Source organism: Dendropsophus ebraccatus, chromosome 7, assembly GCF_027789765.1.
Source record: "Dendropsophus ebraccatus isolate aDenEbr1 chromosome 7, aDenEbr1.pat, whole genome shotgun sequence".
Classification (NCBI taxonomy): domain Eukaryota; kingdom Metazoa; phylum Chordata; class Amphibia; order Anura; family Hylidae; genus Dendropsophus; species Dendropsophus ebraccatus.
The window spans coordinates 64,956,429-65,028,517 of record NC_091460.1 but is presented as its reverse complement, the minus strand read 5'-3'; the positions used below and the strand labels follow the sequence as shown (position 1 = coordinate 65,028,517).

Genomic DNA, 72,089 nt, shown 5'->3' with positions numbered 1-72,089 from the left:
CTTCTCCATAGAGCATATCGGACACCATAGGCCCTTTTACAAAAAGAGGCTGCAAAGAGATGCAAGGTATCCGAGGTGTCACAAGGTTAAAGCAGAATTGAAATACATACCCTGGTCTTAACTAAACCAAAAAAGAAAAAAAATGCTGGCCGTATTTATATGTCCAGCATTTTTTTTTTCTTCTTTTTTGGTTTAGTTATATACTGTACGTTGATGCGTATGGACAATAATATTGTGAGGCATTGTATTTGTTAATCATCTTCCCTTGTCTTGTAGTGAGGGAGAAGTGGGGACTATGTATGTTCAGTATGGGGATCACATAGAAGCAAACAAGACACAGCAATCACTGAGCTCAGGGAGATCGTTGAAAGAAAAATCCAATGGAGTACGCACTCAAGAGTCTCCATTGATACATTGCCCCCTTAATAATTTGAATATCTGAAAAAGGGGTCTATGGAGCCTCAGTTGTGAGTCTCAAAACACGGGAATAGCCAAATATCCCTCCACAGAAAGAGACCTGTTCGGAAGATCACCAAACCACCCTGATACATAGCCTGTGAATGGATGCCTGACTATGGAAATCCCTTGTCATGTCAATAGAGTTAGACTTTGATGCAAAAGGGGCTACCCTGGTATTTTCCTATTTATGTTCCAATACTCACAACCGAGTGGGACTTAAGGGGCTATGTATCAGGGTGATTAGGTGATCTCCCCACTGGGGGGCAACTGTTGGAAACAGGTTTCCTTCCTTGGAAGCATATCTGGCTATTCCTGTGTTTTAAGACTTGCAATTGAGGCTCCACGGACCCCTTTTTTGCAGATCCCATAGAAGCTCATGATAGATTTTTTTGGAGTATATGGGGGATTTGCCAGGGACACCAATTGTTAAAATTCCATATCAGGCTCACAAAACAATTGACAAACATTGATTGTCATCAGAGTCACTGGGGGAAATGGAGGTTAGTTACCCCCTGACATCAAGTTACCCCCATTACATCTTGGTTAAATATGCAAAACACAAGGGGCTTCAAGGTCAGAGTACACCCAAATCCTGACTTCTATACTGTTTTCGGTTCAGTGATTTTTTTATTAAATTTTTAAATTTTTTTGTATACAAGGAAAAAACAAAACAAAGATCACAAAATAGATATATGCAGTACAGTTAATTGCGATAGTCTATCATTCAGCGCATTAAGTGAAATGGTTATAGGCGCTGAGGATACAAGGTGGGAGCATCAGAAATAAAGTACAAAGTAGTCTTCACCTTTGGGGATAGAAACTATGGGAAAGTATGGGAAATAGGCATGTACATAGGGAGTAATTGTGAGAATGTATGTATCTTACTCAAGATTTAGCAAAAAATATATTACCGCAGCACTCTAGTAGAGGTGAATCAAACTGTGAACATTTATTTCAAAGCACCAAACAGTACAGCAGCGAAGTTTTAGGTCGAACAATTTCGACCATTTTCAAGCTAGTGCATACACCACACTCTAGTGAATTATATACATGTGTAAATAATAATTAATTATGTGTATAATCAAGAAAAAATTCAAGTGTAATTACAGTGTAAAAGAGATCCAATCGATCATACATATGTAGTGTTTATAAGAGGATCACAGCCGATCCATCGGACAAAAATGCAAAACATGATCACATACAATAAGTGTAATATTAGATAAATAACTAAATGATACAATAAATAAACAAATTGGAACATCATGGGTCCACTCACAGTATCTTGACCTCAGCATCAGACACCAATGTGTGTAACAGGAGCTTCCTTTCTATGGACCGCACGCTAGCTTGGAACGCATGAAAGGTAATGCGCATGCGTGAATTGCGGTCTAATGGAGCATAAGAACGTCATAAGTGACTGCATAATTGTATGGTAGTCAAGACAACATGTCAACACAGTATTGTCGGCCCATCGAGGATTAATGTGAAGTGATAAAACCAGCCGAAAATGCCAACCAATTAACACAGGCACATCACCATACCATCCAGTCGGATGGAAAATGATGAAGTGTCCGCCATCATTGATGTTTTGGGACGAGATTAAACTCCACCAATAGAGATCAGCTTAACCCTGTGGGGGCTACGAGCAGTTAGTTCAGAGTGCGAACCGCAGGTTGTGATCCTCAGGCCAACTCTGTGAAGATGAAATTAAGATAATGATGACAAAAGTCCGGTAAACACAAAAGTATTAACTGAATATCCGTGTAGATGCTGAATGTCAATAACTGTGGTGTCCCATTATTTGTGTTCCAACAAATGCTTGAATATTCTTTGACTGAAAGAGAGGAGAAGAGCATAAGAAGTACAACATATCAAAGTACAGTATAACTGATATACACATGAACTTACATATGAACTTAAATGTGGTGTATACAGGATATACCAAAGACAGCGCATCTGAGTCTAAGGGAGTCCCACTATATCTCTTCATGTGTTGCAATAGCGGGGACCTATTTTTGTAATCAACGTTCAGGCCATTGGGTTTCAATAAGTTTAACCTAAAGATTTTAACTCTGCTTACGGGCTGAATAGGGTGCTCTAGTGCACGTAAGCAGTAGGGGGAGGTCAACCTGGAGGGAGGGTTGTACAATGGGTAGAGCCTATCTAGGGAGACCCCACATTTGCAAACTTTGAATATCTAAGCGGTCTTATTGCAATGATTCTGTCATAGATATACGTATTGTTTATGGAAGTAATGACTTCCGTCATGTGTGGTGATGAGGGAGACTTCTAATGTCTGGCTAGGATCGTTTAAGCTATGATAAGAGATTTGCAGCAGAATGCCCTATAATTATATGGAGTATGCTCCAGTCCAATGAACAATAGTGTTAACTGGGGGGATGAAAAGGTCTTTACATTGAAGCCAATAACCCTGGATGGACGGGCATGTGGACAGTCCCTCTCTCTGTCTCTAGCAGAGGTCGGTAGATCTTGGGTAGATAACTACAAGCCTAGCAGGTGGGTAATACCAGAAACTCGAGAAACTTGTGAATGCAGCAAAAGGCATGGGACCATTCATAATCTGAAGGATTGACTAAGGTCTCTTTCCCAGGATTTCAGGGGGTGAGTTTTACAGAAGGAACCATGCGCGTCCATCCTGACATACAAAAAGCGTAGAATTTTCCCTTTTGGATGAGTAGAGGTTAACATGTGAGGAGTCATATGTCAGCCCTGAGTGTTGTAAATGAGACAACAGATGCCCAACCTGTAGGAACTTATAGAAGTCTTGAGAAGGCAAGTCATATTTCTTGCTTACTGAGGTGGCACCTCTATCGGTCCAGGAGCTCAGGTCAATATGTGGAATCATAGACTGAATAAATTGAAGGGGGCAAGGTTTTCTTATCTTCTATACTAATTTCTACCTGACAGGATTACATGAGGCGTTGTCCGTCCTACATTTTGTTTCTCTCCTTCATGCTATAGTTGTGGACTTTATCATTCAAACCTATGTCTTTGTAGTGGATAAAAACTACTAAAACTGAAGCATAAAATAATAGGTATAAATACACAGCTGGTATGAGTTCTAGGTACCTGGCATATACCCCCATACATAAAGTTAAACAGCTATTTGTTTCTGCCACATTGACTTTCATCAGATGTTATAAGAAAATTGAACCTCTGAAATGCTAAATAACAGCATTGTTCTTTAAAATTAATCTGTATTTTTATTCAGTGACCGCTGCAGAACTAGTGATTTGCAACTATTACAGGTAAATTAAATCTTAAAAGACAATCAACCTACTTCTCTTCCTAACATCTAATGACCGAATTTTGCATAAGCTATTAAAGCCATATTAAGCTTTTGATGAAAGACAAAATTGAAGTCAGTGACATTCATTCTCAATAGGAGGCTGCCTTTTGTTCGCCTGTAGCTGTAATAGCAATCAGGAACATAATGACGCTTGTTTTATAGTTGTGTGTTGAGAAAAAGACTATAGATGTTATACTAAAAACACTGCCATTAAGACTGGTGTTTTAGGGGGAGAAACCTTGGCTTGGCCTGGCATTCATGCAGATGTTACTTTGACATGTGCCATCTACTGTACCAAGGGCTGCTACACATCAAATTTGGTATTCTCTAATGGCAGTGGCTTATCTCTGCTGGATAAAGTGACAAGTTCATGGTGTTTACTCAGCCTTCAAATTCCCCAGATCTCAATTTTTTTGAGCATTAATAGGATGTGTTAGAAAACCAAGTCTATGGAGCAGGTCCCATCAAAGTCCCAACTTTTACCTGTTAATAGTAAAAACTTTTGACTAAAAGTTTTTATAATCTGAGTTTTCAGACCTTGACAGATCAGTAGAATAAGTGGGGAGATGACCAGGCTGCCATGCACTCCTCCCCCTACTCTGTGCCTAAAGGGCCCCATAAACTTGCATTGAGAGCCCATATAAGTCATGTGACACTGATCCGGGAGTGAATGAGCTAAGCACATACTTCTCTCAGCTCGTTCTCCTGATCTGTTGCAATGTAAACACTGAAACCCTGTTCCATAAAAATACTCATGTGTCTCTTTGACGTATCAAAAAGTTTTTAATGGCAGTTCCCATTTAAAGGGTCTTTTTCAAATGTCTTGTTGCAACGCATTGGTGCCAAATACCACAACACGCTAGCAGAGTGCTTGTGGAGTTTATACACTTCTCTGTGTTTTACGCTGTTATCATGTTGACTATAACTTTATAGACCATTTAATTAATATAGGATTCCAGTTTCCAAACTCACAATGACATTTTCCCATATGGTTAATTATGCAGACCTAGAAAAGTTATCAAAGTGATATTTTTATGCTGATAAGTTTAGTTCTGTCATAGATACATAGAGTTCCAGAATATGATTAATGGCTACTTTATACTGAATATAACTACACTACATGTATATAAAAATTTACAAAACTTTGGGAAAAAGCCACATTTTGAATATTACAACCTAATCTAATGGTACGTTTACGGTAGCCATCTACGGAGGACAGCAGGGGGAAGGAGGACAGAATGCGCGCCGGGTGCGGGCCTGTGAGCTCTGCCGCCTCCCCTCTCTCCCCTGCCTCTGTCATAAGATAATAACAGCGGCAGGGGACATCGGAGAGGCGGCAGAGCTAGGGGACATCAGCTTATGGGATCTTTATGATCACATAAGCTGATGTAAAATAACGACCTGGGCATTGAGGCATCAATGATCCCAGGTCGTGAAAAAATCTAATAGTATAAAACAATTTAACAATTTTATGAGACACTGCAAATGAGGCACAACAAAATTTACTATAATCAGCTATTTTCCGAGACTGTCAGTGGCAGAATAAATTAGCTGTAAGTATGAATGTCTTTAGGTAGTCCTTTGATAAAGATTTCAAGTGGAATTTACATAAACAGCCGTTAAAACTTAATTAAAAATAAAAGCCCTGTAGACTGTTTCAAGGGTTGAGCAATCTTTGCTAAATTTAATGAAGTATTCATTTGACCTTATTAGCTAATTCTGCTGACTTTTACTATGAATTCAAGATATACACTCCCATACATTTATCAAGAAAAGACAGTTCTAATAGATTCCAATCACAATGACGCTTGCTACCCCTCAAAACAAGCTTTTATAGTCACAAAATTGTGGTTGTCATATTTGTTTTCTGTGAAATGTTTTTCTTGAAAAATGATTTAAAGGGGTATTCCCATCTGACAATGTTATCCTCTGTCCACAGGATAGGGGATTATTAGTGGATCACAGGGGTTTGACCATTGGGGCCCTCTGCAATTTTGAAAATAGAGTGTTGCACATGCACATATTGAGGCATTTATTCTCTGTAGGAATTGCCAGAAACAACCAGGGCACACATGCGTGACCCGCCATTCCATTCTAACATCTCAGAAGGGCCCAGTGGTCGGACCAGCAATCAGCTACTTATTCTCCAGATTGATGGTGTTGATTTATGTTCTAATTATTTTACGGTTAAAAGAAACAATTACAGTTTGTGCATATTAGAAAGTCTGAAAAGAGTAGAAATGAGAATGGCTGGGGCTCATTCTTCTTCTTCTTCTTCTTCTTATTATTATTATTTATTTATTCATAGAGCACCCTTAATTCCAGAGCACCATAGGGGGTAACAAACAGGGACAATACAAGATCAAAAACATATTACATGAAGGTAAATGGCAGACTGGTACATGGGGGAAGAGGACCCTGCCCGCAAGAGCTTATAATCTATAAGGTAATGGGAGAGAGACAGGAGGTAAAATGTAACCAGTCAAGTGTGATGCAGAATTATTGTAGGTTGTAGCCTAGTTTGAAGAGATGGGTTTTCAAGTTACTTTTGAAGGACTTGATGGTGGTTGTGTCGGAAGTTAGTAAGTTCCAGAGTATGGGGGAGGCTCGGGCTTAGTCTTGGAGGTGGTTGTGTAAGGTACGAACAAGGGGGAAGCACAGACGGAGGTCACTAGAGGATCGAAGGTTGCGTGAGGGACGGTAGCGGGATATCAGGTCAGAGTTGTACGAAAGGAACAGGTTGTGGATGGCCTTTTAGGACATGGTCAACAGTTTAAAGTGAATACAGTGGGCAATGGAGAGCCAATGAAGGGATTGGCAGAGGGGGGAGGCAGAGGTGAAGCGAGGGGAAAGGTGGATTAGTTGGGCAACAGAGTTATGGATAGACTGGAGGGGAGCAAGGGAGTTAGATGGCATGCCAGAGAGAAGAATGTTACAGTAGTCCAAGGGGGAGATAATGAGAGCATGTACCAGCAGTTCAGTGGAGTCAGGGGTAAGAAAAGAGCGGATTCTGGAAATGTTTTTGAGGTAAAGGCAGCAGGAGGTGGTCAGGGCCTGAATATGTGGTTTAAAAAACAGGGCAGAGTCAAAGGTGACCTCAAGGTAGCGGACTTGGGGGACAGGGGACAGAGTGCAGCTGTTGAAAGTGATTAACAGATTAGACGGCGTGGTGGAGCGAGATGGGGGAAAGATGATTAGTTCTCTTTTGTCCATGTTGAGTTTTAGAAAGTGGAAGGAGAAGAAGGAAGATATAGCCGATAGACACTCTGGAATCCTGGATAGCAAAAAGGTAACATCCAGACCAGAGAGGTAGATCTGGGTGTCATCGGCGTAGAGGTAGTACCTGAAGCCGTGGGATTCTATTATATATCTCAGGTAGAGATGAGCAAGTTGTGAAATATTTGAATATCGAGTCGAGTAGACCCGATACTTGACTATTTGATCAAATATCGAATCCCATTAAAGTCTATGGGAGAAAAATGCTTGACACTTGAAATCAAAATTCAACCACTTGGAGGTCACCAAGTACACAATTACACCTCAGGAAATTATGCTAAATCATTACGCCATTATCACAGACTCTCAACAATAAACTCCAAACACAATATAACCTCTATGTAAAGTTGAAAATACACCAAGAAACCTCATTTCCTCTACATTGGCACGGACAGAAAGCCCAATTTTAAGCAAAAGAAACATTTTCATGAACCCCTTTAAATCACATTACCTATGACAACCGCAAATGGTGTAGGCAAGGAGGAAATCAAACAGCACCCTAACTGTCATTGTGCGTTAGTGTGTGTGTTATGTGGTCAGACACGTTCACTTTAAAATTGTCTTGTGACAAAGTGAGTGACCCGACCTCGCCCAGTGTCATGTCTAGCGGTTAAAGCTGTGGGGATGTTGAGGCATGCGTAGCACCGCAAAATGCAGGAAGAGGCAGTGGGGTGGCCAGAGACAGAGGACAGACCATAGAACCAGCAGGGCCGCAGCTCTTTCCCATAGCAGGCCACTGTGCAAAGCTCCCCCATCGAGGGCTCGTTCTTCCTTGGTTTGGAGATATTTTATTGTGTGCACAAACAACTAACTGAGGGCGATTTGAGCACTGTGCCATTCCAAATTAAGTAGGGGCTCTTTAAACAGTCCAAGCACGAGTAACCTGGAAAAGACATAAAGAGAAACAATTAGAAAAAGGGGCGGATTAAGGGTACCATGGGCCCCAGGCTGTTCAGAAATTGTGGGCCCCTGCTAACCATGCCCCTTCTAGCCCTGCCCCCATGCAAAGATGGAGGATACATACAAACTCTGTGCACATGTTGTCACGGAGGTGGGACGGATTAAGAGTACCAGGGGCTCTTTTTGTACTCCTCCAGCGTCCCTGGCTTTATCGGACAGTAAAGCAGGGGGTACACCGGTGTTGGGGCCCAAGCAGCTGGAACAGGAGGTAAAATGGATAGACGATAATGCCTCCAGTAACTTGTCCACCACCCAGGTCATCCACCCACAGTCTAGTCTTGTCACTAGCCAAGAGTCTGGATTGCAGGAACTTCACTCTGATCCTCTTTCCTCCCAACCACGAATGACCTGAAAAAGAGGTCTGACTGAAGTCTTCTGCGACCTGATGGCAGCAGCAGCACCTCGCTATTCCATCCCTAGCCATGTGCTGCAACATCAGGTGGGCTCTGAGTTACGCGGTTAGCACAAAGGTCCACTTGACCACCAAAACGTGGACAAGGGCTTGTGGCCAGGAACACTACATCACCCTGACAGCACACTGGGTCAACGTTGTAGAGGTGGGGAGCGAGTGATACCTAGGGATGGGCTACCTGCTACCCCCACCCAAGATTGCTGGCCATGGTTCTGTCAGGATTTCTTACAGACAACTCGGTGAACCCCTCCTACTTATGGTGTTGTGGTCTTCTGAAATCTTCTGAAAGTTGGGAAAACAATGAACTCGAGCACATCGCCTTTAAGGTTCTGCACGCTAAGCAGCAGACCCGTTAGCACCTCTGGTGTTTGCAAACTCATACACATACCATGCGCGGCCCACGTTTTGTGCATGGTTCAGCTTAATGTACCATTAAAAAAAAATTAAGGCGAAACGTCACAAGACTCAATTCAGGGGTGTCCATTTTAATGTTTGGAGACTTGACCTAAAGGGACTCAAATTCTATTTATGGAAGGCTCAACACAGGGTGGAGACAGGTAGCAAAAGGATGGTGCTGAAGGGGCAGTGACTTAATCCTGTGAGCCGCAGATAATGTAATAACTTGCGTCTTTTCAAATCACTAGACTGAGCAAGACCGTGGCATGAACCCCCCCCCCTTCTCTACTTTTTGAATTTGGGGTAATATTCCTAGCATCATGTGCGGTTTGTTCTGATTTACTTGAATACCCACAGTAATTTTTTTCCCCTTCCCTTGAAATTTCTGCATGTAATCTGCCCCATGTAAATTCCCCCCTAGCCCAGCCCTGTCACACACCATATCACTAGCCGGCCCTGTAATACACCATATTACTCTTTTATGGCACTTTTATCACAGATTTGACTGAAGTTTTATGTTTTGCAACTTTGCAGGTTCTGTAGTGTACACAGTGTAACAATATTTATCGCAGTTTTGTTTTTTTGTTGTTTGCAGAGCGCTATGTACTGCACTGCGATAATTTGTAGCTAACAGCAGTTAAGCAAACACTGGCGTATACAGTATAGGTAGAAAAGTGTACGTATAATGTTGGCAGATACGTTATCTTTAGGGTGGGGAACCAATTGTCAGCATTTCAGTAATTTCTTATGGGAAGTTTTTCTTTGGTTTAAGAATAGATTTGGATTACAAGCATGGCCCCGGAACGAATTATGTTCTTAATCCAAGGTACCACTGTATTTCGAATAGAGTATTATTCGATCGAATACCTACTCAATCTAGTACTACTCGCTCATCTCTAATCCCAGGAAAGAGGTAAAGATGGAGAAGAGAAGAGGCCCGAGTACAGAGCCTGGGGAACACCAACAGTGAGGGGACGAGGAGAGGAGGTGGTGTGGGAGTGGGAGACACTAAAAGTGCGGTTGGAGAGGTAAGAGGAGATCAAGGAGAGGACTTAGCTAATGGCGCCAAGGGATGAAAGAATTTGTAAGAGGAGAGAATGGTCAACTGTGTCAAAGGCAAAAGATAGGTCAAGGAAAAGGAGCACAGAGTATTGGTGTGAGGCTTTGGTAATTAGAAGGTCATTGGCCACTTTGGTTAAGGCAGTTTCTGTGGAGTGGTGGGGGCGGAAGACGGATTGCAGGGAGTCAAAAAGCAAGTTGGATGAAAAGTGGGAGGTTAGTTCATGGTAGACATGTTTTTCGAGGAGTTTTAAGGCAAAGGGGAGAAGTGAGATAGGGCGGTAGCTGAACAAGAAGGTAGGGTCAAGGGATGGCTTTTTTTAAGGATGGGTAAGATGGTTGCATGTTTGTTTGGAGATTGGAAGATGCTAGAAGTTAGTGATAGATTTAAGAAATGGTCTAGTGCTGGGACAAGTGCTGAAAAGAGGTTGGGGATAAGGTGGGATGAGATTGGGTCAAGTGCGCAGATAGTGAGGTGTGATGTACTATTACTAAGCCACCCCAATCTCCCCTCTCACCCTAACAGGAAGTGACTCTTGGAGCACTATAGAGGCTCCCTGGTCACTCTCACCTTAAATTCTTTGGTCCCCAATAAATGGATAGTGTGGACTGACAACCAGATGAACTCAAAGGAACTGCCTATATTCAACACCAACACCATTCTAAACCACTCTAATAAAGAAGTACAAGGTCCAGTAGTCAGGATCCAGGAGAACACATACAGAAATCAGTAGGCAAAATGGGTTGCCAGATATATAGTCCAAACAATCAGTAGCCATAAGAACAATTCCTCAACTAGAATACAGAGTATGTAAGTGACTAAAATACCCCACAAGCATCAGGATGGGATGCCCTGATTGTCACCAACGTCCTGTCGCACAAATGAGCTGACTTGCCCTCCTCATTGCAAGGCTGGTGGCCATAATAACCCTATAACAACCCTATATAACAACAATAATTCCCAGCTCTACTGCACTATGCAGGGTAACAAACTCCAGAGAAAGCCACTGCTATAAGACCCTAGAATAGATAGGTCAATTAAAGTTTTACATATCTAAAATTTTAAATGGATTTTTTAAAAACATGCAAAAAAGAACATGTGGAGCCTCATTTAAGAGTTTTAAAATACATGACTAAGAAGGACCCAGCCAAGGGGTGGCTCTTGTAGGGAAACCACCAAAAACACCATATTAAGTGTCCCCTTTAAGTCAATGACAAGAGAAAAACCAAGGCCAGGTATCCCTCCACAGACAGCTGTTTTGGGGTGTTGCCCCTCACCAGTGTGGAGCAGGATTCTGGCTGGATTGTTTTTTTTTTTTTTTATTAATTTCTTATAACAGACCAGTTTTAATAGATATTGCGCAATTTTGGTCGCTTTTTGGCTAAAAAAAAAGTTAACAAACTACTCTAGGGTGGAGTAAGGCTGCATAGTTTTTTTGTGCAAAACAAAAAATGGCACATGATAAATCTGGCTATAAAAGTAGCTAATTTAAACCATACCCCCTTCGAGCAAACAAATCCCAATATGGCGCAAACTGCTCAAAAATAGCGCAAACACATAATGTTTTGAAAAAAATATGTCGCGTCCAAAAAAGATAATGGCCCAAAACAAACGATACATATCCCCCTAAGTCTTTTTGGAATGGAAATCTATAGTATGCCTGTTCCCACTTTCCCAAGGCTCACATCTCACCTGCTTTTTTCCCCCAGTATTACACTGATAAAGATCCATATGACAGCTTGAATGGAGATATATGGCGTGTTTAAAACTGTGAGAAACTAAGTGTTAGCAGAGGCCACCAATTTTATATTTAATTACTAAGACGGGCACTAAATGGGAATTGTATAGCAATTCAAGACCCTAAGAATAAGGATAATGTGCATGATAATGGTAATGGAGGAGATACCAGGGTCAGCCTTCCATCATCACATTAGTGTGTAAAGGAGGTTGTTTTAGACCAATTATTATTAAGTGAGTTTTCACTTGAGGATAATTACCGTATGAAAGTCAGCGAAAAAATGTATGTTAAGATGTAAAATGATCTACATATAACCCTGTTTTTCATGTGTGCCTAGTGTATCTGATTCCAGATTTTCTGAGAGCTGGCTTTGTTTCTTGAGTATATTCTATAACCTCATTAGCTGATTTGTTTTGTGCTAACAAACTGCTCATAATAAATCATTTGATATCATAATTCTTCTGAGAGCATAGCTTGCTGAAAACATATGTTGGTCACTGTAGTCTTATATAACAGAAAATATGCTTGAAGAAGAAAACTCTTTTTTACAATACAGTTGTCATGACAGGTCAGGGTACACACAGGTGATGCAGAGACAGGTCCAGCCCTGGCAATGTCCCACACCTACTGTTCCTGCCTACTTCCCACAACATGTCCTAGGTGACACGGGACAACTTGGAGCTATCCCCTATGCTAATATAGATGGAAGAGGACACAATACAAATACGAGACAAACTTGAGGCGGTTACGAGACAAGCACAAATATAAACAATAGCGAGTGGTCAGCAAGTTAGGGTCAAACCAGGAGAGGCAGATAACAGTACAAAGTTGCTAGGCAATAAACCGAGTCAATGAGACACACCAGAGTAAAAAAAAAACAAAAAAACAGAGGACAAAAATACAGACCAAATCAGGAGACAAACACGTAATCAGGGACACAAGCCTAAATCAGGTTATCAATAGCTTAACCCTTTGAGGACCAGGCCCAAAATGACCCAGTGGACCGCGCAAATTTTGATCTTAGTGTTTCCGTTTTTCCCTCCTCCCCTTCTAAGAGCTCTAGCACTTTCAGTTTTTTATCTACAGGCCATGTAAGGGCTTATTTGTTACAGGAATAGTTGTACTTTGTAATGGCGTCATTCATTTTACCATAACATGTATGATGGAATTCCAAATATATTATTTATGAAGATATAAATTGGTGAAATCGCAAAAAAGAATGCAATATGGTAACGTTTGGGGGGTTCCTGTGTCTACGTTATGCACTATATGGTAACAGCGACATGATACAATTATTCTATAGGTCAGTCCGAACACAACCATATGCAGGTTACACAGATTCTCTAATGTTATATATATATTTTTTAATGAAATCCTTTTTTTTGGCAATTAATTATAAATAAAATGGGACTATTGTGACGCTTATAACGGTTTTATTTTTTCACCTATGGGGCTGTATGGGGTGTCATTTTTTCCGCCATGATCTCTAGTTTTTATTAATACCATATTTGTGAAGATCGGACGTTTTGATCACTTTTTATTAATTTTTTTATATATATAATGTAACATAAAATCGGTAATCCGCGCACTTTTTCCCCTCTTTTCGTGTACGCCGTTTACCGTTCGCAATGACACTTGTTATATTTTAATAGATCGGACAATTACGCACGCTACGGTATATTATATGTTTATCTATTTATTTATTTTTATATGTTTTATTTATATAATAGGATAGGGGGGTGATTTCAACTTTTATTGGGGGAGGGGTTTTGGGGTAGTGTGTTGGTGTTTTTAACTTTTTTTTTTTTACACTTTTGAAGCCCCTTTGGGGGACTTTTACATACATTACTTGGATTTCTACACTGATGAATGCTATGCCATAGGCATAGCATTGATCAGTGTTATCGGCGCTCTGCTCATTGAGCCTGCCTGTGCAGGCTTAGAGTAGCAGAGCGCCGATCGGACCGCATGGAGGCAGGTGAGAGACCTCCTGCAGTCCGTTTTACCGATCGGGACCCCCGCAGTCACACTGCGGGGGTCCCGATCGGTAAGTGACAGGGGACTCCCCCTGTCACTTACACTTAAACGCCGCGGTCGCGCCGCGATCGCGGCGTTTAAGGGGTTAATGACACGCGGCAGCGCGATCGCTGCAGCGTGTCATTGCCGGTGAGGTCCCGGCTGCTCACTGCAGCCGGCCCCCACCTCCTATGAAGCGCGCTCCGCTCCGGAGCGCGCTTCATAGCGGGAATAACACCCAGGGCGTACAGTTACGCCCTAGGTCGTCTGGGGACAGACTTCCATGGCGTAACTATACGCCCTGGGTCGTCTAAGGGTTAAGATAGCAAATCACAGGGTAGGAAGTAAGCATAGGCACACAAAGTATATACTATTACAGGCATAAGACAGATTGACTGAGGTTTAAAGCGAACCAGGTCCTAGTCTCAGGAGTAATTGGAACAGACAGACAAGGATTGAGACAGGAGGCCAGGGCATCCAATCACCAGCAGGGCAAGGTATTAACTATTTCACCATGCTGGTAGAAATCACTCCAGAAAATGCACAGGTGTTAACCAGAACTAGCCCAAGACAGAATCAACCCATGTTCACACTAGAAATATACAGAATCATCCCAGCTGCTTCGCCTGTAACAAAGTACGCTACCAGGATGCGCCCCGGAGAGGGACAGCAAGGTGGCTGTTTACAACAGTACAGTACAGACTTTTATAACCATAACCGACTAGTCTGTACATATAAAATGGTAAGGATACATATAAATTGTGAATAAAATCTGATTTTACCACATAAATCCATGTTACCAGTGTATAAACATTTTTTACCATTTGCCTATTTACCATCCCCTAATTCAGTCAAGCACTTATTATTTGCGACTATGACAGATAACTCTCTGTTAGGAGAGTAGACTCCAGTGGAGTTCAAAATGAACAAGTAAATGCACTTGTAGGATTCAATAATTCACATTGATTTTATTTAAGAAGTGGCCAGGTATGCGCTAAAACATGTAACTTAACAGGCTTTTGCCCGCATGAACTTAAGTTACCAAGTTACTTTAAACAGTTTCTTTAAACACTTTCCTACATAATAGAAGTCTGTTGTGTGATGTACAGCTGTGATTAGGTTTCCAAAAAGACCCAGAAGGCCTCTACTATATAGGTATGTCCAGTCTAATCTTTTCTTTAGTTAAGGGGGACCTATCACTTCAGCCCATTGGCAGAATCTGAGGACAAACTCTTGCAACTCTGTAAGGCAAGCACTAAAGTATACAGAATTATACAGTCAAGTATACAGAAGTATATGGTCCTATAAACTTATTAAAATACACATGCAATGCAAGTCTATGGAATTTCTATGAATTCTTTATACTGCTCACATTAGCAATAGAATGCAGAGTTGCCAGGAGATTGTCTTTGGATCCTGTCTCTGGGATATAGGTACCCTTTAAGGATTTCAATATCTAATTAAACTATTTCACAAATGTTCTATAAAAGCACCCAAAAGGCTTTATTTACATAAGAATCACTGGGAGAAACACATAAACTTAAAGGGGTTGGCCACTTTATAGTAAAATTGTTCAGGGTACAGTGTTATTAAGTGTGCTCACTGACAGCAGCTGCCTGTTTACCCTGTTTACTTCATAGAGCCAAAATCAGACTCTGCTGTGGTGATTCTGACTATAAGATGGTGGACATGGAGGAGCATGTGACTATGCCCCCCCCCCCCAGTGTCCTCCATAGGCATAGACCTTCGAATGATTGATACAGCAGTCATTTATGAGGCCCTGCTTACAGGATGATTAAGTCATATTAAGTGCTCTTTGAAGGAGAATTGCTCTGCTTGGGCCCTCCTTATACAGTATTTACACTTTGTGATAGAGGGTCTGGGGATCATGTTGCTATGAAAAGCCGTCAATCTCACACTATGTATCACTGAATATATTGAATCTAGGGAGGTCAGCATGTCTCCAATTCCATGCAAATATGCATGACGTCACACAGCCCGATAGTAATGCTTACTGCACAGGGCTCTGTCTTATCCATTATCCCTAACATGGAATTTACCCACAATTTAAAGCTGAATTTCTAAAAATCCTTATTCAGGTTCCACAACATTGGGGGTGGTGACTATCACGAGTATAGCTACAGTGATGGGATTTTATTTTTGTCTTTCTTTACTAAGGTTCAGTACTGGTAAGTTTTAAGTAAGTTTCAGTTCTTGAAAAGATGCCTGAGTGAAGCAACACATTCCTAAGAAGGGGATCCAGTGGAGTCATCTGGAAATAGAGGAACTTGGTTAGTATTAAGGCTACTTTGTCCAATATTGCAAAAAAGACACCAATATTTTTACGTTTGCACTGCTATTTACTAGAATATCAGAAATTCACACACAACGGTACTATATTCTGTGTGGAATGGATGCTTGACAAAGAAGAGTCTCTTGAAACGTCGCAGAACATTTTGTAATGCTGAACTTGGGATTGAATAGATTTCTATATTAAAAGGATAGTCGATAACAGTTTGTGCTGGGAATGCCCCATTTAAGTGATGTTCTTATAAACAGCTAGCAGATAAATATTGTGCCCCATATACCTTGTATATATTAAATAGCTAAAATTTCTCCCTATAAGTGAACACAATAATATATGTTACTTAATGTCCAAAACATATTATTATGTTTTTTTTTCAAAAAGGATCATTTTTATATAGCAACCATTTTATGTATTATATATTTTTTACTAAGCACAATTAATTTTCGATCATTTTTATTGCTATGCTGTTATATTGTACTTGCATATTGTTGCAAATGGCTGTTTGAAAACTCATTATCAGCATAGACATTAATAATTGTTTACAAAGTGGACCATATGTCTAGCTAACAATGTTTAACTTCCCAAACATGAGAGTCAGCTCTAATGAGACAGGTGTCTCCCCATGTGTCAGCTTACTATTTTTCACCATCTGTGTAAATGGAAACTGAGCAATATAACATGTCTTCCCACAAAGGTAATAATTATCTTCCCAGGTAATCTTTACTAATGAAACCCTGATATCCCCGCTAATTACCAATTTGTCAGCTTTCATAATATTTATTGTAAAGAAATTATTACAAAAAGGTCTGGAAATAACTTATAGAAATTTAGTGCAATATATAACAACACTTTATAAATATACATTTCATTTCACATCTAGTATTGTGAAAAAGCATGGCAAGTACAGTAGGTCAGTTCCTAGCAGAAGTCCAAACACAGGACAAAACATGATTCAAGCACACCTTTGCAAATAACTATAGGAGTACCTTAATGCTCAGGCACAGATCTCTGGGATGAGTCCCTTAATAAGGTTCACCACAGCTGGAAATAGTGGTGGGATGCACAGAATGATCAGTAATTGCCCTTTAACCTAAGAAAGCCATTGCACACACATGGTAGGACCCGGCAACATAGTGGGGGTTCCGGGAAACCTGTTGCTGCAGGGTGGCATATGGAATAGTGGTGAGGTAAGTATGCCACACTGTAACTTTAGATACTAGCATCCCCACTGATTCTTCTGTACTTTAAAAAAAAAAATTGGTCCAGGGCATGGGGTTGTGCCATAATGAACATGCTATACTCACTGCTAACAAACCCCCATACATGCCATACTGATGCACCTGGTTCCAGTCTCCACTTCTAGGTTTTGTGCTCTCTTCACCGCACAGCACCTGTATACTTGGCTACTTAGAAGCCACAGCGGTGCGCCACCTCAGTCACTGATTGGCTAAGTGGACAGGTCTTGTGGGATCAGGATGACACAGAATGTGGAAGAACAAACGATTGAAAGCAGAAGCATTGGTGTGAGGATAAGGCATGAATATAAAGTGTCTATTATTTTTACGCCACTACCAGCGATTAAGAAAATTTTTGTTTTGCCCAGTCACACCTTTAAAGGAGAACTCCGGGCTGGGGTGGTTATTGGCAGAGTGCTGGGGAGTGGGAGCACGTCACGTCCCAGGTCCCCATTCAGACCCAAAAGTGGCCAGGACCGGGGGACCAGAGCTGCAGGATACCAGCACTGGAGCGGGGGAGGTGAGAACATGTTACTTCTTTAATCCTCCCCAGCGCTCTTCAGAAAAGTTCTCCTCTATTTTCTTATTCCTTGGTAGTACATTAAAAAAAATTACAGAATACTCTATCAGCCATTAGTGTCAATGGAATCACAAAAACAAAGAATTTGTAATGGTGTATGGTAATGCTATATAGCGCTGGCCATGTGGTAAATTTGCAAGCACGGTTTGACTTGCATATCAGAGACTGTGAACACAAGGAGAAGATTGAAATGATCAGATAGTAAACTTTTAAGGCCCCCTGGTTGGTAATGAAGCATTTGTTTGCTGCTGATACATTGATTTGCACTGCTTAATTGAACTCATGGCTCTAATATCAAATATTACATTTGGGAAATTACTTGACTGTTGAAATGCCTTGGATATAGCCATTGTTAAATAAACTATTGTATTCATACTGTAAACAAGTGCATCTATTTATAACCAGAAAGAGCTTGCTGCAGAAAGAGAACGACACTGCTTTATAGTCAGTATGTGATGTTCAGTGGGTTTGGACCTTGAGAAAAAAATGAAGCTCACTTATAAGGAAAAATGAAAATAACATCTTCTCTGGAGTGAAGGTAAAATGTATCACTTTGTGTTAGAAGTAAATGCAAATTGGAATATTGTGAGTGTTCATTTGACATTTAGTCAATAACAATAAATTATGTACCATGTTCTTAATCTTAGCAGAACATCCGATGCTATTTATTACAGAATGAGTATTTCTTATTTCCACAGATATACAAAATTTATAGTGTATCCAGGCATAAAATCAGAAAGTTCCAAAATACATATTTTAAAGTAGAGAAGTATGGTAAAAAGCAAGAAATATGGCTTTACAGACAGATTTGTAATGGGGGAAAAAAATAAAAGATTCATATGTGGACATTACTGTGGCTCCATTGAACCAATGGCATTGGAAAAAGCAAAGTCTTGATGGTGTTGAGGTTTCAAGCTGTACTTGAGACATACTGTATTTTAATCTATTACAGTGCATTGTAATCATGTCTGAAAAATGTATTGCACTGTCAAATATTAGAAAAGCGAGATAGGTTTTTCAGCTTACATGTTTGAAACCAGCACTCACTGCTCACAAAGTTACTTTAATTGGTTATAAACATTTGGAAACAACTAGAGATGAACAAACTTATAGTCATTTTGGCCAGACTTGAACCTAATCTCTTGACCATGGAATCTCGCTGCCTAGAAAAGATGGATGCACCCCCCAAGGGCTGCCTGGATAGCATAGGTATAGGTCTCCTAGGGCTGTATCTATGTTTTACAGGGAACCCTAGGGCTGCATCCATCGTATCCAGGCAGTTAGAGTCAACAGCCAAGAGATCAGGCTTGGCTAAATTTACTGTAAGTTCACTCATCTAGAAACAACCGCCAACAGCATTAACCCCTTAGCGACCCATGACGTATCTGGTATGTCATGGTGCCGCGGGGGGTGTTCAGAGAGGGGTCCCGCCGGGACCCCGCTCTGAACGGCGCCGCTCCTGGCTGATATGTGCAGCCGGGAGGCGCCTCTATTAGCCGGCGCAGGTCCCATTGCTGCTCCGGCTAATTAAGCCTCTAAATGCAGCTGTCAAACCTGACCTTACCACCTCTGACCAGACCCTACAGCCTACATTAGCACCTCTGACCAGCCCCTACAGCCTACATTACCACCTCTGCACAGACCCTACAGCCTACACTACCACCTCTGACCAGCCCCTAGAGCCTGCATTACCACCTGTGGCGAGCCCCTACAGCCTACATTACCACCTCTGACCAGCCCCTACAGCCTACATTACAACCTCTGACCAGCCCCTACAGCCTACATTACCACCTCTGACCAGCCCCTACAGCCTACATTACCACCTGTGGCCAGCCCCTACACCATACATTACCACCTCTGACCAGCCCCTACAGCCTACATTACTACCTCTGACCAACCCCTACAGCCTACATTACCACCTGTGGCCAGCCCCTACAGCCTACATTACCACCTCTGACCAACCCCTACAGCCTACATTACCACCTGTGGCCAGCCCCTACAGCCTACATTACCACCTGTGGCCAGCCCCTACACCATACATTACCACCTCTGACCAGCCCCTACAGCCTACATTACCACCTCTGACCAACCCCTACAGCCTACATTAGCACCTCTGACCAGCCCCTACACCCTACATTACCACCTCTGACCAGCCCCTACACCCTACATTACCACCTCTGACCAGCCCCTACAGCCTACATTACCACCTGTGGCCAGCCCCTACACCATACATTACCACCTCTGACCAACCCCTACAGCCTACATTACCACCTGTGGCCAGCCCCTACAGCCTACATTACCACCTGTGGCCAGCCCCTACACCATACATTACCACCTCTGACCAGCCCCTACAGCCTACATTACCACCTCTTACCAACCCCTACAGCCTACATTAGCACCTCTGACCAGCCCCTACACCCTACATTACCACCTCTGACCAGCCCCTACACCCTACATTACCACCTCTGACCAGCCCCTACAGCCTACATTACCACCTGTGGCCAGCCCCTACACCATACATTACCACCTCTGACCAACCCCTACAGCCTACATTACCACCTGTGGCCAGCCCCTACACCATACATTACATAGAAAAAAAAGTTTTGCAATCAAATGGTGTCAGAAAGTTCTGTAAATTATTTCTATTTAAAAATCTTAATCCTTCCAGTACTTATCAGCTGTTTGTATGTCCTGCAGAAGGTGATATTTTCTTTCCAGTCTGCCAATGGTGCTCTCTTCTGCCACCTCTGCCTGGGCCAGGAACTGTTCAGAGCAGCAGCAAATCCGCACAGAAAATCTCTCTTCTGGCCATTTCCTGTCTCAGACAGAGGTGGCACCAGAGAGCATGTCAGACTAGAAAGAATACACCACTTCCTGTAGGACATACAGCAGTTGATAAGTACTGAAAGATGGAGATTTTTACATAGAAGTAATTTACAAAACTTTCTGAGACTGGTTGATTTCAAAAGAATTTTTTTCTCCAACTACTCCTTTGCTTAAGAATATTTTACATATACTTTGTTCTACTTTTCTTGTTTGGCTTTTTAATTAGATGATGTTTTATTCTCTAGACAGAAAGAACACAAAATTAAACAACTCTTCTGTTGTCTTCTTACCAGCAAGCAGTGTATTGTAGGAACCTAGATGACTGTTCCACAATTAGATCTCAGCAGGTCTGTGGGTAGCAGATATGCCACATACAGATTCCAATAGGAAGCCAGAAGAATGATTAGTTTCACTGTTGGTGATGAAGATGAAGGATAAATAAAGAAATGTATTTACATAGTCACTCAACTTTCATTGTAGGTTATACTGTAAAAAATGTTAAAAATCTCTTACCACACCACATTATACCAATACAGAGCAGAGAAAGGTTCAGATAAGGCATAGGAGGTGGCTGGTTGATGAAAGGCTATGTTTACACAATTTCAAAAAAAGAGAAAGGGTGTCCGCCTTTTCTATTTAAAAAAAACCCCCATTATTGGCTTTATTTCACTTCAATGCAATGCAGTGAAGTCAATGGGATGACGGACGTCTATTGCAAACAGCGGACGTTATTTTTTTGTTGTTCACACAGTTTTTACAGTTGTTCACATACAGATTTTACTTTCACTGTTTATACTATTAAATTTAATGGACTTTTCAATTAAAGACACACCAAAGGCCAATTAGTAACCCAAACTAGAACAATGCACCAACAGTCGTCATTGCACTGACAGGCGGCCGACAGCTAAATGACGTCCATCATTTTAGACTCAAAATGATTGGCGTAATTTTAAACTGAGCTGACAAAACGTTGTGTGAACATAGCCTAAAGCTGCTTGGAACAATACAGATCAAAATGATGGCTCTATTTTGCTTTTATGTTACTGTGTGTGTGAACACACCCTTAGGCTATGCTCACACAACGTTCTTTTTCAGTAAAGAACAGACGCTGATTGCAATTAAATCAGCGTCTGTTCTTTGCTGCAGGGGCGGCATTGCATTGAAGTCAATGCAATGCTGTCCGCTGTATGCACACATCGTTATTTTAATGACCATTCTTTAGAACGGCATTATTATTTATTATTTATGGACACTGTTCATTGTACAGCGTCCGGAAATAATAGTTGTTCACAAAATGTAAAGTTGGCTGGCGGCTGCACTTTGCATTGATGTGAATGATCAATTGATTTGCGGGCACACCCGACGGTGCCCACAAGTCAATTGTAAAAAAAGAACGTTCCTGCAGCCGATACCTTAGTGGCCGGCAGTTTAACAGCGTTCGTTGCTATGCAATGGACGCTGTTAAAGGAAGTGTGAACATAGCCTTGTAGTAAAAATGGGCAGTGCTATGCATGCCAAATTTCTTATTGGCTTCACTCCAAGAAATATTGCAATGCTAGCTTATATGGACTGGAATGAAGCAAATCTCTTACATTTCTTTATCATTAGTTCAACTTGTATCAAATCGTCTCAACATGCTGGAGAGCCTGGCAAATCAATTTTCCTATTTTAGTGGGAATAATTTGCAAAGAGTTCAACTAAATTTCTTTCTGAGGATTTATTTTCATAGATTTTAGGTGCTGCTGGTTTTCAGCCTGGAAATATCTATAATACCGGTAAGAAGCAGTCTATTTGCAGCATGGCTACATGGGCCTTTTATACAACACCCCTGGAGTTGTTTTTAATATGGTGAAATAATGGCTGTACAGATGTATCTTAGAAGACTTCCTTTTAAAAAATCAAAACTGTGAAAATTTGTGTTTTAGTATCTCAAAAACAGAACTACGTGTCAGACCCCATGATCACAACCATAACTATAGAAATTATATAAAGATACTAGATTTGCTCTCTTCTTGCAAACCTGTGGCAAGTTATTGAACAGTTTATTGCACAAGGAGCATTCCCTTACGGATAAGCTGTATCTGCCATAGAAAACAAACCCCACAACCCCTTCATGCCTGTGATTTTTTGCTACAACAGATACTTGCCATATACTGGAACTATATATATATATATATATATATATATATATATATATATATATATAATATAGAGGCAGCACTTTGCTCTGCTATTATTCATTAGCAGGTGTGGGCCAGTCTGTGCAGATCGGGGCATTGCAGGCAGTATCTCCACCACCATTTCACTAAAATACCTTATTAGCATATTAAATAAAGTATATCCCAAAAATGTGCTGAGGATCAAGGTAAGAAAATTATCTTTTTCCCAGCACCGGTGTGCTACAGGGATAATGCTTCTAATTTGCTGATATTTTCACTTAACTTATTTTACCATTTACTGAATTATATAATGTATTTTTTTTTTACAGAATTCTCTTTGTAATAAAAGGGTACACTGACATTAGGTAAAAAAATGCAACAGAAGCATATAGCATTACTTACCTGTCTGTCCATTTTAGATAATCAGCAAACTTTCTGGCTGAATAGCTGCTCTGTACTATAATTCCCAAAATGCATTGTTTCCCCCAGCTCCACAACGCAGCCCTCCCAACCTGCCTACTCCCAGCTCATGGCACTCCTGCCAGTTCCGTGTCCAGCAAACACTTTTCAAAAAGCTTGAAGTTTTAGTACATCTGGGCCATTGTTTCTCTACCCAGCCAGTGGAGTCAATAAGCCTACAGAAGTTGCTATATTCACTCCCTGTCTGCTCCTCTGGCTGTGGCATTGCTTAGTGCAGGGCATAATGCTGTAAACATATCTCATTCTTACCTAAATGTTCAAATAAAGACCTATATATGTATATGTATTTATGACAGGAAGATGGTGATGTTGACTGTAGGGGCTATTTAGATGGTCAGGGCCTGAGCTCGGAGACAAGACCCAGCCAAATCTTATGAAACAGCAGAGAATGGTGCATTGTCTAAAGGAGGAGGGATTTACTGGGGAACTGCTCTATCAACTCCACACTGAAAATAAAAGAAGTAAATAATTTCCTTTAAATGGGGTTGTGTAGCGAAAAACTTTTTTTTTTTCAAATCAACTGGTATCAGAAAGCTATGTAGATTTGTAATTTACTTTTATTAAAAAGTAAGTTTTCTCTTACTTATTACCTGCTGTATGTCCTGCAGGAAATGTTTTATTTTCAGCCTGACACAGCGCTCTCTGCTGACACCTCTGGCCGAGACAGGAACTGTCCAGAGCAGGAGAGGTTTTCTATGGGGATTCATAGAGAACCGAGACAAGAGTTCCTGTCTCGGCCAGAGATGTCAGCAGAGAGCACTATGTCAGACTGAAAATAAAACATAGCTGCTTTATTATTTGTTGTATGCTTGCAACAATTTAAATATAGTTTTCCCCTAACCGGATAATTGGACTGTACATTTTGTTCATTTAAAGGGGTATTCCCATTCAGACAAGTTTTGCCCTATCCAGGGTCTGACTGCTGGGGTCCCTCCGCAGTCTTGAGTAGGGGGACTCTGAGTTTGTGGAGGTGCCTCAGCAGATGGACCCCCTGTGATCTCTGTGTTATACTCTCTCCTATGGATACTTTGAATAGGGCATAACTTGTCCAGATGGGAACACCTTCTTAATAGGAAGCATAGTTTAACATTAGAGATGAGCAAACCGGGTTCAGGTTCGAGTCGATCCGAACCCGAACGTATTTGATTAGCTGGGGCTGCTGAACTTGGATAAAGCTCTAAGGTTGTGTGGAAAACAGGGATACAGCCAATGACTAGATCCATGATTTTCACATAGCCTTAGGGCTTTATCCAAGTTCAGCAGCCACCACTAATCAAATGGCCAAAGCTCGGGTTTGGATCGACTCGAGCATGCTCCAGGTTTGCTCGTCTCTATTTAACATTAAAGACTTTGATGCGATTTGAGGAGGCAACGCTTAGAAATTTTGAGAAACATTCCCATATGTGACAAATAGCTAGCTAGGTAGACAGATAAAAGTGCACATTTGTATTCAAGAAAAGAAAGTATTATTGCAAATCTCATTTTATTATCAAGACTTTGAGATTTTGTTATTTGAGGTTTTGCATTGTATTTAGAGAAACAAGAGTGTTACTCTGATGCCTCATATTTCATGGTTTGATGGCTTCGGAGTGAGAACTCAATCACAGATAATTCATATTAATTATCTGTCACCCTTGTGAAGTATTTATGGTTTTGTTCTTTTCTATGCACTTTAATTCAAAGTTTTACTGAGTTTTATTTGTCATATCACAGGGAGAAGTACTCCAGTTGTGACAGAATTAGATTTCATGTCTAAAATTATGCCGCTACTGATTTAGGATGTGATCAAACCTCCCCAGCTCAATGTTTTCTTGTGTACAATGTGGTAAATTTTGACCTTGTCAGAGAGAGACAGCAGAATTATGATTCACATCATGTGAAAAATACTATGCCTGTGATATTAAATTAATTTTGTTTTATGTGGAACACTTTGTAATACTAAGCCTTGTAAATGGCATATTTATCCATCATCAAGCTATATTTTATACCACGTACGTTCTCCCTATACGTAGGATAGTAAAGGCACTTGACATGAATTTATTCATATAAATTAGGGACCATTTCCAATTATTTTCTTTACAATGGAAATCATGATATTCCAGAAATACAAAGCAGGTCAGAATATCTGTCTGGTTTTGCCTGTTTGCTACAAGTGACTATTGTATAAGTACTTCCATTTATTTATTATTCCAATGGAAATCAAAATTCTAAACAGATTTATGCAATTCTCTCTTGTTATACACAGACATGTGCACTGTTATTTTTTCTTAAATTTAGTTAAGAATTCCGGGGGAGTTCCGTAGAAGTGCTGTCGCATGCGAAATAGTCTGTCACCACCTTATTTGTCTAACGTCTGCTGTTAATATATCCGCACTATGTCCGTTTTTTATGGTCTGAGATGAAGAAATAACGATTATGAAGATATGTTTGGTGAGTGCAGTTCCTTTCCTCTTTTAGTGCCCCTTTATATTGGACTTTGCATGATGTCCTGAAGTTGGCACCACCCTTGCCACTGGACACCACACTTGCATATATACCTATAGTGCCGCTATTTTCTCTTTATGTGTTATTAGTTAAGGATTCTAATTTCCCATCACATAAATTCCATACAATATTGTGACATGCTAGCAAAAGCCTTCAATGGGCACTGTCATACAAAACCCTGCACTTTTGATTGAAGACCCGAAGAGCATATTTCACTCTGCCCTTGCAGTGAAATGATTAGCCTATGACATTTTCTTTCTATACTAAAGATATGTATATGCTATATACTGCATATGTTTGGCCACATGGTGGTCATGATGTGAATTGCAGCCAGTTAACAATTTTGCCAGCATGTCCTGACATAGCTTTGCATCATGGGAAATATAAATCCTTAAAGTATTAGTTTTTTTTGTAAAATCAAAATTTTGATCAATCGGGTTGTCAGTGCTGAGACCCCGACTGATCTTTAGATATAAATGGGAGAAGCATTTGGCAGTATGCTTCACTCTCTGGCCACTGTGTCCACTGTGCTGGGCAATTAAGCGCATTGGCACTTATTTTGTCACGCCATATCAGTAAGACCTCAATTAATTAAAACTTTTGATACGTCTTTAAAGAGGGACTGTGGACAAAAATTTCTTTTCAAATCATGTGGTGTCAGAAAGTTATACAGATTTGTAAATTACTTTAGTTTAAAAGCCTTTTAGTAGTATTAGCCCCTATGGGGGAGATTTATCAAACATGGTGTAAAAGGGAAACTGGCTCAGTTGCCCCTAGCAACTATCAGATTCCACCTTTTATTTTCCAAAGAATCAATAAGGAATGAAAAGTGGAATCTGATTGGTTGCTAGGGGCAACTGAGCCAGTTTCACTTTACACCATGTTTGATAAATCTCCCCCTATGTGTCCTGCTGGAATTTTCTTTCAGCCATAGTGCTCTCTGCTGCCACCTCTGTCCATGACAGGAACTGTCAAGATCAGTAGTAAATCCCCAGTTCCTATAGGAAATGGTAACAGAGACTAGAAACATCAGACTAGAAAGAATACACCACTTCCAGCAGGGCATACAGCGGCTGATAAGTACTAGAACATTTTATTTTTTTAAATAGAAGTATAACTTTCTGACACCAGTTGATTTGAAAATCTTTTCCTCCAGCATATCCCTCTAAGCAAACTTATTGACTTCTGGCTTTCCTATTTATCTATTATTTAGAGTTTATTGTGTGTGGGATTGCAATTGGACTTTCATAGAGGTGTGAGAGCCCACTGCTATTCTATCATATTCCTTTTTTACCCATATAAAGCCTACAAGAAACATTGGTGTATCCTTTACATTCCATGAAAAGAATTATCCTGTCTACCATTGGCATGAAATATATTCATCTTTATCATATAGAAGGACATCCAAGTGTGCATTGCTTTGTTCTGTAGCAACTAGATCAGAACAGATCAGTAGAATACACACTGCAGCTGCTGAAGAGACTTCTTTCTTTATTAAAGAGAGGAAGTACCAAATACCAGTCACTCAGTGGTTGACAGAGAAGAAGGAACTTTTTGCAATAGTGATCTGTGACAGATCGTTTCTGTAGGAAGAGATTACCGACGTCTATATATACAGTAGAGCCAGTTACTTCTGTCTAATCGTTGGGTTCTGACATGAGAATGTAATATTCTTACTTTTTTTTTTCAGAAATGTCAATGGAATTTTTATTTATGTGCATTTATAAATAATAAACATTATTCTAAATATAATAAAAATTATTTCTATGATAATAAATACTTGTATCTATCAATTATTTTTGATCAACTGTTCCCATCCCACTCCTGCTTTTAGCACTACATGATTATACTCATATGGGGACATTTATCAAAACTAGCGTACTCATATGCCAGTCTTATGCTGGGTTTACACACACAACGATTATCGTGCGAATTTGCACGATAACAATCGAATTCGAACGATAATCTTACATGTAAACGCAGCGAACGATCGCTTGACGAGCGAGAAATCGTTCATTTTGATCTTTTAGGCTGGGTTCACACTACGTATATTTCAGTCAGTATTGTGGTCCTCATATTGCAACCAAAACCAGGAGTTGATAAAAAAAACACAAAAAATTGAGTGGAAGGCCGCCATTTAATGGCAAATATTTGCTGTTATTTTAGAACAACATCTGTTATATTGAAATAATGGCCGTTATTTACTGTTAGATGGCGGCCATCCACTCAATTTCAACATTGTGTGAACAGATCCTTTCTGTGTTTTCAATCCACTCCTGGATTTGGTTGCAATATGAGGACCACAATACTGACTGAAATATAGTGTGAACCCAGTCTTAACATGTTCATAAATCGTCGTTCGTAGTTTGCAAAAAATTCGCCAATCGTTCCGTGTAAATAGTTGTCGCGTGATAGTCCGGCCGCCCATCGCCCGCCCGCTGCCTGCCGCCCGGCCGGCCCCCCGCTCGCAGCCCGGCCCGCTCATCCACAGCCCCATGCGCCGGCTCGATCACCACCCCTGCTGCCGCCGCTCTGATCACCACCCCCGCCGCCGCTCCGATCACCACCCCCGCCGCCGCCACTCCGATCGCCACCCCCGCCGCCGCTCCGATCGCCCCCGCCGCGACCATACTTTACCTGCTCTGCGTAGCAGGTCTTCCACATCTCCGGCTCCCCTCTTCAGTGCACTGATTGGCTGAAGAGGGGAGCCGGGAATTTCAAACGGCTCCTCTTCAGCCAATCAGTGCTGCCGTGCATTGATTGGCTGAAAAGGGTAGTCGGGAATTTCAAACGGCTCCCCTTCAGCCAATCAGTGCTGAAGAGGAGCACTGGTTGGCTGAAGAGGAGCCGTTTGAAATTCCCGGCTCATCTCTTCAGCCAATCAGTGCGCTGAAGAGGGGATACGGGGATTTTAAGACCTGCTATGAGGAGCAGGTAACGTATGCCCGTGGCCGTAGCGGCGACGATCGGAGCGGGGGTGGGGGTGGGGGCGATCAGAGCGGCGGCGGGGGGGGGGGGCGATCGGAGCGGCGGGGGTGGCGATCGGAGCGGCGTCGGCGGGGGGGGGGGGGTGATCGGAGCGGCGCAGGGGGCTGCGGTTGAGCGGGGGGGCGGGCTGCGGGCGCGCGATCACAAAACTATTTTTTCGTGCGATATATCGTACCGTCTATATGCTGATCGTTATAAAAAATTATTATTACTTCGAAAACGTTAATCGTGCGATCGGGCCAATAATCGCCTCGTGTAAACTTAGCATTATGGTGCGTCTACACAGGCAGATTTATCTGACAGATTTTGAAAGCCAAAGCTAGGAAGGAGAAATCTCCATCTCACCATGAAATAAAGCCCCCTACCCTTTTTCCAGACGGACTTACTGGGAGGCATACACCTCTTAGTAAAGCCGGCCTTGCATCTGGCAAAGGCTTTGCACAACAAATCTTCTTCCAGCAGGTGTAGATTTGTATCATGATTTACGCCTCCTCCCCACCTTGCCGCACCCCCCTGGATGCCCATTAGGTGAGCAGGGGATATGGCTGGTGTATGCCATGGAGAAGGGAGAATCTGCCCTTTTTCCGTGGTATATGCCAGAGGCACTTCTTAGTAAATGTTCCCCATAATACTCTACTTAAAGGTGAAATTGTAATTTGTATATGAGCATCCTATATGTTCATTTTAATTGTTGCATAACAGGAGAACAAGTAATATTTTAACCTGATACCCCTTAGCTATTACGGGTACAATAAGTGAAACACTATGGTTAATCATATCTTTAGCAATATTGTAACAGTGATAATAACTTTTACTGAGTCTCATTACAGCTATTACATGTGAGTATACCTGTAGGCTAGGGCTACACAGTTATTAATAAGGAGTTCATATAACAGTATGGAAACCCATACCATTTCATTATAATTAGATAACATTAAATAATGGGATTATAGACTCTCAGATCACAGTGACATACTTAAAGCTTCAAGAGAACAATAAAAATTACATGTGACTGCAGATTTCATCAAGTCATTATTCAGTGTTTTTCCTCCTTGAGATAAGCTTGTACCGGACAGGAAATTGTCGTCTTCTATTCCCGATAGATTCTTAAATGCTTAGCACACAAATAGGTTGAAAAGTTAACACTAATGTAAAATGTTTCCAATTTCTGAATATTATATAGACACATTGTATTATATTATCATAAGACAATGCAGAGGTGTAGCTGGGTTATTCTGCACCCCCCTATACTGTCACACACTGCACCCTCTGAATATAATACTGCCACACACTAAGCCCTTTAAATATAATGCTGCCACACACAATGCACCCTCTGAATTTAGTACCGCACCTTATGAAATATAATACTTCCATACTGTACCTTCTGAATATAGTCTCACACCCTTTGAATATAATACTATCACACACTGTACCCTCTGAATATAATACTGCCACACACTATGCCCTCTAAATATAATGCTGCCACACACTGCACCCTTTGAATATAATACTGCAACACACTGCACCCTCTGAATATAGTACCGCACCTTCTGAAATTTAACACTGCAACAAACTGTACTATCTGAATATAGTACCCCACCCTTTGAATATAATACTGTCACACACTGTACCCTCTGAATATAAATACTGCCACACACTATGCCCTTTAAATATAATAATGCCACACACTGCACCCTCTTAATATAGAACTGCAACACACTGCACCCCCTGAATATAGTGCCGCACCTTCTGAAATATAATACTGCCACACGCTGTACCCTCTGAATATAATACTGCCACAGACTGCACCCTCTGAATATAGAATTGCACCCTCTGAATATAATACTGCCACACATTGCACGACAGTAATTGAGCTTTTGGTTTTATTTTGTGCTTGTGCTGTGTTTTATTTTGTGCTAGTCTGAGCACTATGCATTCTGTCTGCTCAGTTTTTTGTTTCATGGTCACACCCGTCTTCACCTGCTAAGTTCTATCTGGCCATTTCACAGTTAAAATGTGTTTTGGTTCTTTCTGTGACTGGCAGGTTCCCTGCCAGTCAATGTATTTTGTTATCCGGTGTCTGTGGTTGGAGATCAGGGAGATGGACCAATTACATTCTGGACCAGACCCCTGGCCTCCTATATAACACCCCCAGCCTGTATACTCCTTGTGGTTATTGAGCCTAGTCTTTTGCCTGCTTTGCTAGTCTCTGCTATTTATCTCGCTACTCTGACCCTGCCTCGTACTTTGACCTTTCTTGTTTGCTGCCAGCCCTGGCATGTACCTTCTAACGTTTGACTTTTAGTTTTAACCCCTTAACGACATAGGGCGTATATTTACGCCCTCGCAGCCTGGTACTTAACGCACCAGGGCGTAAATTTACGCCCGATGTTTCCCCGCTCGCTGTGTGTTCACACACAGAGGTCGGGGAAGATGGCCTGCTATAATGTATAGCAGGCTATCTCTGCTCGTCGGCACAGGGGGTGATTAACCCCCCCCCGTGCCGACGATCGCTGCTATCGGCTGATCGATACAGATCAGCCGATAGCAGCTGAATACAGCTTTCCGGGTCATCGGTGACCCGGTGACCCGGAAAGCAATGGCGATTAATGCTGTCCGGGACAGCGATCAGTACCGGCCGGCCCATCACGGCGATCTAACAGTTAAAAAGTGTCCGGCCGGTTTCTGCACCCCTCAGCTAGGTAGCTGAGGGGTGCAGAACAGGTGTGTGTGGTGCAGGTGTACCATACTCACCTGATCCTGGCCTCCGGAACGAAGATTCGCGGTCCCGCACGTCCTCTTCTCCTCGTCGCCCCCACTTCCGGGTTTGTTTGGTCTTCGTTCGGTCTTTGTCGGGAATCTTCGGCTTTTCCGTCGCCCCCATCTTCGGCCATCTCCGCCAGCTCCATTCTACTGCCCCCTAGCGGCTGATCAATGTATATTATACACTGATCATTTGCTTTGGGGTAAAAAGTTTTGGTTTTTTTTTCCAAATGTTTTTTTTTTTTTTTTTTTTATTCGCCCTAACGCCGCTGAGTGCTGATCAGCATCGCACATAAGTGCGCCACTGATCAGCAACTCCTCCTTTTTGGAGTAGGGGCGTTTTTCCCCCCTATATCCTACCGCCACTGTCTGCTGATAAGTGCCGCACATAAGTGCGGCATTTATCAGCAGCTTCTTTTTTGGCGTAGGGATATTTTTTCTTACTGTCAAAAAAACGTAAAAAAACACTACATTACACCACACTGCACGAAATAAAGTTTTACACTACACCACTACACACATACCCCATATACCAATCACCGTATAAAGATGGCCCCCAGGGTGTTTTCGGTGTCGGACGCATACGTTATTATTGCCTCCGACACTGAAACAGCCAGTGAGGATGAATGGGGGGATCCTTCTTTCCTCCATTCATCCTCATCATCCTCATCATCCAGTGACGTGTCTGGGGGTAGCGTAGCGTACACTGCCCCCCAGACATGTCTTTTCTGCCAGTACCATCCCAATAAGAGATGACGGTATGGTGTGAAATTCTACAAACTCTGTGAGAGTACCTCAGGGTACTCTTACAGATTTAGGGTAGGTGCACACTGCAGAATGGCGAAGGATAACCCTTTGTGCATTCCGCAGCTGGCACCTGCCGGCCGACTGATGTGGGCACACGTCTCCGCCCGTGTCATAGATTCCATTCTATGCACGGGCGGATTCCATCGTCCATCCAAAGAATGAACATATTGGTCGGAGAGCGGAATCCGCCCGTGCATAGAATGGAGTCTATGACACGGACGGAGATGCACGCCTGCATCAGTCTGCCGGTGGGTGCCAGCTGCGGAATGCGTGAAGGGTTATCTGTCGCGATTCCGCAGTGTGCATGTACCCTTAGAGTGTATGAAGGAAGGGACACCCGAATCCTGCAGCCCCCCCCCCCCCCGCCCCATCCTCGGAGTTAGTGGGAAGATCGTTCGGGAACTGATCTTCCCACTGCTGGATAAAGGTTACCACCTGTACGGGGATAACTTTTATACCAGCACCCCCTCTTCTGGTCCCTCGCTGCCCGAGCTACTGTAGCTTGCGGCACGATCCAAAAATATCAGAAGCAGTAATAAAGCCCTAATATTTAGCAGCCATGGAGCGGACCCAGCGCTTCTGGATATGAAGGACCCCGTATCACACCAGGACAACATTTTCCAGGTGATGTCCCGCAGACAGGAGAACGGGAGACCCCAGAAGAAGTGCAGAGTTTGGCGTAACAGGGGGATAAGGAAGGACGCCATTTTCCAGTGTGACACCTGTCCTGATCACCCCGGCCTCTGCATACTGGATCGCTTCAAGGCGCACTACACGTCATTGGGGTTCTACATTATCTAAATTCTTCCCCTTATTCCTATTTCAGGGGTCACGTTGATCCGGGGATTGTTCCCCTGTGATGAGGCTACTGTCGTCTGTCTCACGAGGGTTTTTTCCTTCCTCTGGATCAACACAGGTTGAATTTGATGGACACCTGTCATTTTCAACCTTATAAACTAATAATTGGCCTAATACCCCCAAATAAATGAGAATTGTCCCTTTTCCCCAGCTAAATAGGTATGGCCGCCATACCCATTAGAGGATGCCATGATGCAATTACAAAGCCTCTGTGCGGCCAGGACAGTAGAAACCCCCCACAAGTGACCCCATTATGGAAACTACACCCCATAAGGAATCTAACAAGGGGGGCAGTGGGGATATGGCGCCCTGGTGACGGCCACATTTGGGACGTGAAAATGAAAAAAAAGGTATTTTTTTATTTTCACACCACATGTTCTACATAAGTGCCCGTCACCAGTGGGGTCCATATCCTCACTGCACCCCTTGTTAGATTCCTTATGGGGTGTAGTTTCCATAATGGGGTCACTTGTGGGGGGTTTCTACTGTCCTGGCTGCCTCCATCCTCCATTCCAGCCTCTAAATGGCGCTCTGTCTCTTTGGTGGCTTGCCCTGTGCCCATATGGCACATTATGTCCACATGTGGGGTATTTTCGTACTCAGGGAAAATTACCCTACATGTTTTGCATTTATTTTCTTTTTTAACCCCTTGTGGAAATGGAAAAAATCAAGGCTAGACCAACATTTAGTGTAATTTTTAAATTTTTTTTACTCTAAATCATTGATCTTGTCATGATTTTTTCATTTTCACAAGGGGCTAAAAGATAAAAAAAAAACACAAAATTTGTAGAGCAATTTCCCCTGAGTACGGAAATACCCCACATGTGGACATAAAGCGCCATGGATTGGATTTCGAGGGGCCATGTTGCATTTAAAAGGCCCCTGTGTTGCCAAGACAGTTGAAACCCCCACAAGTGACCCCATTATGAAAACTACACCCCTCAGGGAATGTAACAAGGGGTGTGGTGAGCATATGGACCCCACTGGTGACGGGCACAAATGTGGAACAATGTGGCGTGAAAATGAAATATTAAATTTTTTACACTATAATGTTGGTCTAGCCTTGAATTTATCATTTTCATAAGGGGTTAAAAGAGAAAAAAAACACAAAATGTGTAGAGCAATTTCCCCCGAGTCCGTAAATACCCCACATGTGGACATAAAGCGCCATGCGGTTGCAGGGTAAGCCTCCAAAGGGAAGGAGCGCCATTTGGCTTTTGGAGGCTGGATTTGGATGGAATGGATTTCGAGGGGCCATGTTGCATTCAAAAGGCCCCTGTGTTGCCAAGAAAGTTGAAAACCCCCACAAGTGACCCCATTATGGAAACTACACCCCCTCTAGGAATGTAACAAGGGGTGTAGTGAGCATATGGACCCCACTGGTGACGGGCACAAATGTGGAACAATGTGGCGTAAAAATGAAATATTACATTTTTTACACTATAATGTTGGTCTAGCCTTGAATTTATCATTTTCACAAGGGGTTAAAAGAGAAAAAAAAAACAAAATGTGTAGAGCAATTTCCCCCGAGTCCGTAAATACCCCACATGTGCACATAAAGCGCCATGTGGGTGCAGGGCAAGCCTCCGAAGGGAAGGAGCGCCATTTGGATTTTGGAGGTTGGATTTTGCTAGAATGGATGATGAACGCCATGTCACATTTACAGAGCCCTTGTGCTGCCAAAACACTGTAAACCCCCTACAAGTGACCACATTCTGGAAACTATACCCCTCAAGGAATCTAACAAGGGGTGCAATGAGGATATGGACCCCTTGATGACAGGCACATTTGTGCCATGAAATTGAAAAAATGAAAATTTTCACTTTCACGTCACATTATTCCACATTTGTGCCCATCACCAGTGGGGTCCATATGCTCACTGCCCCCCTTGTTAGATTCCTTGAGGGGTGTAGTTTCCAGAATGAGGTCACTTATGGGGGTTTCCAGTGTTTTGGCAGCACGAGGGCTCTGTAAATGCGACATGGCCCTTGAAATCCATTCCAGTGAAATCCAAATAACGCAATAGGGCCACATATGTGTTTCTATAAACTGAAGAAACGGGGCAATAATTATTGGGGTGCATTTCTCAGGTAATAGGTTTATAATTATGAAAAATATTGGATTACCATAAAATCTCTGCACAGAAAATAAAAATTTTCAAATTTCTTACACACTTAGCTTTTATTTCTGTGACTCCCCTAAAGGGTTAAAAAACTTTCTGGATGTGCTTTTGCAGAGTTTGGGGGGTGCAGTTTCTGAAATGGGGTGCTTTGTGGGGCTTTCTAACATACAGTTCCCTCAAATACACTTTAAGGCCAGGTTCAGACTATGTAACTGTGCGGCTGTATTTGCGGCTGTAATTGTGCGGCGGTATTTTTGGTGGTTCATGCGTACGCTGGAAAGTATAGGATATACGGCTGCACGGTGCACACTATGTATGAATCTACGGCCCGATCGTAAACGGACCCGTAAAAAATGAACAAGACCATTGTTTGCGGCTGGACATGCGGCCGAGGATTGACAGGCGGTCCGTAAGGAGTACTTCAAAAATAGCCGGCAATGATGCCGAATGCCGATGCCTCTAATAGTTAATATATTAAATTAATAAAACACATTCTCTTTGTAATAAAGTCCCTTTCGTTGGTCAATAATTTAATTCTAACGAATCCATCATTTTGCAATTAAATATACTGTTAAAATAAATAGATATATAAATAAATGTATATTTATATATATATATTTATTTTTTGACAGTATACTTAATTGCACAATGATAGATTCGTTAGAATTAAATTATTGACCAACGAAACTGAATTTATTTCAACAAAATTGTGTTTTATTAATTAAATATTAATTAGTACACGAAGCTCCATAAGCCGTTAATTCATATGCCGGCAATAGAGCATTCTGTACTAATCATCACTTTACTTTAATGAAAACATCAAATGTTTCTTCTAATTATGTTATCACAATAGCATTATTAGAAGAAACATTTAGAATTATATGTGCGCTCAGCTGATTGGCTGATCGGCTCAGCGCACATATAATGAGCCGGTCCGCAGCACAGTGACTTCATTGTGCTGCGGGCCAGCGAAGAGACAACATCGGGGTGAGTATAGAGCTCTCCCCACCCCCTCCCCAGCACTGCACCCCTCCCAGCAAGGAAGAGGGGGTCAGTTAACCCCTTCCTTGCTGGGATGGGTGCAGTCTGACATCAGTCTGGCCCCCAAGGGGTTAAGGGGGATGCAATACATCCTCCCTTAACCCCTTGGGGGCCAGACTGTAAGCAGCGATCTGTAAAGATGCTGCATACTTTAAGGAGCACAACACCGCTCACAATGATGGGTGTTGTGCTCCTGTTTTTAATGTTTTTTTTTTTATAAAATGGTCAATGAGGGGTGTGGGGGTGTTTTTATTTGAATAAAAAAATTTTTTAACTTGTGTCTTGTCTTTATTTCTTTACTTTTTAGACTTAGTAGTGGAAGCCGTCTAATAGACGGAATCCATTACTAAGTTGGGGCCTAGTGTTAGCCGGTATAAAATGGCTAACACTAACCCCCTATTATTACCTCAGTACCCAATACCACCAGGGGTACTGGGAAGAGCCGGGTGCCAGTGGTCCCGGAGCGTCAAAATTGGCGCTCCTGGACCGGGCGGCAGCAGGCTGGTAAGATTTAGGCTGGGGAGGGCCTAAACCAATGGCTCTTCCCACCCTGGTGTTACCAGGCTGCTGTCGTTTGGTTTTTAACCCGGCTGGTTATAAAAATAGGGGGGACCCTATGCGTTTTTTTTAAATTATTTATTTATTTAAAAAAAAAAAACATCGGCATACTGCAGAGGATTGCAAACCCCGGTAATAGCAATTCATTTAAACTGTGTTCCCTGCTTTCCCAGATGCATCCAGAGGTGTTTGCATCACTTTCTTAAGATTTTATTTGTTATTTTTAGTTGAACCAGATTTCAAAGTAAATGACCGTATGTTTTGAGCCACATGTCTATTTTTTCCCACGGCCGGAGTTTCATCCGCACATTTACAGCCGCATAAAAAATACAGCCGCACAGTTACATAGTGTGAACCTAGCCTAAACCTGAACAGGTCCCTAAAAATATCTGATTTTGAAATTTTACAGAAAATTTGGAAATTTGCTGCTTATGTTTTAAGCTTTCTATTGTCTAAAAAAAAATGAAAGATAGTTTAATAAACGCCGCCAACATAAAGTAGACATGTTGCTTATGCTATTTAATATATAATTTATCTGTTATAACCATTTTCTGTATAAGCAAAAAAGTTTCAAAGTTGGAAAAATGCATTTTTTCAAAATTTTTCACGTTATTTTGGGTTTTTTCATAAAGATTTGTTATAAGTATCGACTCCAAATTACCAGAATTGTAAAGTACAATATGTCACGAGAAAACAGTCTCAAAATCAGCGACATAGGTAAAAGCATCCCGAAGTTATTAATGAATAAAGTGACACTGGTCAAATTCATAAAATTTGTCTCTGTCCTTAAGGCCATTTCAGGCTCTGTCCTTAAGGGGGTTAAAGCACAAAATGATGGATAAGTCAGTTTTTACATTTTTTTTGGCCTTTGGCTGTATCCATGTTTATTATTATTATTATTATTATTATTATTATTATTATATTAATAATGTGACAAAAAAAACCTTGCTGATGGGAGGGTGGGTATCTGACCTAAGCCATATGCATAGAGTCTTTCCTGTTAGGTATTAATAGTTTCGGCTGGGGGAGGTGGTGTAATAGTGTAGTGACTATTCTCTTGACACATTATGGGTGCTCTGATACTTGTTAGAGGATGTTTGGACAGTAGGTCTTACCTAAGCATTCTGGTTAAGAGAATTTCTTCAGGACAGCTTTTTATCCTATAGCAGAAGGACACTTTCAGCCTGATAATGCGACTTGTCATAAGGGTCATGGATTGGTTCCTGGAAAATGACAGTGACCGTTCTCTGTTGTTTCCCTGCCCTTCACAGCCCCTATATCCTAGTCCTATAGATCATGTCTGGAACACAGTAGAATAGGCTGCCCAGAGCATGTTTGTACCTCCATTTAATGTTTGGAAACAGTGAGAAGGGATCCTGTGTTCACAGCCAATAATTCCGCAGAACAATTTCACCATCTCTACCATCACAAATTCTGCAGTTCTGAAAATAAAAGGAGATTCTGCATCCCACTAGATGAGTGTTGCCAGCGGTCAGTCTACACACAATATATGAAGACCTACTGTACACTGGATGTTCTCAGCGGCTATACTATGGTTTGTTTACATAGGCAATACATGAAAGCTTGGATCTTGCAGCCAAACATTCTTATTATCCCACATTGCATAACATCAGTTACTTCTGTGTTGTGAATCATGTAGAATCATTTCCCTTTCCTCATTAAGAAAAAGAAGGAAGCCTCTATCTGTATCTGGTAGTTCTAGCAGCTACAATACACTTACAATATTTCTTCTCATAAGGGTGAGCGAATTTTAATATCTGTTTATCTATCTATCTACTTACCTACCTAAGATATACAGATTGATGTACTTAACTGCTTTGTGCTCGTTCAGTTGGAAAACTGTTTTGGAAAAGTTGGGAAAGTGTTTTTTGATGTGTATTTTTTATTTCATTTCAAAGATTGTTAAATGGCAAAGTGGTCAAAATCTGAGAATGAAGAGGAAATTACATGTCTTGACCAGCTACAGAATAAAGAATGGGATAACCAGTCAATGAAATCCCTAATCCCTTGTGGTAAGTGTTTCTTATGTCACATTGTTGTATTTTGTAATAGCCTGGTTTTATTATTATTATTATTATTATTATTATTATTATTATTATTATTATTGTTGTTGTTATTATTTTTAATGTTGTTGTTGTGATTACTAATACTACGATAATCACATTTGACCACTTAAGATTATGTTGGCCCTATACAAGAAATGGGTTATAAATAGGGATGGTCCGAACCCTCCAAGGTTCGGGTTCGTATGAAAGCGAACGCTCGGCATCAGATTCCCGCTGTCTGCCCGCTCCGTGGAGCGGGTGGATACAGCGGGCAGACCGCCTGGAAAACTGGGATACAGCCTATGGCTATGGCTGTATCCAAGTTTTCCAGGCGGTCCTCCCGCTGGATCCGCCCGCTGCACGGAGCGGGCAGACAGCGGGAATCTTTACCGAGAGTTCAGGTTCGTACGAACCCAAACCGAACTCAGTTCGGACCATCCCTAGTTATAAATAAATAAGGTATAAAGTTGATTTGCTTTTTCAGTACCTTAAAGTGGTTCTTTAGGAGATGAGTTTATGTGCTTGTTGGCTAACTAACTATATTACTCTTAAAAGATTTAAAGGGGAAAGAGCATGCATCTTTCCTCATATAGACCTGGCATTTTACTGTATCATTTAAAAAGTAAATTATAGTGTTGAATAAATATAATATTGATATGTGTTTGATGTGCCATCTTTTGAAGGCAACCATCCCCAATTGCTGTGTTGGGGCATATGGGCATTATGAAGCTCCCACTATTGGTCCTATTATGCCAGGTAATCTAGCAGACCTGGCCCAACTACACAGTAAATGGGTGGCCATTTCTTCCAATAGTTCTCTCCAGTGGTCTACCAGTGATCATTGTTGGGTATTAGAGAAGATGTATCTCTTCATGAGTCAGCCCCTCTAACTTAGGGCACTCATAAAATTCAAAGAAGTATACCTGTTATTTAACCCCTTCACGTCAGTAACATGTATATATACGTTCCTGACTGACAGGGTTCTTGATGTGAGCGGGAGCACCGCAGCTGACTCTCATTAACCACTTAAACTTTAAGGTGCTCAGTGACAGATCAAGCATCTGTCACTAAGTGATCGGGACCCCCGCAGCCGTGGGTCCTGATCGCCTGTACCGATAGGCAGGGGTAAGCTCCTTACCTCCGCCCTGTCGGTTCAGCGATCCATGTATAAAGTTTGCTCTCAGGCAGGCTCTATGCATAGATCGCCAATAAAACTGATCTATGCTATGCTATGGCATAGTATAGACCAGTATATGCAATCTAACGATTGCATTTTTTACAGTAAATAAAAATGTAAAAAAAAGTGTAATAAAAGTGTTATAAATGTATAAAAAAAAAAAACCTTATAACCCCCCCAATTAAAAGTTTAAAAGACCCTCTTGCCCATTATAAAAATATAAATATAAATAAGTAAACATATTACATATCGTAGCGTGCAGAATTATCCGATCTATTAAAATATAACATTATTGTTCCCGTACGGTGAATGGCGTAAACGGAAAAAAACAAAAACGCACCAGGATTGCTGGTTTTATTAAATTATATATCACAAAAAAATTTATGAAAAGCAATCAAAATGTTTCTGTTACACCAATATGATATTAATAAAAACTAGAGATCATGGCACAAAAAATTACACTGCAACCAGCTCTGTAGGTGGAAAAATAAAAGCGCAATGGCTCTTAGAAGGGGGAGGAACATTGCATTAATTTGACCCAGACTTTTGTGCATCAAAGGGCTCTGTCTTGAAGGGGTTAAAAAGACTTTTACCATGAGAAATTTAACATGTCGGGTCTATGTGTTTAGACCCCTGTGATTACTAGAACCAATGGGGAGAAGGATGTGGCTTAGTGCTATTCTCTCTTTCTCCCCATCTTTCAGGAGTAGCCCCAGAGACTTACTATGGAAGTCCCTGTGCTGCCATAAGGAGAGAGGGGAAAAAACGCATCTAGATATTGCCACTGCCCTCTTTTTCTTATGATCCTTGGGGGTTTGTATAGCCAGCCCATAGCAGAACTTTATTCATGGCCATTTTATAAATGTTCCTTGAAATGCAGGTCTTTGCTTATAAGGATATGGTCATGGTCAGTCATTTGAGGTTGATCCTGCACAGATTTCCATGCTGATTCCACTTCAAAATCTGCACAACATCCACATGGAATCCAAGCCCCAATGATTTCAGTGGGAAGACCATTCTGCTAAGGATATCAATTCTTTACAAGGATTCTCTCTGGAATTATGCCTCTGCACTTTGAAATTCACCCCAGATTTACCTTGATGAGACTTTGTCAATAATTTTTATGAGGATTTAAAAATTATATTTAGTGGGAATTTTGATAAGAATTTTTTTGTTTATTCTCCGCACATATGATCTGTACTAGGACTCATGGAGACAACTCTTTTATTGAGTGGTTTTGTTACAATGTTTTATATTAGTGAATAGAGACTTAAATGCCATCCTTATTTTTTAGGTAACAATATGAAGAGTATTGAAAAGAAACTGAACATCGCAATTGTAGCTATTGCAATACTATATATCATTGTCCTGGGTCATCTTGCTTTTACTATCAAACTACAAGGTAATATAAATATAATGGGGGAGATTTATTAAACATGGTGTAAAGTGAAACTGGCTCAGTTGCCCCTAGCAACCAATCAGATTCCACCTTTCATTTTCCAAAGAGTCTGTGAGGAATGAAAGATGGAATCTGATTGGTTGCTAGGGGCAACTAAGCCAATTCTACTTTACACCAATTTAATAAATCCCCCACATAAAGTCTAAAACATGTAATGTAATAGAACTGTTGTTTAAGCCCTTAACGAAGGCGGGCATACATGTACGCCCCCTATTGAAGGTGCATAAAAATTACATATATGTAAATATGTGATTGCTAGAAGGTATAGGCCATAGCCAATGGTTCCCCTACTAAGATTTTCTTGATATAATTTGATTTCTTGTAATTGAAGAGCTTCCTGCTAATTTTGTAAAGATTTAGGGAAAGAGGAAGTATGAAAACTTATGCAAAGGAACAGTAGAGCAGATTCCAGCATTTAATTTTCATTAGCCTTTATAAAATAAGAGGCAATCTGTGAGTTTGCATAAGTTTCTTTGAGCAAAGAACAAAATTTTGCTACTTTGTGCTAGCACAGTGATTATTCCCATCCCCAGAATAAAAATTCCCATTTTTATTCTGACTGCATGTAACGTATAAAAGTATAATCTGTACATTTCTTTTGTCTCCTGTTTTGTAGGTCGTTTTGCTGCTTTCGGAGATGGTGAACACTTTGTAGAGGAAAAATCCTATGCTGAAAAAAATAGGCAAAACCAAGAATCAGGCATCATACAAGATTACATTCAGATCATACAAGAGTTACAAAGAAACCTCTCAGATTGCAAAGTGCAAGCCTCACTCAACTCACAAGAGCTGAAAAACCTTAATGAGATCATAAATAAAACGATACTACAGTATGGGAAAACGCAAGATCGGGTACAATCTATCCATAATGTAGTTGAGCAGTTATCAACTGCACTGGATGACAGCAAAATGAAAATTGAATATGTAAATTCAACAATTTCTGAAAAGTTCTATTTAATAGAGGAGGTACAGTATGTTTATTACAACATCAAAGTGATATCAGAACCATAGCACATTGTAGACCCATTCAGGATCTATGCAAACCAATACCCTGACAGTTTAGACTAGCTGGCTGACAAATACTCTATTAACATTTGTTAAAAGTTGGTCTCATGCATCTAAATGGTCACTGTCATTTCAAAAAACTTAGTAGTATAAGTGAATAAGAAACTAAAGTTTTTAAATTGTGCATTTTTTAAAGGGATTTTAAAAGGGATTTTAGTGCCCTCACGGCTGCTATTGAGCCCCTGAGAGTTCCATTCATGGTATACCCATAGTTCTCATTCTTTCCATTTCAGGAGGCAGGAGACGAGCTGTGTTGATTGCCAGCAGTACTCACACAGGGACTTCCTTTACCTTACTTGTCTGGCCAATTAGAGGAACACTTGCTCCTCTCTGCCATGCTATGTGCTAGAAGAAGTGCACTAGACTAAGGGCACTACTAGATGTTATTGATGCACTGGGTTTGCAATGTGCTATGTGAGCAGAAAAGAAAGAATCATCAACAGCACAGCAAGAAAGTGGGGCAGCACTGTGTACCTACAGTAGTAGAAACAGAAAGATAGATGCCCAGCACTTTATGAATAGTAGAAGATATGAAGGAAGCCTTGATGTATCTTTCAGGTATAGCATGGACCCCTTGAGGGAAACAGACAAGCTCAAAGATTTCAGGCACACAATCTAGGTCTTCTTTCCTGTCCAGAGCCCTAGCTAACCCTGCGCCCACTTAATATGCTTTGTCTCAGCATCCCTGTTACTAAAAATGGACTGAGCCTAACAACAGGCTATGGACAGCAGTTTGATGGGAGACACCTAGTGACCAAGACTTAAGGGCTTTTTCTGGGGTAAGGAGTAATTTATTAAATAAAATTATTTAATCATTTAGGCTCCTTCAAATAGAGGGACATTTTCACATTGACAGTGACCATTTAAAGGTAGAAGTCTTTAGTTACAGGGGTTGTCTCATGATGGCAATCCCTGTTAAATATCTCTATAAGGCAATATAGGACTCATAGATCAGGGTCCCTGTTTAGGACCACCCTTTGTGAGCCAGAATGAACAGAGAAATGCTCTTTCCACTATATAATTCAACATTTTTATCAGAGGCAAGAGATAGATTGTGTTTGTGATTGAACCCCCTAGGTGTCATAATTACTATTGATCAAGGGGGTTAACTGACCTTATGCTGGGTTTACACGGAACGATTATCGCGGGAATTTGCACAATAACGATCGAATTCGAACGATAATCATACGTGTAAACGCAGCGAATGATTGAACGACGAGCGAGAAATCGTTCATTTTGATCTTTTAACTTGTTCTTAAATCGTCGTTCGTCAATCGCAAAAAATTCGCCGATCGTTCCGTGTAAACAGTCGTTCACTGATTTTACCTATGTGTGAGATAGGCTTAAGCGATCGCAAAACGAATTTTCTGTAAGATTTATCGTTCCATCTAAACGCTGATCGTTATAAAAGAAAAATCGTTAATTAGAAATCGTTAATCGTACGATTGAGCGAATTATCGCTCTGTGTAAACCCAGCATTAGGGTCCATTTCCACAGAAAGATTATCTGCCAAAGATTTGAAGCCAAAGCCAGAAATGGATTTGAAAAGAGGAAAAATCTCAGGCTTTCCTTTATGACCTGATCTCTGTTTATAGTCTGTTTCTGGTTTTGGCTTCACATCTTTGGCAGATAATCTGTCAGATAATCTTTCTGTGGAAATGGACCCTAAGGCTGGGTTCACACTACGTATATTTCAGTCAGTATTGTGGTCCTCATATTGCAACCAAAACCAGGAGTGGATTAAAAACACAGAAAGGATCTGTTCACACAATGCTGAAATTGAGTGGATGGCCGTCATATAACAGTAAATAACTGCCATTATTTCAATACAACAGCCGTTGTTTTAAAATAACAGCAAATATTTGCAATTAAATGGCGGCCATCCACTCAATTTCAATATTGTATGAACAGATCCTTTCTGTGTTTTTAATCCACTCTTGGTTTTGGTTGCAATACTGACTGAAATATACGTAGTGTGAACCCAGCCTTAGCGTTATCTCCAATCCTAACAGCTAATAATGGAAGTCAGCTGCTAAAAAAAAGACAAGAAAAAGAAAAATTCAAGTTGTCAACCCCTCCGATAATAGATTAATTTTTATAAATAATGCTGGGTTTACACAGAGCGATAATTCGCCCAATCGTACGATTAACAATTTCTAAGTAACGATTTTTCTTTTATAACGATCATCGTTTAGATGGAACGATCTATCGTACAGAAAATTTGTTTTCCGATCGCTAAGCCTATCTTGCACATAGGTAAAATCAGTGAACGACTGTTTACACGGAACGATCGGCGAATTTTTTGCGAACGGCGAAAAGATCAAAATGAACGATTTCTCGCTCGTCGTTCGATCGTTCGCTGCAATTACATATACGAATTCGATCGTTATCGTGCAAATTCGCACAATAATCGTTCCGTGTAAACCCAGCATAAGAATATAAAATAATTTGTTTAATTTGTTAATTTTTTTTATTATTTGTCTGTCTGTCTTTTTTTTTAGGAAATTGGACAACAGTACTCCTATTTTCAGAATACCTCAACAGAGTTTACTGTGGTAAAAGAAAAATATATAATCCTGGAACAAGAACTAAAGGAGGAAGTGAAAACTCTGAATCAAATCACAAATGACCTCCAGTTACGAGACTGGGAACAGTCAAGCACATTGAAAAATTTAACACTAATGCAAGGTAAGATTTCTAACAAACACATTTATATTGGTGAAAACTATTTAAAATTTATTTTTATTTTCATATAAGCTTGTATTTAATATAACATAAGTATAATAAACAATATTCGACATGAGCAGTTTCGTTACTAGAACATTATATTGTTCCAATAACCAGTAGACCTGTAAAACTTAATGTATAGCATAAAATAGGTCCCTGGAGAAAACATAGTAAAAATCCCTTTTGCATTACGCTTTCCAACTCAAGTCTATAGGGACCTATAGGAACCTATCATCTATTCATTTTAATACATTCGAATGTAGAGTATATTCTTGATAGATAGCAAAATCATGATGCGAGCAGTCCTTTAGAAGTATATGACATAATTTTCACTTAGTGAAATCCATCATGCATAGACTCCCACGTTAAATACCAGATGGTATACATTTTTTTGCTGCTTACGGCTCTACATAATAGTGCAATACAGCAGCATAATGATTACTGATGGTTGCCGAAGCCAGACCAAGTCCCTGGACTTCTGATCAGATCAGTATAGTTCTTCACCCCACCAGAACCCATTACATGCCGCAGTCATGATTTGACATAAACAAGTTACATTACCCAAAATGGAGGTAGTTACAGCAGGAGACCAGCTTTCATACTCACAGCTGATCCTCTGCAAAGCCAACGCTAGAGCGTGGCAAACACTCACTAAGGGTGGGTTTACACCTACCGGATCCGCAGCGGATTTTCATGCTGCGAGTTTGCAGCGAAATCAGCTCCGGATCCTGTACTGTGAAGCTCAATGGGTCCCATACACGCATGGGACCCGGCCCCTTTAACCGGCCGACGGTAGCGCAGGGGTTAAAGGGGCCGGGTCCATTGCATGTGTGTATGGGACCCATTGAGCTTCACAGTACAGGATCCGCAGCTGATTTCGCTGCAAACTCGCAGCATGAAAATCTTCTGCCGATCCGGTAGGTGTGAATGCACCCTTAGGCTATGTTCACACTGCGTATGAATCCGTCCGTAGTGCGAACCGCGAATATACGCACGTAGTTTTGAGGTTGATGCGTTTGCTTGAAAGTATACGATATACGCCCGCACAGTGCACACTACGTATGAGCTTATGGCCGGATCGTATACGGCGCCATGAAAAATGAACAAGACCATTCTTTGAGGACGGAAATGTTCCAACTCACGGCCGTGGATTTCCATGCGGTTCCTTACGAAGTACTTATTTCAGCCAAATTGAACTTGATTTTTCGATCCAAAAGGTTCTGTGTGGTTTACGGGGCTGGGTGAAGATTTCCAAGTAAATGACCTGTTTCAGATCGCTTCGAAACAAGCTAGGGAAGCATAACTGTACTACCGGCGTATGTTCGCGGTTCGTACGCATCCGGCCGCATGTCTATTTTTCCCACGCCCGTAGTTTCAGCCTCACATGTACGGCGGCGTACGATCTACGGACAGATTCATACGCAGTGTGAACATAGCCTAAAAGTTTAAACAGTGAATGAAATGACAGGACAAAGTGAACAGCAAGTATGAGTTGTCAGGTACTGCTGGTGTCAGTCTTTTGGCAGACCACAGTTTGCATGAATATAGCCATGCATAATAAAGGTAAGATATTTTTTAACATCAATATGAACAAAGAATAACATGAAATACATAGGGCTAGTACAGGTAGAGACAAGGATAGAAGCTATTGCAGAAATAAAAACTTTACATTTTTCCAGGTATTGATTCTAGGTTAGTTTGTAGGACTAGCTTCTCATTTCTTCATCAGGCTATGTTCACACAACGTTTTCTATGCTCCGTTTAAAATGACGTCCGTCATTTTGAGTCTAAAATAATGGACGTCATTTAGCTGTCTGGCCTTCCCTTAGTGCAATGACGGCTGTTTGTACATTATTCTAGTTTGGGTTACTAATTGGCCTTTAGCTGTGGCTTAATTGAAAAGTCCATTAAATTTAACAGTCAAAACTCAGAGAGAACGGTGACAAAAGAAAAACTGTGTGTGAACAACTAATGAAAAACGTCTGCTGTTTGCAAAAGACGTCCGAAAATAACGATCATGTTCATTATTTTGACGTCCGCAGCAAAAACATCAGTTATTCAATATATTGTGTGCATTGGATGCCCTTCTTTCCATTGACTTCAATGCATTGCCATTGCAGTCAGTTAAATCACGGCAATAACGGACGTTATTTAAAATTTTACAATCGGCCACCGTTTCTCTATTTTTGACGTTGTGTGAACATAACCAAAAAGTGCAGTATTAACCACATACCACTGGAACATGATTCCCCTCTAGACATTAAATTTTCAATCCTAAACAACTCTGAGAGGAATTTATCAAGAACAGATTATCTGTATACTGCTCCTAACTATAGTTTCGACCCTCTCAATGACACCAGATTTATTGAGAGGTGCACGCAGACACAGCAGGGTACACTACAATATATATCTGCTTGCAGGCACAAATTTGATTAAATTAGGCGCAGGGGGAGAGCATGCGCACCTCATGCCATGCCGTGCTCCCTGTCCATCCACTTGGCAGAAGACCTGGCAACATTTTGTAACTCCTTACCAGGTTTGATAAATTTCCCTATTATTTATATAATTTTATCCTGTACAATGTACTGCATTGATTTTATATGAAACATTTCATCTTGCTAAGAGTATGATGTAACTCTAAGTCATTCAGACATTTATAATATTCCACAATGTACTGTCTTGTATTTTCTGTGTTCTATAATATAGGTCCTCCAGGTTCAAAAGGAGAAAAAGGAGACATGGGCATTCCAGGATTTCCTGGAAGGCCCGGAGTACCCGGTTTAACAGGTACATTAATAAGCACTATTTTTTATTTAGTTGAGAAATGGAATGGAATTAAAAAAAGCCACAATAAAACCAGATTAATGTCACAATCAGGGGAATTGCTAGGGTGCTAAAACATCTGGGGCATGGGCCCTCTGAGTGTCATCATAAGTGGTTAGCAAAGGAGCCCAGTGCAGAAGCTAGTAAGCCCAATGACCGCTCTATTAGCCCAGCTCTATTGCCACTTACTCATGATAACTGAGGCTAAGAAGACAGAGGCAGCTACCCAGCCTGGGCTCCTGTCAGGGTCACTGTTAGTAGTGGTATACCCCAGTGGTGCATACCACTGCAAGAGTAGCCCAGGCAGCTCCTCCACAGCCCTCCCTGTACACACAGCCTCTGGGGGTCTGCCCTAGCTCCTATCCTCTTGGCCAGTGTTTCCCAATCTTTTCAACCTCTGGGAACTCCTACCAGATAACGGTCTACAAACGGCAAAAAGGTCATTCAGTGACTCACAGGTGACGTCTTCTTTGATCTAAGATGTTCTTTTTCCCTTTTCCTCGCTCTCTGGCCTGGACCACCATGATGATTTCTTCCAGCTGCAATTAATCTCTTCAGAACCTGCCGGGCAAACATTTTAGGCTCCACACTTTTCCTTCAACTTCCTTCCCCTTTCCCCTCCTATAGGATCCCATATAGTAGCAATGCCACTGTTTGGTGTCATGTGCAGTAAAGTGAGTAGGTATGTGGGTTGCCCCTTGTATGTAGCATCCCCTGCTGTGTCCCCATATAGTAATAATGCCTCCTGCTGTGCCCCCATACAGTAATAATGCCTCCTGATGTGCCCCATATAGTATTAATGCCTCCTGCTATGCCTACATATAGTATTAATGCCTCCTGTTGTGCCCCCATACAGTAATAATGTCTCCTGATGTGCCCTCTATTTAGTAATAATGTCTCCTGATGTGCCCTCTATATAGTAATAATGTCTCCTGCTGTGCCCTCAATATAGTAATGATGTCTCCTGCTGTGCCCTTCACATAGTAATAATCTCTCCTGCTGTGCCCTCCATATAGTAATAATCTCTCCTGGTGTGCCCCCATATTGTAATAATGCCCCTATATAGTAACAATGCCCCTTGATGTGTCCCTTCCACAATACAACAATTAGATCAGTGCACCTGGGATCATCGGGTGTTTAGTAGGAGGCTCTTGTCTCCAATTCAGTCAATATAGCAAGCCCCACACTTAGCCCCTCCCCCATCCCATCCAATGAGCGCAGTCAGAGGACAAAAAAAGGTTATATTCAATTACTTTAGGGTGACGCCCTAGGGTGTCACTACCTCCACCTCATGTTCTGTACCACTTACCCCTACAATTAATGGACTTCAACTCCCATCACAAACGGCCAGCAGGACATGATGAGGTTGTAGTGCCACAACCTGGAGAGACAGAAAACTGCAAAACTACAACTCCCATCATGAGCTGCCAGTAGGACATGATGGAGGTTGTAGTGCTGCAACCTAAAGAGACACTAACTGCAAAACTACAACTCCCATCATAAACTGCCAGTAGGACATAATGGAGATTGTAGTTCTAGTGATAACCTGTCCAGATTCCTGCTCTTCTCTGAGGCTCACACCTACACACATACTGTACATGCACACACATACAGACATAATATACACACATACTGTACATGCATACACATATACATACATCATATGCACACATACTGTACATGCATATGCCATATACATATCAGCCACCAGCGCCACCTGTAGAGCTGAGGCCCCTCCCCCAAGACATGTGATAACGCCGTACAGTTACGGCGACAGGATGTCCTGACCCCGGGCAGCAAGTGGGCCTTTCCAGGAGCAGGGACTGACTGGGTAAGTGCCTCAACCAAGGCCCAGTCAGACAACAGCTTGAACCAGCATACACTTACTCTGACTGCAAGGGACAGTCAGAGTCAGTGTGAGTGCACTCACTTATTGCCAGCCTTTAGTAGATGCAGGGGCACAAAACATTTGGGGCAGCAGACATTTTATCCGTGGCTGGGGCCCCGGATAAAACTGCCTAGCGATGCCACTGGTCACAATGCATATGAAAAGAGGAATGAACCTCTATGACAATCACAGGGCCCATTTATGTTGACACGTGAGAAGTAATTTTAATCTCAGCGTGAATAGTATGCATAGGCGTAGAGGATGGGGGCAGGGTGCTGAGCTGTAGATGTACAGTATATTTCAAAAATTTGTTAAAAAGTATACCACATGACACAATCTATAATTTGTAATCTGTAAAACAGTGCTTCCAAACTGTGGGTTGCCCCCCTAGTTGCTGGTAAGGCACAGCTGGGGAGACAGCATTCACAAAAGAGACTATAAGCTGCACAGTCCTGTCCCTGGCTGCAACAATCTCTGGTTTAGGAACATTATTGACTCATTTTATACTTATTTTGGTGTTATACAGAGTTTAGGAGCCAAATGAAGGGTGGACTGAGCATTATTTTTTATTTTTGCATTGACTTTAACCACAGACCCAATATTCACTTGTTCGTGATGGTGAGGCCCATGCATTAATTAGCTCTGCTGTGTGAGGCTCAAGTAGAAAACATTTGAGAAGCACTGCTGTAAATGACCCATGACTAACATGCAAAAGTAGCGTTTATGACATGCACGACCCTAGATAGTTTCAATCAATAAAGTAAATGGGTGCTTAATGCCAGCACATAACAAGAGAAGGAAGAAATATGCTATATAGGCAAAATGGCACACCAAATTGTCATTAGAATAAAAGTACTTTATTATATCAGGAACAAGAAAACACACTTTATCAGAAGGTCCCAAAATTAAAGCCATTTAAAATCCAGCACTTGGGAATAACAGGTATGGTGTAACCCAGGATAGCACCCCTATGCTGGTGTAGCAGCCTCGCCCCATAGTAGTAAGTACAAGGCTAACAATATACATCCATTAAAGTGCATGTGGAGTAACAATCAATGAAGTAAAAAGCTAAATCAAGGACATATACATAAGTGCAATAGACACAAATACTAAAGAAAAAAATTTTAGTCTGGTGAAAAAGGATAGCATAGACTAAGGATACAGAACAACTGGGACAGAAGGATGTATTACTTACACTGTTCTGTGCAGCTTATTCAGAGACTTTTTTTTCTAAATAACAAGAAATAACTATTCCTTTCCACTGTATGCTTGTGGTCAGTAGTCCTGGATATCCATGAGCAACAGCACACTCTGCCCACCAGCCACTGATTGGTAGTTGTCTATACTGTGCACATATATTGTGTATAGACAGACAACTGTCAGTCAGCAGAGGGAGTGGTGTGGTACAAAGCCCATTCTCCTGCATATCAGGAAAACAGCTGAACATAAGGATGTAAGTAATACATTGTTCTCTTCTGTATTTCTGTCACTAGTTTATGCTGCCCCCATTTAAGGCAGTATTAACCTAGTTACAGATTCCCTTTAAGGATACCATGTCACCATGAGACTAACAGACATAATACAAGCTGAATTATATCCATTGTTTGACTAACTGAATAGAGGATACAAAATGCAAACAACCTTCCAACCCTACCCCCACCAAAAACAAACACACAAACAAACAAAATGACCAATAGGATTGCTTCTTTAAGGACTGTATCAATTTTTGGTTTGGGGTTTTTGTTTTTCATTTACTTGCCTTCTAAAAACAATTGTTCTATTTTTCCATCTGCAAAGCCAAAACAGGACTTGGTTTGTGTGGAATCAATAAATTATATTTTCCAGCCCAAAGTCTACATTTTAATGTGTTTAGTACTTGCTCACCCATCTTTTAGGATCCATTCCACATCAACTTTAGGGTTTACAGCTAGTGTTGAGTGAACCTGTTAAAATGTTAAGGTTCGGCAAAGTTGTCCAAACTTGAACGGTCGATGTTTGATTCCCTGCGGCAGAAGATGGATCCTGCCCTAAAGTTGCCAGAAAAACATGGATTCAGCAACTTCTGAATGGTGGAGAATCAAACACAGTGTTTGTGAGTGAGTGAGTGTGTGTGAGTGTGTGTGTGTGGGGGGGGGGGGGGGGGGGGGATGTGTAGTTATCAAACATGGTGTAAAGTAAAACTGGCTCAGTTGCCCCTAGCAACCAATCAGATTCCACTTTCCATTCTTCACAGAGAGGTGGAATTTAATTGGTTACTAGGGCATGTTAAAGGACTAAAATAAGGACTAAATAAGGTTCAGGAGAAAATTGTTTTAAGAAAAAACACTGAAAACAAGAGGACAAAATCTGAGGTTATTTGGGGAAAGATCAGAAACAATGTGAGAAAAATTTACTTAAATGAAAAAGTAGTAGACACTTGGAACAAACTTCCAGCAGATGTGGTTGGTAAATCTACAATAAGAGATAAACATATATCTACCCTAAGATAATAAGAATGGAAATACTAAAAGGGCAGACTAGATGGACCCAGTAGTCTTTTTCTGCCGACAAACTTCTATGTTTCAATGATGTGTCCATAGAGCCAGGGAGGTCAGCTTCAGGATTTGGTAGGTGAGTGTCAGTTCGTTTTTTTTATACCCCCAGCCATACATACTGTGTATTTATCCTTTTAAGGCATCTATACATAATGCAGCAACATTGTCCAGTTTATTGACTGGACAACATTATGTAGACAATTTTCTGGTAGTGATATAATTGCAATATTTGGGCAAAGTTTGTTACATCATATGTTTTGATGTCATAAGAAGGTACTATACAGGAAACTACCTAACCAATGACTAGCCTTGGGTAGGTCTCCTTTAAAGCACTAAAAATATGCAAGAATTAGGGTGCAATCTAACATTACAGTCGTCACAAGCAGTAGAAGCCACACTCACATGCAATGGCCAATGGCTACACAAATTACCAGCAGAATTGTGGGGCCACTAGTGGCCAAATGTGTGCATGTTGTTATATGTATATGGAAACCGCTATATCGGAATGTGCTATACGTATGAAACATTTTTGTATGCTAAATTATATATGAGGCATATGACCAAGATTCTCTGCTTTACATGATCAGTATATTTTGCAAAGAATTGAATAGTCAATCCAATTAAGCGAACATTCATCAACACAGGAAACTGCAATGTTACCAGTATCTATCTACATTACACATAAAGTAAGTGCATTTCACCACATTTTACAAATGTCAGCCTGTAGAAAGAAGCGAGAGTAGCCAGCACAGAGCAGGTCATGTTATCAGCCTTCAACATGGATTTCATTGTGTTTCTAAGAGATAGTATTACATTTTCACCTCATATTGGCAAAAACACTTAGTGAACTTATCTCTGTCTCCAGTGAGTCTCCATGCCACAGGCTATTCCATCATTCTCATCTCAGGTCCGGATTATGATATTTTCTTGCTGGATAAATAACATTAGCGCTCAACAGGCTTACCCTCTATTCACACACTATAAATTGTTTAAGTGATGGTGTGTGGTGAGCCATATGAATCATAAGGAATAAAATGACAGCTTGTCACACTAAATCGCTTTAGTATTTGAGACACAGAAATGAAACACAGAAGACAGCTTGCACTCCTGCCTCTATGTGTCCCTGTTATGGAGGCAATAATCCTACACATTCTTTGAGCCCATTCACACAAACATATTGTTGTGCTATGCAACCTCCAAGTTGGACAATGACACAATACGGCAATAGAATTTTACGGGTCCCATTTTGGTACATGTCATGCTACATGCAGAATTATTGAGTATCGGGGTCATCCTTCATGCAATCCTGTTTTATACCAAGTAAGGAATCCCCATTGTATGTTTTGTATAATTAGAAGACTAGGTAACAGATGAGGATGTAGGTGAAAAAAAAGTGTACTGTATGCAGTACCACGTATGACATTTGCCAGGGTGTCTCTCAGTGAATTAATATAGTAGCCTAGAGATTCCACGGTGTGATATAGAGTAGCATGCTGACAATCATGTTGGCATCAGCTCCCTCTGCATGAACCAGGAAATGCTTCCATGGCAAATGCTAAACAGATGCTTAAAGGGGTTGTCCGGCGATAAAAAATTATGGTGGGACATGGGGAAGGGGGCCATTCACAGACATAACATACATTACAAAGTTGTATAACTTTGTAATGTGTGTTATTCTGTGAATAATTTTTTATCGCCGGACAACCCCTTTAAGGCCATATCATGGCCTGACAACTCTCTGTAAGCGAGCAGCAATCTGCTAGATCGACGCTCGCTTACCAAGGCCATATGTGGCTCGATTATAATGCAGCTGGACATTGTTAGCGCTTGTTTTTTATTGCACAAATAATAAAGATTATACTTACCTATTCTTCCCCGTTGTCCAGCAGCCTTTACCTGTGTTGTCTGCTTACAGCTGACGCATGTGGCTCCATCTTTTTTCAGTGACAAGCCCCTCTGCGAATCATTGGGCGAGACTGCACAGCACAGCCAGTGATTGGCTGAGGGGCTTGTCACTGAAGAGGTAAATGACAATGATCAGCCATTGATTGTTTCATTGATTGTCTCGTGACCTATCCATTAAAGGGAACAGACTCTGTCCCTTGCAGTCTTGGCATTTTCAGAATAATGATCATAACTCCCTGCTCCTGGTGCCAGGTAAGTAGGAATAGGGGTGAAGCTGCAACAGCATATAGTCACATTGCCTCCCTTCTCCATTCAGCCTCCCAGGCTTGATTAAACACCCCGAGTGTTGGAAACTTTATGCAAAGCCCAGCGCTCAATAAGGCCTGGAATAATGGCTGGAAAGAGTGCAAAGGCAGCATGACTACATGTCGCAACAGCTCCGCCACCATGCCTGCTTAACATAATTATTTAGAAATTTTGCATCATAGTAGAATGCCAGGCACAGTGTCCTATCACTGTCATCACCATCTAAACGTTTTTGGAGTGGGATTATATGGCATAAGGGACCTGAGTGGTTCCCTTCAAATGGATAACAATGTGGCATTATATTTTTTTTAATCTCTGCTTTTTACATCACATTTTTTTCTCCTTTGATATACATATTTAACAGAGGCTGTAATGGATGCCTAAGATAATTTACAAACCTAATATCAGATTTATATTACTTGTTTGTTTTGTTTTTCTTGGACGCCATCATAACATGTGAGAGCCACATTGAGGCCTTCATGGATTTGTGACCATAGCCTATAATGGCATCCACGTAGCAGATGCATTAGATCATGAAAGTTTCTAACCTATTAGTTTAATGAGTAGCTGTGATGGATGCCTACACATGGTGTCTGTCACCTGTAGGCTAATATGGTATATGGTTAATGGTTACTTTTTTTTTAGGTATTCCCACTGGTTGAAATAGCATACTCTACTATGCTATTCTATTCTTTAATTGTTTTGCAGTCTACTGACTTTTAGCCTTCATGAGGCAATTAAAAACAACAGAATTTTCATCACAAACGCAAACATACTGTACCTATACTATATGGAGAGCTAAAGGTTTGATTTGCAGTGTATTTCATATAATATGACTGTGCCCTAGTACAAAGAGCTAAAGGTTTGCAGTGTATTACATATAAGTAAATATAAACTCTGAATGTAACAACAGTTTATATATTTATGCCTTTATGGTTTACAGGAGCTCCTGGTCTAAGAGGAGAGAAAGGGATGAAAGGATCACCAGGATTACAGGGATTACCAGGTGAGCAAGATACAGTTATGGTATATATAGAAGAATTGTAGCAGTGACAAAGAATTGCACAACTTCTTTTTTTTTTTTTTAATGAATTTACAAGATTAGGAAAACAGTATGAAATTGAACTAGCGCCATTCTGATCCAGGTGTTGTGGATGGTGGTGCCTCATAGGTGCTGCTCTTTTTTATGGATTGTGGCTGCTTTTAGTAATTGGAAATGCAGCTGTCCTTGATCAAAATGAGATATTTAACATTTAATGAGACAACTTGAGATTTGGATCTTGACCACATAACTTTTAGCAGAGATTTTTGAATCAAGCTAGAGATTTGTGATTTAGCATTTTAAGGGGCCCTATTACACTGAGCAATAATCTGCTAAATCAGGCAATTTAGCAGATTATCGCTCTGTATAGTAAAGACAATGATCAGCTGATGAAATGATCATTGATGATCGTTCTTGTTTATTCCAGCCTATAAATCATTGCCCACTGGACACACATTGCTAAGTGTAAAAGCAGTGTGCGGCCGGCGGCTGATGACTGTGCAAACAAAAAAAATGTTATCTCTCCGCACTCCCTGGTGTCCTTCTCGCTTCTGCCCTCTGCCCGCAGCCGATACTGGAACTTCAGAGCCGATCTCTAAAGGGACAGATGACTTCGCCAGGGACTGGTCATGGCACTGTCCTGTCTCGGCCAGTGATGTCTTCAAAGACCAGCTCAGAAGTTCCAGCAGCAGCTGCAGGCAAAAGCAAGAACCCTGTGGACAGGTATGTATAAAGTTTATTACTTTACACTAGGCAAGGGCTGCACTGACATCACTAACAATGTTCATGCAGCCCTTGCTGCATGATTATCAAGCTATGTAATAGGCTCAGTAGCTCAGTGATTGGGCTGTGTAATACAACCTGAGGCTGGGTTCACACTACGTATATTTCAGTCAGTATTGTGGTCCTCATATTGCAACCAAAACCAGGAGTGGATTAAAAACACAGAAAGGATCTGTAAACACAATGTTGTAATTGAGTGGATGGCGGTCATTTAATGGCAAATATTTGCTGTTATTTTAAAACAACGGCTATTATATTGAAATAATGGCAGTTATTTACTGTTATATGGCGGCCATCCACTCAATTTCAACATTGTGTGAACAGATCCTTTCTGTGTTTTCAATCCACTCCTGGTTTTGGTTGCAATATTAGGACCACAATACTGACTGAAATATACGCAGTGTGAACCCAGCCTAAGGGTGCCTTCACACGTACCGTATCGCTGCTTATTTCTCTGACAAAACTTGCATCAAACTCGCATGAAAGTAGCTGCGTTTTTTGTGGTGTTGAACTTGCCTGTGAAAATCATGTGAAAATCAAAACTTGCATGTAAAAATCGCACCAAACACGCAGCGAGAATACACATACATTGACTTAATAGCAATCAGTATCGCTGTGGATTGATGTGCGAGAAACTCACAGCGATAAATACGCAGCGAGTCTGTATGTGTGAACAGACCCTTACTGTGGATTTATGTAAAAGAAACTCGCAGCGATTAATACACAGCGATACGGTACATGTGAAGGCACCCTTAAAAGTTGCAAGTTTTGTATGTAAGAAAGGCAAGCTTTACCAGATGCTATATGAGGCTCAGTTGACATATAGTACTTTGGTCAGTATTTGGTAATTACATTTAGTTAATATCAGGAGTGGGTCCAAAACACAGAAAAAGTTGCAAATCTTTCCTATGTGTTGGCTCCACTCTTGTTTTGACTAAACCAGAGTTTGTATGCCAGTTTTTTTCTGGGGTACAAAGGTGACAGATGTTTTGTAAAAATAAAACGTAGCTGGAGGTGCCTTGGCTTCCCACAGCCCCTAGGATTTATTTTAACGTACACTGAAATAGCCTACAGTACTTTACATCAGAAATCTACTCCTGCTCAGGTGCATATCAATATACTGTAAAGAGGCTTGTGTCCCTTAATAAAGCTTAGGCTCGTTAACAGGTTCGTTTTCAGGCCGCGCCCCCTCTGCATGCTGCCGCACCCCCATTCCATCCCCTTCTTTCCCCTCTGGCAAGAGCGGTGGAGAGAGCCCAAAACAAGCGTTTGCAAATAAACTTATTCGCAAGAGGGCCTTTTAGGCCAGAAAATGACTGCTGCGCCACATAAATTTCCCCCTAAGTGTTCAGACCCTGACAATTACTAGAAAAAGGAGGGAGAGAAACACATGGCTGAGTGCTGCTCTTTGTCTATGGGACTGAGAAGGTTCTATAAACTTGCTTTCTCTGACTGTCTTTAGAGCCAGTTTAACAGGCCAGAGTATAACCTCAGTCCCCTCTATACCTGGGGTTAAAGTGGCCTAGGCTAAATAAAACCCTTGGTATATTTTGACCTAGGCCAGTTCATGCCCCTCAGGTATCATACCCCTATGAAATCAGTAGCATTGATTCATATACAAGAATTACTTTAATTTTCACCATTTGGGGGGGGGGGGGGGGTCAACTTTGCCTGCTAAGTGAGAAAGCTAACTGATGTAAGCTAGTTATTGAAAACTAGTGAAGTGATAACATTGTGGAGAGATATACAGTAGTCTGGCCTAGGCTATTTTATACCCCTGGATATAGACTATATCTCCTGAGGTATACTGTAGCCTGGGCCAGAGGTGAGAAAACCAGTTAAGTAATAACATTATGGCCTGGAGAGAGATTGTATGGCCTAGGCTGTTTTATACCCAGGGGTATGGTTTGGACTAGGGCAGTTAATCCCCTGGTGTATTTCTAGGGGAAAATATACCTGGGTTAAATTTGGGATGGGGCTGTCAGGATGGTATCTCTGCAGAGCATTATGCGCCCCTCGGCTCGTGCTGTTCGGCCGAGAAGGCACTGATTTTCTTGTATCCCTGTTTCTGTGTTTTGTTTGCAGTGTGTGAACACTGGTTTATATGCTCACCTTTGTTGGGAGACACACCCGACTTCACCTGCTGAATTCTGCCTGGCCATGTCATGGTTAATCTGTGTTTGGGTTCTGCTGTGACTGACAGGTCATCCTGCCAGTGGATCTGTCTTGTTCTCAGGTGTCTGTGCTTGGAGATCAGGGGGATGGTCCAATTACGTTCTGGACCAGAATCCTGGCCTCCTATATAACTAACCCAGTCTGTGCTCTCATTGCCGGATATTGAGCTTGTCTCTGCCTGGTTCTGTGTTTCTATTCTTGCTCTGTTGATTCTGACCCTGCTTTGCCTTTCTGACCATTCTTGTTTGCTGCCTGCCCCTGACCATACTGCCTGTATATTGACTTTGTCTTTGGATTGTGATTTTGTACTTTTGCTGCCCGTTTGTTGTGACCCGGACTGTTGACCATTCGTTATTGTGTTTTGTCTGTCTGTCTTGTCCTTGTGTCCCACCTAGCCAACGCAGGGACTGCCGCCCAGTTGCTCGCCGCCATTTTAGGGCGGATTGTGGCAAATAGGTAGAGGACAGTGGGCGGGGCTGAGCTTAGGGCTCACTGTTTGTCTTGTCCTGCTGTCCGATTCCTAACAGAATATCCGGCCTTACTTTTTTTTTTTCTTTCTCTTCTCTCTCTCACCTTGCTATGGACCCCATGAAAGCTCTGGTTGAGCAAATGCAAAGTCTCAACCAGCTTGTTCTGGACCTTACGCAACGGGTGCAGCAGGTAGAGTCTTTCCTGGGCCAAAATGCCATGCTATCTGCTGCTGTTCCCCCAGAACCTCCAGTGCAGCTTCCTGATAGGTTCAAGGGCGAGAGAAGGGCCTTTCGGATCTTCAGAGAGGGATGTAAGTTGTTTTTCAGACTTTGTCCCCGGTCCTCTGGGGATGAGAGCCAGAGAGTGGGCATTATTATGTCACTCTTACAAGGACCTCCGCAGGAGTGGGCCTTTTTCTTTGCCTCCAGATGCCACTGAATTGTCTTCTGTGGATCAGTTTTTCTCCGCATTGGAATTACTGTATGATGACCCTGACAGGGCAGCAGCAGCTGAGAGGCAGTTGACAGTTTTGAGACAGGGCAAGCGACCAGTGGAGGAGTATTGTGCCGAGTTCCGCCAGTGGTGCGTTCCATCCGGATGGAACGATCCTGCGCTTAGATGCAAATTTAAGCAGGGGTTGTCTGATGGCATTAAGGATGCCTGGACAGGACACCCAGATCCTTCCACCCTAAAGCAGGCCATGAATTTGGCTATTCGCATAGACCGTAGGCTCCGTGACAGACATAGGGAGAAAGTAGGCTCTGACCCTTCTAAGACCTCTGTCCCCTGCTCTGTCAAACACTCTGTTGTTATCCCTGATATACATGAGGACGAGCCCATGCAGCTGGGACAATTGGACGCCAGGACCAGGCGAGAACATCGTAGACACAACGGTCTGTGCTATTACTGTGGTGACAGTAGCCACTTTATCAGTTTCTGCCACAAGCGTCCCAAGCGGCAAGAAAACCTGCACCCAGATCATCGGCGTCCAGGTGACTCCCAGGAAGGTCACTTGGGCGCACAGGTACCCTCCGGCGAAATAAACATTGCTAGTTCTACTGTAACTGATTTGCCTGTATCTGATGCCAATTTATTATGTTCTTCTGCTCGTCCTGTCAGTAAGCCTGTTCTCCATGCCATGGACTCTTCTTCTGATGAATGGGAGTCAGATGGCAATCTTCTAAGTGAAGTTGAGTCCTGTGAGGGTCCTGAGGCCCCTCGTAAAAGGGGGGGTACTGTCAGGATGGTATCTCTGCAGAGCATTATGCGCCCCTCGGCTCGTGCAGTTCGGCCGAGAAGGCACTGATTTTCTTGTATCCTGTTTCTGTGTTTTGTTTGCAGTGTGTGAACACTGGTTTATATGCTCACCTTTGTTGGGAGACACACCCGACTTCACCTGCTGAATTCTGTCTGGCCATGTCATGGTTAATCTGTGTTTGGGTTCTGCTGTGACTGACAGGTCATCCTGCCAGTGGATCTGTCTTGTTCTCAGGTGTCTGTGCTTGGAGATCAGGGGGATGGTCCAATTACATTCTGGACCAGAATCCTGGCCTCCTATATAACTAACCCAGTCTGTGCTCTCATTGCCGGATATTGAGCTTGTCTCTGCCTGGTTCTGTGTTTCTATTCTTGCTCTGTTGATTCTGACCCTGCTTTGCCTTTCTGACCATTCTTGTTTGCTGCCTGCCCCTGACCATACTGTCTGTATATTGACTTTGCCTTCGGATTGTGATTTTGTACTTTTGCTGCCCGTTTGTTGTGACCCGGACTGTTGACCATTCGTTATTGTGTTTTGTCTGTCTGTCTTGTCCTTGTGTCCCACCTAGCCAGCGCAGGGACTGCCGCCCAGTTGCTCGCCGCCATTTTAGGGCGGATTGTGGCAAATAGGTAGAGGACAGTGGGCGGGGCTGAGCTTAGGGCTCACTGTTTGTCTTGTCCTGCTGTCCGGTTCCTAACAGGGGCTAATTTGGCCTGCTACATGAAGTTTAGAGAAGAGAAAAATGCTCTGAGGCTGCACTTCTCATAGCTTTGTCTGGTGATAGGTCTGGGACTGAACACTCAGACCTTGACTGATCAAAACTTTTGCTATATATTTTTTTAATGATAATGACCATTTGAATGTAAAAGTAGACATGCTTAAAATGTCACATATGTTTTCTTTACCCAACAGACTCATTTAGGGTTTACCCAATGTGGCCAAGTTACATGCATAAGTACAACATTGAAAACTTGTTTTTGAATGCAATCTTTTAATTCTGTTAACATTGTTTTTTTCATAAATCACAAAACTCATAATTAGGGATGAGCGAACCGAACCGTTACGAACCAGATTTGTTACGAACTTTGCAAAAAGTTCGGTTCGGTACCGAACCAAACTTTCCAAAAGTTCGTTACGAAGTTTGTTAAAATCGCAACGGCGTCGCAAAACTGTATTGTTTTCACAGAATGGAAGAAGATATAAGGAATTGTTACTCCTATAATCCCTTTTGTCCTGTTATTATGTGAATATCGAGGTGTGTGACGTCACTCCAGGAACAGGAAGTGCCTGAGCGTCCATGCTCTTTCTCATTGTGTGTCTAGACTGCAGAGACCCCGTCTAGCTGCCCGCAACCAAAAAAGTTAAAAAAAAACTTCAAAAAGAATAAAAAAAGTTTGTTTGTGATAAGCTGATCTAGGTGACGCTAAGTCAGCGCCCCACAAAAGCTGTCCGTTTGTGCTCTGCTGGTTGCCGTCAAACCCCTTTAGCCACCCGCAACAAAAAAAAGTTAAAAAATAAAAAATAATATTTTTTTTTTATGATAAACTGTACATTTGTGCTTTGCTGGGTGCCTCCAACCCACAAAGCAATAGTCACTGAAACTTTGTGCCTTTTGGCCAATAGATTATTTCTTTTTCAAAATTTACACCAACCAAACAACTATGTCCAAGCGTCCTACTTCCAGCACTTCCCAGGCAAGGACTGCAACGGCAGGCGGTGAGGGTAGGAGGAGTGGCAGCACCAGGCCCGGTGGCAGCCGGGGCAACAGGCGTGGCAGCAGGGTACAGCTACCCCTGACGCCCACGGGTCATGTAAGAACCACACAGCAAGCGGTTCTAGATTGGCTTACCCAATCCTCCAGTTCCACTGCCCAAAGCTCCCAAACGAGGTCGGCTGGATCATCCGACACCACCCTTACATGGGACGGTTGGCTGCAGAGGAGGTGTTGGCTGTAAGCAGTCATCCAGTGCCACACCTGAGATCCTGTCCCAGCCTCTGGAGGAAAGTAGCAGTGGTGGTGATAATGATGTTGCTGATCGGACGTGGCGCCCTCAAGCAGAATTATCTTCGGCGTCATCAGGGGAGGAAAGTGAGGTGATACCGAAGCAGCAACATCCCACTGGTGCAAGGAAGCAAAGCACAAGAGGGAGGGGTAGTAGACAACCTACCAGGCAGACTTCATCAATACCTTTAAGCCTTGGTCCTGAGAGGGTACCCCCAGGCAGCAATGGCAGTGAACAACCAGCAAGACCCCCCGTGGCTGGCAGCAAACCACAAACCTCAGTTCTTTCGCCTGGGGACAGATAAGCACATCGCTCTGTGCCTGCTGTGCAATGAGAGGGTCAGTCGTGGCAGGGGTGATAATCTTGGGACAACATCCATGAGGAAGCACATGGAAAGGCAACACCAACAGGCCTGGAAAAACCATGACCCAAATACCACCTCCTGTCAGGATGCACCATACACTGCAGATCCCATCATGCAGCATCCTCTCACTGGAACTCAGGGCTCGTCAGCCTCAGTTGCCAGCAGCAGCACAGTCTCACTGCCATGTACACCCCTAATGAGGCAGCAATCCCTGAGCGAGTCCATGGCCAAACGTCAGGTGTACTGCAGCAGCCATCCCATGGCACAGAAACTAACCGGACACCTGGTTAAGCTGCTGGTGCTTCAGTCCCTGCCATTTAATCTTGTGGACTCCCAGCCTTTTAGGGATTTTGTGGCGTGTGCGCACCCCAGATGGAGAGTCCCCAGCCGCCACTATTTCTCTAGCAAAGCTGTCCCATCACTGCACAGTTATGTGAAGAGAAAGGTTGGCGACTCATTGGGACTCTCGGTGTCCAAGACAGTGCACCTGAGTGCTGATGTCTGGTCCTCTAATTATGGGCAAGGCCAGTACATGACGTTACTGCCCATTGGGTCAACATCCTCCCAGGAGACCATCAGGAAGTTGGCCCATTTTTGCCACTGTCACCTCCACGGTGCTTTAGTGCCCCCACTGTCAATTGTCTATTTGGAAACATACTGGGTGGAATCAAGAGCTGCGGAAGCTGCCATCTCAACTTGTCTGTTTTTAACAATACTGGCCTGAGAGCCATCAACTGCTGCCTTCTTCTGCTCCTCAACTGGTCTGTTTTTAATAATACTGACATTGAATCAATCAACTCCTGCCTCCTGCTCCTCAGTTAGCCATTCCTCGATAATACTGGCCTTGAATCAATCAACTGCTGCCTCCTCCTCAAGTAGCCTCTCCTCCATAATACTGGCCTTGAATTGATCAACTGCTGCCTCCTCCTCAAGTAGCCTTTCCTCGATATTACTGGCCTTGAATCAATCAACTGCTGCCTCATCCTCCTCAAGTAGCCTTTCCTCGATAATAGTGGCCTTGAATCAATCAACTGCCCCCTCCTCCTCAATTAGCCTCTCCTCGAGAATACTGGCCTTGAATCGATCAACTGCTGTCTCCTCCTCAAGTAGCCTTTCCTCGATAATACTGGCCTTGAATCAATCAACTGCTGCCTCCTCCTCAAGTAGCCTCTCCTCGATAATACTGGCCTTGAATCAATCAACTGCTGCCTCATCCTCCTCAATACTGTTTTTAATTATACTGGCCTGGAATCAATCAACTGCTGCCTCCTACTCAAGTAGCCTCTCCTCAATAATAATGGCCTGGAATCGATCAACTGCTGCCTCCTCCTCCTCAAGTAGCCTCTCCTCGATAATACTAGCCTGGAATCGATCAACTGCTGCCTCCTCCTCAAGTAGCCTCTCTTCAATAATACTGGACTGGAATCGTTCAACTGCTGCCTCCTCCTCAAGTAGCCTCTCCTCCATAATACTGGCCTTGAATTGATCAACTGCTGCCTCCTCCTCAAGTAGCCTTTCCTCGATAATACTGGCCTTGAATCAATCAACTGCTGCCTCATCCTCCTCAAGTAGCCTTTCCTTGATAATACTGGTGTCAGGATGGTATCTCTGCGGAGCATTATGCTCCCCTCTGCTCGTGCTGTTCGGCCGAGAAGGCACTGATTTTCTTGTATCCTGTTTCTGTGTTTTGTTTTGCTGTGTGTGAACTCTGGTTTATTGCTCACCTGTGTTGGGAGACACACCCGACTTCACCTGCTGAGTTCTGTCTGGCCATGTCATGGTTAATCTGTGTTCTGGTTCTGCTGTGACTGACAGGTCATCCTGCCAGTGGATCTGTCTTGTTCTCAGCTGTCTGTGCTTGGAGATCAGGGGGATGGTCCAATTACGTTCTGGACCAGAGTCCTGTCCTCCTATATAACAAACCTCAGTCTGTGCACTTATTGCTGGTTATTGACTTAGTCTCTGCCTGCTTGTATCTTCTGTGTATTTGCTATCCCTGATCTTTGCCTTATTCCTTGACCTCCTTTGCTTGCCGCCTGCCCTTGACTATATTGCCTGGACTTTGACTACGTTTATAGGATTGTGATTTTGTACTTTTGCTGCCTGATTGTTGTGACCCGGACTGTGTACTATTCTTCTTTGTGTTTTGTCTGTCTGTCTTGTATTTGTGTTCCACCTAGCCAGTGCAGGGACCGCCGCCAAGTTGCTCGCCGCCATCTTAGGGCGGATTGTGGCAAGTAGGTAGAGGATAGTGGGCGGCGCTGAGCTGAGGAAGTGTGAAACGTACGTTACGGAGACGCTGACATGGGTGAGTGGTGATATGTTTACAGGCTTGCAGGGTTAGAGGGTTCTCTGGGTGGTAGATAGTCGAGCGAAAACTCCCCATTGTGGGAAGCTTGGACTTGGACTTAAAACCTCCCTTGTAGTGATTTGTGTTGGTACTGCACTGATTATTTATTGGTGTAGTTTTCTGCTGTTGCCTATGACACTTACCCCACCATGTCAGTTTAACTGGAAGGCCATAATACACCATGTTATGTAATTTTAAATGTTTTTGATTATGAGTTTTGTGATTTATGAATAAAGATTTTTGCTATTAGATTTAGTCCTTTTCTCTGTGTATAACATTGTTTTATTGTAGGCCTTCAAGGTCCTAAAGGTGAAAATGGTGAGAAGGGGGAAAAAGGTGAAACAGCAGAAACAGTATTCCCAACAAAAGCAGCATCTCCTGGAAACCCTACTCAAACAATAGGTATTTCTTTTCTATATGCTATTTTTAAGCTATGTTTACACCAACATTATGGCTTCCATTTCTACAATAACAGATGGGATAAAACCTTTATGATGAAAGTTTCCCAATAGACATATAAGTTAGAACAGAGCCCAAATTGTCATGTTGTGAAAACCTGATTACAAAGGCTGGGTTAAAGCAAACACCAATAAAATGTTTCATGGCCTTCTGACAGGAATACGCAGAGAACTGCTGTCACTGATAGGTGTTTTAACTTTTAGGTTTTCCTAAGTCCAACTTAGAGTAGTGGGGAGAAATGGCGCATGTGTGGCCTGCTTTACACCAAAAGAGAAACAGGGGTATGCGATATAAAGGAGCACCCCAGAGAAAGAAATAATACAAAAATATTTATTAGAAATACATAGAAAATTAACATGTACTGACACAAAGGTGGGCAGAGGGACAAAACATCCCTACACATTAAAAACAATTAAAATTCCCAAAGGAAAAAACACACATGGTGGGACCCACACAATATAGGGAACCCCCAGGGTAAAACCACGGTCCTATAATATAGCTCAACTAACTCTCATAGATCAAACACAATGCATATACAACCTAGTAATAGAAAAGATGGACACAAAAAAAAATATATATATGTGTATATATATATATATATATATATATATATATATATAAATAAGTGTATGTAGCTGTGTACGTGTCAAATGAATGGTGATAGGAAGAAAAATTATGATGAACGATAATAAGTGTCAAACAAGAAGAGATGAAAACCATCCAAAAAACATCACCAAATGGAGAGGGAGAGGAGTGATCCGTGGCTACCCAGCGTACTAAGCCTATACATGGGAAACTTTTACTGTTATCACATAAGGTGACATAATGTGCAGATCTTCAATGGGATAATATAGCACACTGTTTACAAAGCTTCCAAATTTTAAGAACTCTACAACTTGGTGATATATATTCAATTTTCACTTAGAGAATTTAGAAAAAGTGACAGCTCCAAAAAGTGGGAGAAGGGGATTCTAATAATGGCTAGTAATGTCAGTAGAAAATATTACTTTTATAATGTTTATATACCAGAAATGTACATATATTGCTATTTACTATCTAATATACCTTCTTTTTTATTAACTGTTGCACAGATACTGTTGTACGCCTTGTGGGTGGGACAAGTCCAAAAGAAGGAAGAGTTGAGGTTTTTTACCGTGGACAATGGGGTACCGTGTGTGATGATCGATGGGATTCGAGAGATGGTCAAGTGGTGTGCAAGATGCTAGGATATGCAGGAGCTTTTGCCGTCTATGATAATAGAAGATTTGGTCCAGGTAACAATTTTATATCAATAGTTTTTCACTGTGATAATATGATTTTCAGCTTCTATGATGCATTTCTTCTATCACTGTTTCTATCACAATTTGTTGCTTACATAAAGTTCTGCAAATTTCAAGAGATAAAGTCTCAGATTTTATTGCAGAATGTGGGTTTTTAAATGTAATGTTTTTGCTACTGTAATATATTTTAGATTTTCCGCCTACAAAATGACCATTGAATAACCACAACAGGACAGCTGTGTGTGAATATACCTATATTCTGCAACAGCTGTAGTTTCTTATTGTGCAGACACCAACACTATGGCACCACTCACTCCCCCTTCTTTTTTGCGCAAAGTCACAAGAGGGAGAAATAAGGTCATCATCAGGCATAGAGGCAAGGTCAAATTTGCAGCAGTCAACTTACAGGTTGCTTTCTCTTCACCAGATTCCTACAGTATATTAGCTCCCCCTGCAGGTCAACAGGGGGGAAATATTATTTCTGATTTTAGTATTTTATGATAAAAACTTATTTAAAATATATGTAAAAAAAAAATTGCAGTACAAGCAGTACAAATGTATGTTGTGTAAAGAAATGCATAGAAAATGCGTAGAAAGGGAATGGCCACTATAGAATATAAATATGGACCCTACATATGGTAAGAGGTCTTGCAGTAGCTAGAAATTTAGTTCCTGTGGAGAAAAACCATGCACAGATTCTTGCTACCCTGTAAAAAAAAAGCTGTGGGTCTAACTAAGGATGGTTTGTTACTACTTTCTTTGAAAGGGCTTAGGACAATATGGCTACTTTTATTTGGTAACATAATCTCTCCAGTCCTTAGTTTGGGTGTCATTTTGTAGCTCAGTTCTATTGAAGTAAAAGGAGCAAAATTGTAATACTACATAAAACCTGGGGACAGTGGTGGTGTCATTTATACTAGAAAGTAGCTTTGCTTTTTCTACTCTTGGATAACCTCTTGAAGGGTCTGATAACAGCCACAGGGTTTGCTTCTATTGTATGCACTTTTGCTCGAGAATATGTTTTTTTTTTTCTTTGCTCTTACTTGATATGACTTTAATAGGAATGCCCCATTTCTTTTCCTTGACTGAATAACTAAATGATTATTTTGCATACAGGAACTGGACCAATATGGATGGATGATGTTGAATGTCTGGGAACTGAAAGCTCCATCAAAGACTGTAGATTCAAAGGCTGGGGATTAACAAATTGCAGCCATCGTGAAGACGCTGGAGTCCGATGCATATAATATACAGTTACTTACAAAATATAATTTGCAGCTAAAACTTAGCTCAGAGCGCCACATTACAAGTTCATAGACATTTATTAATGCTGTTTTAATAACCAATAAATCAATTTACCCATGAGATGTACAGTAGGGGTTTGGTAATGCACCAATTCTATATAGCTCTTTTTAACAAAAATACCTCTCCTGTATAGTGGGCTGGGACTACAGCAGTCCTGAAGTTTACGTCTGTAGCAGCCACCTCTTCTAATCCTACATGAAACCTGTAGAATGCAGATTGAGAGAAGGGAGATGCAAAGGGGCTGTCTGGTGTAAATTGATTATTTTTCCTACAACGCTTCTCACTGGCCTATGAAAGTGTTCATACTGTATGCAGGGGTGTAGAGATTTTTTTGTGGTGTGCTCAGCTCTGAAAAATACAGATAACTTCAAAATACATATGATAAAGAAAACTGCATCACTTGCCACTTTATGCTGGGTTCACACTATGTATATTTCAGTCAGTATTGTGGTCCTCATATTGCAACCAAAATCAGGAGTGGATTGAATACACAGAAAGGATCTGTTCACACAATGTTGAAATTGAGTGGATGGCCGCCATTTAATGGCAAATATTTGCTGCTATTTTAAAACAACGGCTGTTGTATTGAAATAATGGCAGTTATTTACTGTTATATGGCGGCCATCCACTCAATTTCAACATTGTGTGAACAGATCCTTGCTGTGTATTCAATCCACTCCTGATTTTGGTTGCAATATGAGGACCACAATACTGACTGAAATATATGTAGTGTGAACCCAGCCTAAGGGTGCCTTCACACGTACTGTATCGCTGCTTATTTCTCTGACAAAACTTGCATCAAACTCGCATGAAACTAGCTGCGTTTTTTGTGGTGAACCTCCAAAGTGCAGAATAACGTTCTGTTTATTCCATAGTCCATGTATAGTAACCAATATCTCAGATGCCAGTTAATGGAAAAACAGTACCTTATTCTGCACTTTAAAGTGGTGAGTGTTGCGATTTTTTTTTATTGGATGTATGTTAATTTATCATGCTGCTGGGGCTACGGAGGACATGTCAGAGTTGTATACTAATCAGTCCCTCTCCACCGCAGCTGACGGTTTCCAGGTCACCTGGTGTCTGTCCCTGTTTTCTTCTTCAAATCTTACACTAAGTTGCCAAGCAGAAAGGAAGTGACCACTCAGCATAGACAGATTAGAGATATATGGTGTCTATGCTGAGCAATCATTTCCTGTCTACAGAATGAAGAGGACAGTGGAAGCCTGGGAACCTATAGCGGCGGAGGGAGTTGAATAGGTAAGCATACATTTTTGTTATGGTCCCTGTAGTCCCGGCAGCACAATAAATTATCATTTTACACAGACAACCCTTTAAGCATACTGAGCACAACAGCAGTAATTTATAATAACAATGTTCATAACTCTCCCCTTTGGACCTTAGGTGGTCACCCATGCTGCTATTATTACAAATGTACAATCAGACTTCGAGGAGTCTGAGGGTGCCGAGGAGGAAGGTATATGTCTTACCTTACCTTACTTCTTGGCACCATTCCTGTGCAGTTAGCTGTGTAATCCTTGGTTCGGAGCACTGTTAGGAGCACTTGGGCAGTGCTCCCCATAGTGCTCTGGACTGAGAATTACACTGCTATCTGCATGGGAACAGTGCTGACGAAGAAGGTAAGAGACATACCTTCCTCCTTGGCACTCCATTCACAATAGGGGTCTGTCAGCAGGTTAAATTAATCTTTAAAGGCACCTCCTGCACCAAAATGCCACCCAAAAGTGTAAACCTTTTCAATATTTTTTTTATAACTTTTTTTTATAATCTCTGATAGTTCCTTGTAGCTTTCTTCCCCCTCGCCCTCTCTATATATACAGTATAAACATATGAGTAGCTAATTCATTTCAAGCAGTTTTGCAATTTCCAGTTAAGTCTCTTTTTAGCAAATTAGTGATCTGCTCAGTAATGTGTGACAATTTTACACCAAAACCTGTACAGAAACCATTGATAAACCATTGATTATTAAATAGTTTGTAAGTCTGAAAAAGATAACCTTCCAGTCCATTCTATTATCCCACAACGTTAATGTAGAAAATGTATACAGTTGCATTAAGAGCTCCAGATAAAAATGGAGCTGTAAACCAAATACATTAGGAGATTAAAATGATAAACTTAAAAATAAAATTCACATGAACCCTTCCTACCTCTTCCCTATTGTTTGTCTTATACTTCTGCCTAGACTTTTTAACTAAAGACAAAAAAAAAAAACTTCAGCAGCAGCGTGAGACGAGGATTTTATTTATTCAAGCTTCAGCAATTTATTGTAATTTCCAATTATTTAGAGAGAGTCCTGGACTAATAGTTTAATAGCAATTTGAAATCATTAGGCTATTTAAAATCATTAGTAAAGCAAAATGCTTTTTAAAGTTACCTAGGATTACAAAACACAGCGGTTAGTTTAGAGCAGAATAATTTGAAAGCAGTGATTTGGCAAAACTTGTTACCTCACATGTGCAAGCCGGCACAGCAGGCGATGCAATAAGTCCTTGAAAAGACTGTGCTCAAGAATTTAATCACTTAACACATGAGAAAGACAATAGATTTTTTAGGTTTTGTTATTGTACAAAGATTTTTAAAATATATATTTCCTTGTGATTTAAGAAGTTAACAAAGCTGTAGGTGAAGTATGTAAGGCAGCAGCTAATGTGATTTCAGGAGCACTGCATGGAACGTGGAGCTGGATGGACAATTAGCAGCTGACATTGCTGTCAGTGGGTAATTCTCAGCTGGCACCACATGGTGATTGATGATAGAGCGCACCTCAAATAACGCTAAGTCACACTGAAGTAAATAAACAGATGTAGCCAGCACCACTCATAGTGATATCATGGGACTACATGTAAATCTGTGACATTTTCTTACAGGAAAATGTATCATAAATTCAGCTGTAGTATCGTAAATCAAATGTATAACTGTAGAGTAGAAACTCTGGGGCAAATGTATTAATACTGACATCTTACAATAAGCAGGGCTATCAAACTCAGGCCCTCCAGCTGTTGCAAAACTACACTTCCCATCACGCCTGGACAGCCAAAGCTTTAGCGTTGACTGTCCAGGCGTGATGGGAATTGTAGTTTTGCAACAGCTGGAGGACCTGAGTTTGACACCTGTGCAATAAAGTTTGTCAGAGTACAACGTGTCGAATGTATTAGTGTACCTGTCATGACAGGAGGCTGCTGGCAAGTTCCTCTGCTCATCCAGAAAATCAGGTCTTCATGGATACCAACACGCAACAAGACTGTAATGGATCCAATAGTAGTTGCATTACAGTCTCATTTTGTGTTGAGAGGACTCTGCCTATTGTCATAGTCTATACAGCAAAGCTGAAGAGTAATCTGCAGGGAACATACAGTAATATGTCATTTTATGTGTGAGATCCAATAAATAACAAGTTAAAATATAAAAGCGGCACCGTTATATAAAATAAAATATATGTCATTGTCCACCGACATATTCCATTTGTTCACACTTTTATTTTGTCTGTTGTTCAATAGACTTGTTGTACTTCTTGCCTCCTCAGCTTTGTGAAACAGTATGCTGCAGACTCTTTGCAGTTTGGATTGTCGTCTGGTACCTCTCAACCTCTCTTTGGCACTCACAATATATAGTTGGCTTTCGCTTCCTACTACAGGCTCATTAGCCTTCAAGTTGACCCACGTGTTCAGCACTTTCTTAGCTGATTCTCCAACACCACTAATCTTACTCCATTCCAGAACTCACTTCATGCCATCGCCAGCTGCACAATTTGCCTGTTCTGCCATAAGGTTTATAACCTTCCACTCTCTGAAAGTG

General features: G+C 41.6%; 1 protein-coding gene across 1 annotated transcript; it reads left to right on the top strand.

Annotated features, from left to right (window-relative positions):
* Positions 1 to 38,488: 38,488 nt before the first annotated feature.
* Positions 38,489 to 68,336, top strand: MSR1 (macrophage scavenger receptor 1). The gene is made up of 10 exons (XM_069976550.1): positions 38,489 to 38,596; positions 38,756 to 38,869; positions 41,374 to 41,481; positions 42,155 to 42,504; positions 45,105 to 45,291; positions 48,037 to 48,117; positions 55,730 to 55,792; positions 65,524 to 65,634; positions 66,783 to 66,965; positions 68,088 to 68,336. Exons 2-10 carry the CDS (start codon positions 38,764 to 38,766, stop codon positions 68,216 to 68,218), a joined length of 1,320 nt encoding a protein of 439 aa, XP_069832651.1. The 5' UTR covers positions 38,489 to 38,596; positions 38,756 to 38,763; the 3' UTR covers positions 68,219 to 68,336.
* The last annotated feature ends 3,753 nt before the right edge of the window (positions 68,337 to 72,089 follow it).

What these genes read in the sequence shown, in the direction of transcription:
- MSR1 (XM_069976550.1), top strand. Translation starts at nt 38,764, where the DNA reads ATGGCAAAGTGGTCAAAATCTGAGAATGAAGAGGAAATTACATGTCTT. An exon ending in TTTTACTATCAAACTACAAG is followed by an intron (nt 41,482 to 42,154) that starts GTAATATAAATA and finishes CCTGTTTTGTAG; the next exon opens with GTCGTTTTGCTGCTTTCGGA. An exon ending in TAATAGAAGATTTGGTCCAG is followed by an intron (nt 66,966 to 68,087) that starts GTAACAATTTTA and finishes TTTTGCATACAG; the next exon opens with GAACTGGACCAATATGGATG.